This window comes from Nicotiana tabacum, chromosome 20, assembly GCF_000715075.1.
Source record: "Nicotiana tabacum cultivar K326 chromosome 20, ASM71507v2, whole genome shotgun sequence".
NCBI classification, from domain to species: Eukaryota; Viridiplantae; Streptophyta; class Magnoliopsida; order Solanales; family Solanaceae; genus Nicotiana; species Nicotiana tabacum.
This window is the reverse complement of record NC_134099.1, coordinates 37456592-37528680: the sequence shown is the minus strand read 5'-3', so window position 1 is coordinate 37528680 and position 72089 is coordinate 37456592. Positions and strand designations below refer to the sequence as shown.

Sequence of the window (72089 nt, the reverse complement as noted above, 5' to 3'; positions counted from 1 at the left end):
TTCGATCTTATTTGCAGTCAAAGATCTAAAATGAGCATGCCATGCATCCGTACCATCCGGGATGTCATAACCCTCTACCCACTTTTCATGTTTTTCAATGCACTCGAGGCCAGTCATACCACAATTCTAGTATCTAGGACGGTGGCAAAGGTGTTCCTCCATCGATAACTGTAACAGCATATTGCACCCTCCAAAGAACTTTCCCCCTTCTCGACAAAGGGTCAGAGCTCGGTAAATTTCTGCCAAAATCATTGGCACTATGGTCCCATTTGCCTTTTTCATCATAAAGTCGGCTATCCCCACGAGTCCTAACTCTATGTTCCTGTCTTTTTTGGGGCAAATAAAAGTACCCAGGAACGCCATTATAAAAGCTAATCCTCTCTGAGCTTCCCACTTATCTTGGTTTCCCATGTGAGTAAGACCGGTATCTGGCATCTCGAAGCCACGGGGATTCCCGTAACGTCGGTACAAAAAGAAGAAGGTACAGAATCCTTTGGCCAAATTTCCATCTCGGATGTCCCGATTGATGCTTAACAAGTCCAAATATTTGTGAGGGGTTACTGTTCTCGGTGCTACCGAGTATTGATTTCTAAGATTTCCCTCAAAACCAGCGTAGCCTGCTATCTTTTCCAGTGTAGGAATTAACTCGAAATCAGCGAAGTGGAATACATTATGTGTTGGGTCCCAAAATGGTATCAAGGCCTCAATTATGTCCTTTCTCGGCTTAACCTTCAAGAGCCCGACAAGACCACCCAACACTTTTGTCACAACTTTTCTGCTATTGTCCCCCAAATTATGCCACCACATATGTAGCTCCAACGGGATCTCTTCACGGACTGAGAAAGGTTCATTTTGATTTGTGTTCATCCTACACATTTATTAAGGTGATTTTAATTAAAAGAAAACTATGACTCATTTTGACCCAAGAAAAATGACCATTTTTTTCAAAATTTTCACAAAATATCCGGCTTTGCCAATACGGCCTTTCAACACTCTGAAAATGAAGATTTTAAGGCTGTGTTCGCTAACCGGCAAAAACCTTGAAAAATGACCAAAGGTGGCTATTCTTGCAAAAACGGCCTTTCGGCGACATTCGGCTATTTTAGACAAGAATAGCATGACCTTACTTATTTGCAATAAAATTAAAATTTTTGTTCTTTTTGGGCTATTTTTGCAAAAAGGAAGTTGGACCCGATGGGAGTTGCCTACGTATCTCACACCTTGTGAGAATCAAACTGGCATAGTTCGGACAAATAAAATAAAACTAACCATTTTTCAAAACAAAACCTTTTCTTTTTTTTTCATTTTTCTCAAAAAAAAATTCGGCAGAGTTCCAGTACCATTTGGACATTGGATTTTCAAAAATGGGTGATTTAACTAACTTAACCCTCACATTGATATTTTCTTTTTTTCCAACTTTCTCCCATTAATCAAAAGCTGGTCAGCATGCAAATTCAAATAGAATAAATGCACAAGTAGCAAGTAAGATGCATCAGGATGGTCTTTTCATTTTTGGTACACCTGTCTTAGACAAACCCAACCCATGTGTTGAGTCTCCAAAGTCAAATGCGTGTGATGCAAAAAATTGTTCCTACTAGGTATCCGACATGAGGTATTGTTATACTAGATTTGAAACCTGGGTTTATTGTTCTAAACCTAGCTAATCCGAGCGGACAACTCAAACCGATGGGGGCAGTGTACCAGGAATACAGAAGCTTCATCGGTTTTGCAACTTGTCCGAACCTCGTTCTAATATTTGGGATATGACTCTAACAGAAGAGAAGTCACACGAAGTGCACACTTCTCCATGATTTAGAAGACTCAGAGAGAAGAAGGGTTTCGTAGCAGTTTATATACAGTTCACCGAATATCAAAGCGGTAAAAGCAACACTTAGCACATTAGGCCCAAACATGTAACAAAATTAGATAATTAATAAAGCCAACTATAACAATTCATCTAAGTTCGAATTCTGAACCATGAACCAGAGATTCTGGGTTCGATCCCCAGCAGAGTCGCCAGAGATCTCACACCTCCCTCTTTTCTACACCCTAGAAGGGTATAAGGGAGTTTTTTCCAATTTAAGTGACAATCGAAACGGGATTATTTAGTTATTAAAAATTCAGAGTCACCACTTGGGATAATTTATGGTGTCCCAAGTCACCGTTTCAAGTCCCGAATCGAGGAAAAAATTGATTCTGTATTACAGTCCGCGAACCACAAATCCGGGTAAGGAATTCTGTTAACCCGGGAGAAGGTGTTAGGCATTCTCGAGTTCCGTGGTTCTAGCACGGTTGCTCAACTGTTATAGTTGGCCTATTATTTGATTTTAAAACACTTTTGAACCTATGTGCATTTTAACTTTAAACCGCTTTTAATTATTTTAAGGAAGATTTCAATGCCATCTAAAACATGTCTTTGGACTGCGCCACATGAAATGCACTTGCAATCCGAAATACATTTTATTCAACGTTGTTAAGATTTGAATTTAGGTCACATGAAATGCACACCCGAGTTTGGGAAGGTAATATTCTTAAAATAACGCGCCTAAAGCAACCACGCGTTTTTAACTTTGCGGGGGCCATGGGAAGTTTGCTAAATGGCGCGCCTCAAAGTCTAATAATTTAAAAGAAATAAACAAATGAGGGCCAGACATTTGAGGTTTTATTTGGCGCGGCGCACCTCGACTTATTATAAAGGAAAACTAAAAAATTTGAAGGGGCGATAAGCTATTTATGTTATCTAGTACAGCTCCCCTCCACTAATTGATTAAAGGAGCAAAGAGAAATGTCACCTCTGCTTAAGCGAAAAGTTTGAACCAATTTTAAAACAATAAATCCAAGTTGAGGCCAGCCTTATGAAAGAACATTTGCATTGAAGAGAGAAAACGGATTTGACTATTTGAAAACAACGAATGGCTCGTGCCATAATTAAGAGAACCAAAGGCATAAATGGGGTAGGCCCAATAATGAAAAACTTGCATCCCTGCTTTGCAAACATCCTAGCCCAAATTAAGGAGAAAGCAGGAGCGAGACTCGAGTCGAAGCCTCTTGGCATGCATTCAAGGTCAGCAACAATTAAAGAGGGGGTCAATATCGAACCCAGCTGACTACCAAAGGCAAATCAGCCTTGAACCTTCAATCTTGAGTCTGAATGAGCCCAAGTCTTAGTGAAGAGCGGTAGTCCAAATAAACAAGTCTGCCAACGAATGTGTATTGCCCACGATTCCATTTTTTGTTTTGTTCAAATTTGTGAATTAACACGGATTGTTATTGATTTCAGACCAACAATTGATGAAATAACATACCAACTAAGTAAAATCAAAATCAGACCCAAAATTCAAAATTGATGTGAGACAATCATTAGAAACATTTCCTGCTTTCACTTATGAGGTTAAAACATGAGAGTAGGCCTCATTAACAACTGAAAATTAGCATAATGCTACCATATAACCTATGCATTATTCCTTAATGGTGTCCATATTTCAAGATTGATAAGAGTTCAGCTAATACACCTAAGATTCAGCATACATGTTTTAACAAAATCCTGAAAGTGCCTACCAAATTTGCATCTATAGCAGTAAAAATCCTTGTGACTTCAGTAATCAAAGAAGCCACTCAATTAAATACATTGCAGACATTAAATACACAAGAATTTAAACAACACCAGAGTTTAGAGTGATAAGCTACATTCACACAGAAGAGTATTCAAATGGCAAGTTTAATATACCAAAAAAACACGACTGATCTCTAAAGGACATGCAACTATGTTCAAATCCATTGTGATTCATATGCAAACCCAGGTTGTTTACATGGCTTTGATGTGCAATTCATAGGTTAATGGAATACGGGGAGTACCTGAAAATCAAAAGAAAGATAGAAAGGGTGAAGAGTTAGCAGAACTGCAACAGAGTAACACCCAACTTCAATCAAACAGTAACTTCAACAGCCATACTCAAACCAGTCGTCAGAAAACCAAATTCAAGCCATGGAAACCAAGATGTAGGACTCTAATCTTCTTAGAAAAGAAAATTTCTAACCAAATAAAACCATAAAATACCAATATGCAAGAATTAAGCACTTTTCTAAGCTAGAAATGCAAGGAATTCAGAATTCCCTCAAAGAACCTAGCCGTTTTAATTTTTAGGGATTTTTTCTCTCTTTTTCCCTCTCTCTTGAATGCCAAGTTAGAGAGCCTTTATAGGCAAGATATTTTAGGGCAGCTAGATGAGGATCAGATTTGCACCTAGACCCTTTTGCAATTTTTATTTTAGCTCAAATACCCCTAATCAACTATTAGAATTTCAAACATAGCCCCTCATCTCATTTCCTGGAAACTTCCTAAAGTTGTTACATAAGATTCCCCTACCTATACTACCCACATTACCCCTGGACCCCTGTTAATTAACCAGATAGACCAAATGGGTATGGGTCAAGTTGACCCTGGGTTGAATTAACTCAAAACCCAACCCAGACCATGAGCCCGAACCTAAAGGCATGAAACCCCAGGCCCAAATACAATCAGAACCAACTAGATTCTGAGTCTACCAAGAGTAGAAAGTAAACACTTGTTTGAAAATTAAAGTTTAACTACACAACTGATTAATTACATAAACAAGCAAAGAATGAATTAGGTTATTAAATTGAGACGACTTAATTAACTTATGAGACTAAAGCAAACTCAAAGGTTCAAGCATGTTATTAACAAAATTAGAGAATAGACCTTTAAACCTCAACCAGAAAACTAAACGAAAAAATGAACACAAAAAATTAAACTAGGGGAAAGACCTAAGCTCAGAAACTTGCTCGAATTTCAGTCTACTTCAAGAAAGATGAGTAGAAAAGAAGAGGAGTAGGACGTGAATCAAAAGTGGAAGAAGAAAAGGGCAAAGAAAGCTTACCGACTAGACTCGACCATAATGCTGGACTCTCTAATTTAACACAATCAGTGTTAGTCGCTTGTTCTTTGTTAAGAACAAACGATCAACACTGCATATGCCAAATTAGACTCGAAAATCTTGAAAACTCGTATGCATGTGGCCATGCAAGCCACAAAATCAAAGGCAAAGCGATTTGGCTTTTAGGGCTTCGAACTTTGATTCGAGATTCGAAGGGATTGAGAGGGATTCGAGGGATATAGGTTAGGAATTTGGAAAGAGGGGGTCATGGGGGTTTCAGGGTGTTAGTTTGGGAGAGGTTTGGGGTGGCGCCGCCACCGGAGGACGGTGGAAAAGGTTTTTGGGCTGAAAAAGCTCGTCGATCCAAATGAATCATTCTTCTGGTCTCTCTTCGCTCCCCACCCCGAAATGGTGGCGGCTATTAGGGTTTATGGGGTCTTTGAAGGAGGGGGTTTTGAGAGAGACGAGAACTGAGGGGGGGTCTGAGGGGGTAGGGTTATTTTGGACAGCTTTATCTGGGGAAGGTGTCGAGTTCTGGTCCGTTAGATCGAATGAGATCGACGGTTGGGATGGGAAAGCTTAAACGGTGTCGTTTTATTGAAAGAGGGGGTTCGTACCGGGTAAAGGGCGGGTTTGGGATGGTTTTGGATGGGTTTGAGAGATAATTGACTTAGGCTCGAGAGAATTAAATAAAACGGTCCAAAATTGGAAAAACCTTTTTGATTCCTTTTCTTTTTCTAAAAACGAAAATAAGACAAAACCCAACTTAATTCCTAAACCAAATTATCCTAGAAAATTAAATTAATTAACCCTAATAATTACTATTCAAATCTAGAAATTGAACAATGCAAAATAAACCATTTTTGTGATTTCTCCATTATTATAAAACAACTAATTGCCAATTAATCCTAAAATGTAGAATTAAATCCTAAAATGCAAATGCAACAAATTTTTTTGTATTTTTCATCAATTAAAAAAAATTAGCATGCATAGACAAATGCAAACAATTAACAAAAAATTCCACAAAAATACACGAAACTGCAAACAACGAGAAAAATTATTTTGTTTTGAATTTGTGGGAGTAATTCATATAGGGAAAAAATCACGTGCTCACACCCAAGTCGCAAAATTACCGAATACATTCATACACCCACACTTTTCAAGAGTACGACTTTCAGAGCCGTCACCTATCTACAATTGCAATCCAGGCACAATATCCCCAGCAGCTGCAATATCGCAATCAGCTATGAGCTAAGAAATTTTATTATTACTTGCCTTTCATTTCTTGCATTGCATAAGGCTACCATTTTGCCTTCCGAGACTAAGCTTTGTCTCCATCTGCATTTCTTGCATTACATAAGTCTACCATTCTGCCTTCCGAGACTAAGCTCTATCTCCATCTGCATTTTTTGCATTGCATAAGGCTACCATTCTACCTTCCGAGACTAAGGTCTATCTCTATCTGCATTTCCTGCATTGCATAAGGCTACCATTCTGCCTTCCGAGACTAAGCTCTGTCTCCATCTGCATTTTCGCATTGCATAAGGCTACTATTCTGCCTTCCGAGGTTAAGCTCTACCTCTATCTGCATTTCTTGCATTGTATAAGGCTACTATTCTGCCTTCTGAGGTTAAGCTCAACCTCCATCTTGCATTGGCTGAAATATCGCCACCTTTATTTACACTCCTATACATCGCCACCTTTTATCTACACTTCTGCATGGCTGAAAGATCGCCACCTTTTATTTTGCATCTTGCATCGGCTGAAATATCACCACCTTTGCATCTCATGGGCTGAAAGTCGTCACCTTGTCCGAAGGCATCATTGTTCGTAGGCACCATTTTCATAGCCCGAGAACGCCATGCCATGGCCTGAGGACCCTACTTTTATCTCTTGCATATCATTATTCAAAGGCATCATATTTCGGAAGCATCATTCTTATAGCCCGAGAATATCATTTCATAGCATGCGAATCCTTTATTATACGCTTCATGGCCCAGGACGTCATGGTCTGAGGACGTCATCTTAACTGTCCAAAGACAACATTCATGGTCCAATGGGAACTTGCATCACGTTTAAATCTTGCACCATATACATTTGTATTGTTCACTTGCAAGTAAACCAGCTATCAACGGTCTTCTCAATAGGAGCGATCCTGCTCCAGTTCCCGCAGCCCGAATTAGACCTTAACTATCCTTCCTGGCCTGAATACCGCGTCCGTTCTTGTAAAACCTCCGTCAGCATATTCCGCCGATGGATCCTGAACTATATATGGCCTGATTCCTGTAAGACCAGGGATATGTAGGCAGCTTAGGAACTGGAGCACGGTCAAATTCTTCAAACCATTTCGTTCGGTCAAAATTGACCATCACATCTTTACCCAACAACTCTTTCATCCTTCCCGGGTAAAGAGGGGCAGCTGTTGATACCCAATTTTTCCCTATATATTTTAATATATACAAAATACTTTCAAAATAACATATATAAGCATGCCCAAGTGCTTTATATTTTTTCTAATTTTTAAAACCAATTTATTGTCCATTTTAGCAGTACAAAATCAATAATTACTCCCAAAATCATCAATTTTGGTGAATAATTTATTTTATTCCCATATTTATACTAAAATATAGTTAAGGTAATTTTTATATATTTTTACAAATTTATTTGGTATTTTTAAAGCTAAATTGCATATAATTGCAATTCTAGCCTCTTTAAGATTTAATAGCATTTTTTACAATCATAAAATTTGTTTCAGTATTTTTAAATTAATATTTATATATTATTTACTGATTCAGTACTTTTAATTTGTTTTCAAAATCATTTTTACTATTTTTGTAAAATAAAAGGGAAAAACTGGCTATGTAAATTTTAGCCTCATTTTGTTTCAATTGTAGCCCCATTATATTTCAATTTTAGCCTCCAATTGACCCAATCTTAACCCCCAATTGGACCAGCCCAATTTCAATTTCAACCCAACCACTTAACTCATTTATCCAACCTGCCCGGTCTTCCTTTTAATACAGGTCGTTGATCGTTTTGATCAACGGCCACGATCACCCCTTACCATTTTTAATCCACCGACCCTACCCTAATCCCCTCATTTCCATCTCTCAACTGCCTTTGAATACTCTCTTCTCTCAAACTCTCTCAAAGGTTCCCTGGAACTCTAGCCTCTCTCATCCTCTCCGACCATAACCTCACCGAAATCCATGGCTTCTCAGGCCATGGATGACATGTATTCACCTCCCTCCACTCTCAAACGTCTGGGGTTCGAAGCTTTGAGGTCTGACCTCAGTGGTGTCCATTCAGATCCATGGTTTTGAAGCCTCTCCGACCTTGCTCCGGCACATCTAAAGCATTTCGAGCCTGGTTCTAACTCATCCGACTCAAGATCGGACTTTTCTTCCAAGCCTTTCTCATTTCTAGGGTTTCTCTGAAACCCTAGCCATTCGAGGTTTTTATCTGGTTGTTTTCTTAAATCTATTCTATATTTGTGCTCTACTGGAGTTTTAAAACATTTTTCCCATTTTTTTCTTTCAAAATTTGTTTCTCTTTGATTTAGGGTTTCTGAAAATTTTTCGAAATGTTTCTCTAACTCTTCCTCTTCTTTTCTTTGTGTGTATCTGTCTATACTATGTTGTATGTTTTATTTTTCTACCTAGCATGTTCTTCTCCTGTATCTTTATGTTTGCCTTATTTTGCATGTTCTTCTATTATGCTCCGTTCTTTCTTCTACTGGTTTCTATATCATGCTTTCACATGTTTATCTTATGTGTTCGTTTACCCCTATGTTCCTTTACTGTATTTTCTACTAAGCTTTTAGGTCTTTAGTTGCCTTCTTCTGGACTTTGTTTGAGTTCTTTGTTAAATATGTTTCCTCTACTATTCTCTTAAGTGCTATACTATCTCGTTTCTCTTCTAAAACTTGTTTAAGTTCCAAGCTTTCTTAAAACGTGTTCATTATGCTTCAAATCAGCTTTCTCACTTTGTTGTTTCAAACTTGCTATTACATCTTTTTTTTCATAAGTCTCTGAAAAAGACCTCTGAGCCTGTTTCCGTTATTTGTCTTCTTTTCTCTGTATCTGACTCGAGTTAAAAACCTAGGGTTTGGGGTTTTGGCGAGTTTCGATCTCGTGTTTGAGACTACGGTTCTATTTTGGAACTCTAGGTTTCTCAGACTCGTTTTGAAGTCTTTGTACTGAACTCGAACTTCTTTGACTCAGAACTTTTGTATGCTAGGCTTTTCTAATTAGCATGACAACTTTTTCTTGATTCACATGTCTGTGCACTTTATATATGATGAATTCTTCCTTCAAAAAAGGTTTTGCCAATTTGTGATTGATTCAGAATTCCTTTTAATAAGGATCGATTAATTGTTACTGATTTTTCTTTAATTAAACCTTTCTTCACCTTTTTTGGTTGGATTCATTCATACCAAAACTCAATTTCTGATTTTTTTTACTAGCTGTTGATTGATTGTCTTTCCTTATTTGCACAAACCGTGTTGCTATCAAACTCTTTCCTTAAATAACTTCTGTGTATTTACCCTTCTTATGCTACTTTGGAAAAGATCTTGATCAAACTTTTTCCTTAATTATCCTTTACCCATTTAAAATCAGAATCCCTTAATTGAAGGGGAACTTGTGTAATTGATTTCTGAATTATTCTCTTACATTTATACTTGCTTTCTGCACTATAAAGGGCACGACCCTTCTGCACTTTCAACACAGAATACTTATTGAACACTTTCAATTTCAATACTCCTACATTCTCAATTCAACACTCTACTCTCTTTTGAAATCTTCTGGCTATGTGTTTGCAACTTTTCTTTACTACTACTCTTCTCTTCTTGTTTCCCTGAAACTGGTATGTTCTAATTTAACTTTTAGCTTCATCCCTATGTGTTTGCTTTATAGTTTCAACAATCTTATCTACTTTGCTTCTTATGTTCAGTATTGAATATGTTGTTCTCTTTGCATCTGTTGCTGTGTGAATTCCTCATACCCTTATTCCCTTCTATGTGTTTGAGTTAAGGTTATGGCATGACAGTATCCAAATTGTTGCTCATGTCTGGACCTGATCCTTTAATGGATCCTAACTCCCAAACAATGTGGCTAACAGGTTGGTTAGGGGTGTGCCTGCACTCCTAATTGTTGGGTATGACCACCAGCATGTCTTGGCCTTCCCCAAAATCCCCTCTATGCACCTGCACTCTCTCTTAGATTCTAAGTTCTACCCCCTTCCTATGAGCCTTGCTTTGGGACCTTGAGCTCCCTCTGAACTTGGACATTTGAGGGCTGGCCCTTCCACACTGCACTATAATTCTGCAATATATTTGGGTGTAAGCACTGCCCGGATTCTACTTGAGACTCTTAGGGAACTTTGACACATCACAAATAAGAGAAAGGCTTTGGAATTTGGTCTTTGGAGTTGGTTTACTTCATGCTTCAGACAGAAGTCTGAATCAGGCTCTCCTTGGTTGGGATTTTAGCTTTCTGATGTATTTTTTACTTTCCTTTATTCATTCTGGGATGTAATAATTTGTAATAACTCATGGGGGCTTATAGTGAAAGGGGGAGGGGTACTCATGTATGCATAAGGGTAGATATCATGCTTATTAGGTATTTATTTCTGCAAATCATGGCAAGTTCTGCATTTCGGCATCTTTGAAATCCTGTTTTAGGTTCTGCACTTCTAAATTTTCATATAGAAATCCTCTTTTAGGTTCTTTACTTCTACGTTTTCATATAGAAATCCTGTTTTAAGTTTTGCGCTTCTACATTTCATATAGAAATCTTGTCTATAAACTTTTGCACTTTTGCATCTTAGAAATCCTGGCTATAAGTTCTGCATATATATCATATCAATAGCTTTTGCATTTCTACATCTCATGTAGAGAACATGACTATAGGATTCTGCATTTTGCATGTCATATAGAAATCATTTCTATATGGTTTCTGAATACTGCATACGTATCCATCACTAGGCAAATGATATATAGGCTTAAATAATAAAAATCAGCATTTTAAATATCATGCCTATAGGATTTCTGCATTTTCGTAAAGGTTAAAATCAGTCACACTTAGAAAGCATGCCTATAGGAATAAGCAACTAATCTAAATCCCTCAACTTGCTTATAAGTTTAAAATCAGTAATACTATTTCTTAAACGCTTGCAGAACTTGTATTTCCTGCTGTTAATAAATCTGCTTCTGAAATCAGTATCTTTCTCTTGTATTTAGATATCATGCATATAGGTTTCACCTAGGCAAGCTATAAGGTAAATTAGCTAATTGAATCAGACTCTGTTAATTCCAACCAACAGGCAGTTCTGATTCCGGTTTCTTATCTAAAATATGTAATAGACAAGTTTGCCTCCTTAACGCTTAAGTTTAATTCAGACCATAACCAGTATCTGCAAGACATGCTAAACAATCTGTCTTTAAGTGAGGAGGCATGTTTGAGCCTTTTAAATTGTTATGTGTTTCCCATATCTGCCTTATGTGTTTTTGTTTGTCGCTTTAGAATTTTATCCTTTTAAACCATACAAAGCCCAAATCTCCCTTCCCTTTAGGACTAGTAGTCCCAAATGCCTCCGGGACTGATAGGATTGGGGCGGGTACTAGCATGCAATAAGTAAACGAAACCATTCCGCGTTTAATACCTCAACGGGGTGGGAAAGGGTAGATATGGATATAATGACCGGTGCGCTAATACCACGTGTAACCCCTCTTCTGAGAAGTGATTACCGGGTATTGCATTGTTGTGATCCATATTATTTATAAACCTAGGACCCCCTTCCCTTTACTTGTTTATTTTATTACTTTCAAAATTTCAAAACTCCTTTTTCTCAAATTTCAGCTTCCTTGTTTCTTCAAACTTTAATTTATTTGCAATCACAATGTGACAACCCCTCATATTTGAAAACCTTATTTTCTTATTTATTGTTTGTACTTAAGTCACAATTGTAGCATGGCCAGGAACCACACTAGTGGATCTTGAGGGGTGCCTAACACCTTCCCCTCGAGATAATTTCTAGCCCTTACCCAAACTCTGGTTTTTCTAAACAAATTCTTCCTAGTGTCCTAATGCACTTAATCATTAGGTGGCAACTCTTTAAATAAAAAAAACCAATTCCCAAAAGGGAATGAGTTGTCCTCCCAAATGTCATAAACCATATTTTGCGAGGAAAAGGGGGCGCGACAAAGGGGGTCCTAGGTTTGTTTATAATATGGATCACATCAATGCAATACCCGGTATGACACTCCTCAAAGAGGGTCTACACGTGGTATTAGTGCACCGGTAATCATATTCATATCTACCCTTTCCCGCCCCATGAAGGTAATTAAAGAGAAGGTTGGTCTCGACCCCTATTGCATGAGACTCCTATCCTAAGGGGGAAGGTTCTAGGAGGATCCTCAGGTTTAAAGTAAAATACTAGGCGACATACAAGAACACATATGACTGCATTTTAAGGGGAAATTACAGAAAACAGACAGAAGGCTCAGGTATACCTCCACAAATAATGAACATAAGCAGCATGACTCATACACAATTAAAGTCTGAACTTAAATCCTATGCATGGTATCTAACTGATAACAGTAGAACTAGATTTATTACACGATTCAGAAAAGAAGTCCGAATCAGGTTTGCTGACTGATTTTAACAGGTTGACAGTTAACAAGGACACTTTTATTTTTATTTAAGTAATTACCTAAGGCTTGCCTAGGCGTAAAGTAATGCAGCAGTTATTTAGAATTATTAAAAGACAGTTTGGAAATTATTTTACCCTAAAAACAAGTTGTTCTAGTTGATACGAATGTAGAGATTATTAACAGTTATTTTAAATAGGATAATCAAGTATGAAGTTGTTTTTACCTCTTTTATGATCAGCAGTTTACACTAAGTGTGAATGCAAGTACGAATAAGATCCTAAAACATGGTAGCTAAGATGTATGTATAATTCTCATGATGCAGAATTCATTGAGCAGGATTTCTAAATGCATATGGCAGGATTGAACATAATAGTAAAGTGCTAATTATTGGTAGGTTTTAACACATGATTTTGTAAGGGTGCACATGCTGAAACAATAAACATGAGACTTAAGGGCATGATTTCCAATGCATGTATGAACCCTAAGCATGATTTCTATTGCGCAATTAGTAACATAAACCTAATAACATGTTTGTCTACCCTTAACAGCTATAGCATGCATATTTACCTTATCCCTTTTCACTAGCCACCCCAATACTTGTTTACAAATTATTATAGACCATGTGAGCAAATTACATAAGTAGCAATGAAAATAAGAAGTTACATTATAAGAAGCCTGATTAGGACTTCCTCTTTGAGTTATATAATCAATCACTTCAAGTGCCAATATTGTTCTGTAGCCTTTCTTATATCTGGAGGTGTCAGAGTTCCCTAAGGACCTCCAGGGATCCCTGCAGTGCTCACACCCAGATTGCATAACCAAAATAGAGTGAGTGCAGTGGGCCAGCTTTTATGTGTCCAGGTTTAGATGGAGCTCAAGGGTCCCAAAGCAAGGCTCACACAAAAGGGGCAGAACCTAGTGGTCTAAGAGTATATGTGAGAGTGCTTGACATAGATTTAGAGGAGTTGAGTTGGAAAATAGTTTTTGAAAAATAGTCATGTTTGAAATGAGTTTGCAAAAGACAACATAACAGTTTTTTGAAAAGAAGAAGGGAATAGGAGCAATAATAACTTGGAACTAGATAGCACAGACAGAACAAATCCAAAGAATAGTATCATTCCAACATTCACAGGCAGGGAAGTAAGGGGTTGGGGACATAGAGAACCCAAATCAGAAACGCATAATCATGGCTGAGAAGAGATGCATATAGACCAGCAAGTACAAGGAGCAAGTAGGGACTGATTGGTCTTCAGAACACAAGCAACTACTTTAAAGAGTTAACAAGGGAATCATGCTTGAAATTATAATAGTAACAAGACATCGGACAGGGTATGGGAGTAGTCATGCAGGGGGTTTATTACACATAATTAGTCATGACTTAGCATAACTAAGTACATTGGGGGACATACTAGTTGAGGGACCTAAATAGGAACTCACATAGACATGCTTATTACATTTGAACAAGAGAGGGCAGAACTTAAACATGCTGAATAAAGCAGTGAACAAAAAGTGCAATTAAACAACATGAGCCATTAAATTAATGCATAAAGAGACAGGGATTGACAAACAATGGAGCACATAGAGTTGAGTTTCAGAATTGAACTAGGAATATACCAGTTAAGGAAGCAAAGTGCAGAAAAGTAAAGCAAGTATAGTTCCACAATCTAACATTATCTTTCACCTAGCTAGACAAGCAGTAGCACAAGTAGTAGAGAATAACAGAGAGTTTGAGTATGTATGTGTGTGTTCTGAACTATTGTTCGTGTCTTGAATTGAGAGTAGAGGAGAGTATATATAGTAGTTTAGAGTGGAGCAGAATAAGGTAAAGAAATCATAATTTAGCAATCAAGGAAACTACATATGAAACTAGCATAGTCTTCCTTCAATTAAGGACAAATACCCAATGGTTAAAGAGCATGAGTCACTCAAGGAAAGAAAATCAAATCAGACCCAAGTAAAGAGCTAAGCAAATAGAAGTTTAATTAAGGAAGTAATCATGAAGAATCAGTGACATTACGGACAATAAGGTAATAAGAATAATCAGAGTTATAAACAAAGGAATGAACCAATAATCAGCACATAATTTTAAACAAGCAAATCAGTCAATTGAGATTCAAAATAATACTGATTTGAAGAGAGGAAAAATATCAGTTTTCCATAAATAGACAAATAGGCAAAAAAAATTTCATAAACATGCATAAACTTGCCAAGGGAACGACTCAGAAACCCTAGTAGAGATGAACTAGGGTAAAAGTCACAAGATATTGAATTAGGCTAAAGGGTAAAATCATAAAAGTCAAAGAAGCACAACACCAACAATGCAACAAGTAGCTCAGAAAGACTCAGAATCGAAACAAAAACATAAGAAAATTAGGGTTTTAACACAAACTAGTTAGGGTCCAGACGATTTTAGCAGAAATCAGTCAATAATACCTAAGAACATATGATTAACACTCGAAAATCATGAAAACTTTGAGAAGACGAGTTTCAGTAAACCCTAGTTTAGAAAAAAGCAACTAAAATCAAAATAGTTACTCAAAATAGGAGATTTTTTAAAGGAAAATATTTCATAACACTTGAATCATCTCAGATATATAAAGATCTGTGAAGAATCAAACAGTAGTGAGTCTAGGGTTTCGAAAAATAGTAAAGATAAAGAAAAATTGGTTAAAAACTCACGGATACACTTAGATCTAAGACAGATCTAAAGAAAAGTGGAAAATCTCAAGAGCTAGGGTTTCATAGAATCCAAAGAAGATGAGAAAACATTAGATTGTTACCGGTTTCAGCCGGAAAAGCCATGGATCTTACTCGAACGGCCATGGATGGCCGGAAAGTAGCATAAAAGACCATGGATAGAAGTTGAGCAAGATCTGGACTAGATCTCTTCGACATCTTTCCACGAAATCACAAAAACGTGCAACCAGGAGACGTAGGAGACAAGTATATGTCTCAAACAACCATGGGAATCCATGGATTGAGTGAGGATCGAAGAGGATTAAGGCTGGTTTGGGTGGTGGCGACTAGGGTTTGAGTTAGGTTTCAGAGAGAATTGAAGAGGTAAGGGTTTTCAAGGGCGACAAATTGTAACAAATGAGTTAGGTTAGGGGTCGTTTGGGTTAAAAAAGGTAAGGGAAATAGGGGTCGTTGATCTTAGAGATCAACGGCCAGGATGAGACGGGTAGGTGGGGTTCCAGGTTTGGGCATGGGTAAAAAGGGTGTGGGTCAGGTTTAATTGGAATTGGGTTGGAAAATTGGGGTCCAATTTTGGGCTACAATTGATAGCCAATTTGGCTATATTTTAAATACCCACTTGTTCCCTATTTAATTTATACAAAAAATAGTAAATAGTTTCTAAAAACTAATTTAAAGTACTAAAGTGATTTATAATACATAATTAATAATTTAAAAATACAGGATCCAATTTTATGCGTATAAAACATAATTAAATGTAAAAAAAGGTTAGTATTGCAATTATGTGAAATTTACCTTTAAAAATACTAAATAAAATTATAAAAATATGTAAAAATTATTTTAGCTATATTTTGGCATAAATATAGAAATCTAATAGAAGAATTATCAAAATAATAATTTTAAAAATAATTATTGGGGATCTTATGGATAAAAAGGGAGAAATAAATCAATTTAACCTTTAAAATTATGAAAAAAATAATAAAACCCTTGGATATGCTTATATATGCACATATATGCTATTTTGAAGGTATTTTGAATATTGAAAATATATAGGAAAAAATTGGGTATCAACAATCACCCTTCGTGCTTTTACTCTCGTCCTCACCATAAAATCAATATAATCGGCACAGAGTTTTACATCGTGCGGCACGGCATCACCCTTCGTGTTTTACACTCTTCCTCACAAAATCATACACGGCATCACCATTCGTGCTTTAACACTCTCTCACCAAAATAATACACAACATCACCCTTTGTGCTTTAACACTCTTCCTCACCCAAACAACAATCACAAGCAATAAGGCAAGGAAATAAGTAAGATTGCAATAAAATCCCGGCAAGGGAATAATAATTTAACAATCAAATCCTGACAAGGGAATAATATCAAAAACATCAACATCCCGGCAAGGGAGATAGCATTAAAAACAACAACATCTTCGCAAGGGAGACAATATAATAATTCTCTTCTCTTTTTCACTTTTACTTCACAACTCTCTTCACAACTTGAGCAATGCTCTATAAAGTTCAAATGCCAATTATACTTCCACAATTCATTATGCAACTTGAGCCGACGCTCTTCGATACTCAAATACCACTATTTCCTCCACAAACTTTACTCAACAATAGAAATCATCATAAAGGCATGAATAATACAAACAGAGTCATTATAATCATAATACAAGACTCACGGACATGCTTGATACCAATGCAGAGATACTCGTCACTATGCATATACGTTGTACTCAACAAATATCACATAGCAAATAGGACTCGACTCCTAATCCCTCAAGCTAAGGTTAGACCAAACACTTACATCGATACCACAAACACAATTCAAGTCTCAACTATCGCTTTACCTCTTGATTTTACCACCAATTCGCTCGTATCTAGCCACAAGTTACTTAATTACATCAATAAATGTTAATTGAATCAATTCTAATGCATGAAAATAAGTTTTCTAAAGTTTTTCCCAAAAAGTCAAAAATCACCCCCGGGCCCACATGGTCAAAACCCTAGGTTCGAATCAAAACCCGATTAACCATTCCCCCACGAACTCAAATATATAATTTGTTTTGAAATCGGACCTCAAATCGAGGTCCAAATCCCCAAAATTTAAAAAATCTAGGTTCTACCCAAAACACCCATTTCCCCCATGAAAATCATTGATTTTGAGTTGAAATCATGTGAAAGGATGTTAAAGATTAAAGAACACAAGTTAAAAATGACTTACAATCAATTTGGAAGAGAAGTTGTCTTTGAAAAATCGCCTAAGAATGTTTGGTTTTGAAAGGGCTTGAAAAATGGAAGATTTTTGGCTAAATTATGATTTTACAGGTTGCAGGTATCGCAATTGCGAACCCCTCAGAAAACTGACCCTTTCGCATTTGCGACCAAGTCAATTTCCGGTCACCTTCGCATTTGTGAGGGACCTTTTGCAAATGCGAAATCGCTTTTATGATAGAACAGTCGCATTTGCGACTAAGGCTGCCCAGGTCCATTATTGTATTTGCGATGCTTTGTCGCATTTGCGATGCTTTATCGCATTTGCGAAGCCTGCAGACCTGAACATACCAGCTGAAAAACCTGCAATTTTCCCAAGTTAAAATTCCACTTCGTGGACTATCCAAAACTCACCCGAGTCCTCTGGGCTCCAAACCAAACATTCACACCAACCTAAAAATATCATACGGACTTGCTCGTGCATTCAAATCACCAAAATAACATCAACAACTATGAATTTTGCATCAAAATCATGAAATCACTTAAGAATATCAAATTTTCCAATTTTCTCAAATAAGGTCCGATTCACGTCATTTCAAGTCCGTTTCTTACCAAATTTCACAAACTCAACTTAAATCACATATAAGACCAGTACCGAGCTCCAAAACCAGAATACGGGCCCGATACCATCAAATCTCAAACACATTTAATTTCCAAAAACTCATAAATATTCCAGAAAATAATTTTCTTTAAAAATTTATTTCTCGGGCGTGGGACTTTGAAATTCGATTCCGGGCATACGCCCAAGTCACATATTTTCCTACGAACCCTCCAGAACCGCCAAATAGGTCCGGGTCCATTTACCCAAAATATTGACCGAAGTCAACTTAAATTCATTCTAAAGGCAAAATTCATCATTTTTCATAGATTTTCACATAATGGATTTCCGGCTACGCGCCCGTACTGCGCACGCACATCAAGGTGAGATAGAAAGAGGTTTTTTTAAGGCCTCGAAACACAGGATTTATTTCTAAACGAAGTGATGACCCTTTTGGGTCATCACAATTTTAGACGAAATAGAATGAGTCATATTAAAACTTTTAGTCATGTTTTTCACACCTTTTTATCATTTTTTTTTATCTTATATATAACTTATTTTCTAAGACATTTTGAAAAAATAAACTTGAGCTGCCCCACATGTATTTAATCATTAATTTTTAACAATTTGTTCTTTGTGTGCATAGTGTCAGAAGATTTTGTATGTAGGTAGATTATACTATTGATCATGCTTTGTGCATATGCAATAAGAGACTACGAAAATTGAAAAGGATTATAAAATATGGTTAAAATGTTTGTATTTGTTTGTCATAGACTATGGGTTGTCGTTGAGTGTCTTTCTATTTTTCCTGCAAAAGATTCAACTTATAAAGATCTTTTGAATCACATTGTATGCAATCATATACTCATTGATTTCGTAATTTTAGGATATAGCCGAAGATTTTAGCTTAATCTACAGATTGAATTCTTATTCACCGTTTGCTCATTATTGTGGATTGTTTTGTTTAATGATTAGAGAATGATTTTTTGCTTTTAGAAGAAATCTACCCGTAGACCAAGTGTGTTACCTTTTAAAAATAGATTTACAAACTTTTAATTTAGTTTTTTCTTAATTTAGGATTTTAAAATCAATTAAAATTTTGCTTATTACATATTTTCTTATTTGAACTATGTAGAAAGTCTAATACTTAAAGATTTAAAGATCAATTATAGCTTATATAATTTTTTTCCCCTTATTTGAATTATTTTATATAATTATAACACATTCCATATTAATTTTTCTAAGGATTCATTTCCACATTGATTTCTTTCCAAGTTTCTATTTCATGTTTGAAACACATGAGTGTAGTTATTGCTTTTAGCAATTGATATACAGACCACTATAAAAAAAAAAAAAAAAAAAAGACTGAATTCTTAAAATGGGATGTCAATCACAAAAATATTTTTGAAAATAAAAAAATATTGATTGGCTCTTATTAGGTGCCAGATTTGAGAGTGGTTTAGTAATTCTACATAAATTTAACAACAAATTATAGACTACTTTGGTAAATAAAATAATGTTTAAATTTTCCTAACAATCTGAATTATCACTTCAAATTGATAATAAATAAGCGTTCCTTTTAGTTTGATATTCTGTTGATTGAATCACGACAACACTTTAATCTTGAAGTCCAAGTCGAGATCTAATATGTAAAAATTTCAATCACGGCAAAGTATTGAGTTTGAAGTCCAAATCAATTTCTAAAATAACAATTGTACAATTTACAACAAGACACTTTTTTTTGGGGATAAATCTTCTCTCCTTGATGAATATTAAAAAAATAATATGACAATTTAGTATCATACCATTTACTCCATCTGTTCTAGTTTATTTGAACCTATTTCCTTTTTGGTCCATTCCAAAAAGAATAATTCATTTCTAAATTTGGTAACAATTTAGCTTAAATTTATCATTTTACCCTTAATGTGAAGCTTTTATAACCACACAAATACTCTGAGTCCCCTTTTGACTTGTTTAGGACCACAAATTCAAAAAATCTTCATTTTTTCTTAAACTCTGTGACCAGTCAAACATGTACACATATATTGAAACGGAGGGAGTAACAGTTTTCAAAAGAATTGATAATAAAGCGATGTTGTATGTTATTAACAATGAAATTTGAATTACTTTCTGCACTTGTATACAATATTTTATTAATAGACGCAGAATACACGTGCAACGCACGTACACTAAAGTTAGTATAATATAAATATACTGAGCTGAGATATAAAAATATAAAATATGCAATTAATTATAATAACATATGCTATTATTGTAAATAATGCAAAAAAATGCTTAAATTACCTTATATTTGTAAAATACTAAATTAAATCATTTATTTATCAAAATACTTATAAAAATATATTTAAAAAATTATTTTTATATCAATCTACTGTTATAGTGATTTTAAAATGCTACGAAGCAATAATGAATGGAAAAATTGCTATTTTAAACATATAACAAGAGTGTTAACATGATAAAATTCCACGTAATTAGGACTAAAAATATTATGAAGATTTAAGCAGCTAGGGAAACCTGAATAAGATGGCAGGAGAAAATTGAGTATCAACATATATAATATTGTAATATCTCCAAAAGAGCATGGAGTAATTTTATTGACGAAAAATAAATACGAAAAGGGGGAACATCAAACAACACTAATACAAGATATTGTAAAAGCTTTCTGCTAGAGTATTTTTTAAATTAAAAAAAAAAAAAGTAGTTAAAAGCAACATGTCTGTAGATTTTACACAGAGGAAATATAGTCACAAAAGCTCTAATTGAGAAGGAATTTCTTAAACCAGAGAGCAGAAAGCTTTGGGTATCTTTTGAGATTATCCTTATAGTCTATGAAGTTGATGCCAAATCTCCGGGTGTATCCTTTATTCCATTCAAAATCATCTTGAAAAGACCATGCGTAGAAACCTTTAACATTTACTCCCTGCCTGATAAAAGAAAAGAAAAAAGAAGAGCGGCCAAATAAAGAAAAAATATATTAATTTTATCCGAATGAATATTTTCAATAAATCTCTCTTAAAATGAAAGTAAGAAATAACGGTTATTCATTTGCAAGGTCCTATTAAAACAAAACTAAAGGTACTCACTTGATTGCTTTGTAGATTGCCAAAATATGGTATTTATAGAAATCAACCCTCTCAGTGTCGTTGACCACGTCCTCAACTTTAGTAACACTAGTATTAGGGTACGCGCGTTGCGCGTTTATTCTATACTAATAAATATAAAATTTTAAAAAAAAAATTATTTAAACAATAATTTGCTTGAGTTATAAATAAAGATTAAATAAAAAATATATGTTCATGAAAATGTTGAATGTTAATTTTTAGCCATAATTTCATTTTGCGTCTGTGACGTTCAATTTAATTTTTCACTGCATCATAATGTCATATTTATTATACATAAGTTAAATTCAATTTGGAGTTCAAAGACTAAATTTTGAAAGAAAATTTGCATTATGACTCACGTTTTAAGAATAACTTCATGCATTTTTTCGTGTTATGATTGTTATTGCCTTTTTAAAATACTAGTTTTAGTGTACGTGCGTTGTACGTGAATGTTGCTTCAATCAATAAATATATTTATATGTAAGAAGAAAAAGTTACTGAAAAATAGCAATTTATATCAAAATAATTTAAGTATTTTCTTAAGGAAATCATTTGTAAAAGGTGGTTAAAATTTTAATTGTTTCTAAATTTTATACATTAAAACTTCTGACATGATTCAAATAATATATATTCGATAAATAAAATTGCTTTTAAAATCTTAAATAAGTAAATATTAGGAAAATTAACACATAAAATAATTATAGTTGTGACATAATTTAAGAAAATATAATTTAAACAACCAAGAAAATATTTTCGTATGAAAAGGAAAATAAAGGATCACAATTGATCTTGCACGCTAAAATTTTCCCGTACAATATAGGTACAAAATATTTATATGAAAATTATACAATATTTTTTGTCCTTGGTTGAAAAGAAACTTTACTTTTTTATATTCTCTTCTTTTTCTTAATATAATTTTATCCTTATTTAGTTGATTTCGAACTTCTAATTATTAGGTAATATTTAAAATTTTACTTGATTTTAAAGTCTTAACTATTAGGAAAGCAACTTAAATTACATATTTGTCAAATGTGAAACTTATTTTTGAAAGTTAAAAAAGACGAACTACATTTCAGTAAGGGCGTCCGTATTTTTAATATATTTGAAAATTGTTGGATTATATTATTTTTTTCTAATAATTAATTCATAGACTTAATTATTATTTTTATTATAATAGTAACTCATTAGATTTTGTTGATTAATGTTCTTAATATTAGCACATCCCCGATTTTAAATATTGATCTGTAACAAGAAAAAATGACAATTATGTCAAGGATATTAATATAAAGAAATAATTCATATAAGGTAATTTAAATTTGAATTAGTTTTAAAGTAACACAAAAAATAAATTAGCCCAGATAGTTTCCATCCCCTACATTTCTTACCAATTGAACGTGCATGTATTGGGTGAGTTTATTAAAGCATTTAATTAATAGAATTTTAGTTGATGTTAAAATCCTATATATTAAGAATTTAATATGGAATGATTACAGTTATATAAATAATTTAAATAAGGTAAAATCTTAATTGATTTTGAATTCCTAAATATTAGGACTTCATTCATAATTTAAATCGGAAACTAAGTCCTAAATATTAGAAAAATAATTTGAATTACTATTTTCTCCAATGTGAAATTTATTTTTAAAGGATAAAAAAGGCGAACGATATTTTGCTAAGGGCCTTTGTATTTTTAATATATTATAGATTATAGATAAATAGATATAAGTATAGATTAAACTCTACCATTCCTGAAAGGTAAGCAATACCAAAGATTTAGTAGTAGCTAACCAATTTAATATTAGATGTAAATTTCTCAATAAATAAGTTGGCTTACCACATTCGGTGATGTAAACAATTGGATTCTTGTAATGATGTTTTATGTAAACAAGAAGCTTTTGAAGTCCCCATGGAACAACAAAGAACGAACTTAAACCAGTCTACAAATGATTAAAATCAAATGAGACAAAAAAAAAAAAAAAAAACATAAAGTACACGCTCGCGTGCGCACTCTATGTTTATATGTATTTACATTTATTTTTATTATATATTTTTCGTGTTTATTATAGTTTTATACACATAAATTATGAGTTATTGATAGAATATTGTACAATTCAGAGAGAACATACCGAATCACCTATCAATTTTCCGTTTCTCGAACCTAACAGAAAAGAAAAACAAAATTTAAAAGGTCATATGGGCTTAGTTGTCAAAATTACAACATCAATTAAACATTAATTAGGAAGTACGTAAAAGAATTTGATGGAAATATTATACGAACACCTACTTGTTATATTAACTTGATTATCAGCTGAGGCACTCATGTTCACATGATTAGGTGGAGTAGAATGATGAGCTGCGTAGTTTGCTGTGTAATAGTTTAATCCAATGAAATCAAAGGACCCTCTCAACATGTGCTTTTCCTTTGGGGTGAATTTTGGTATACGCGTCCGAACACTTCTTTTCATATTTTGAGGATAATCACCATAAACCAATGGATGCAAAAACCCATTAACCAATTTTCATCAATATTCAAATGACAAATTATTGAAAAATAGTAGACGCAAAGTTAATAAAAAGCAGTAACATTTAAATATTGTGATAGCGCCATTTTTTGAGAAATTGTGCTTACCATCCGAGCATAAAATCAAGAGCTCTTCTGGATGCTCTAACATCCTCTGATTTCATGGAGTATGGCTCGAACCAATGAGACACTAGTGAAATTCCTATTTTACCCTTTTGTTTAACCTGTGCGTGTCATAAAAAATGAGAGAAAGAATAAGATAATTCCGTTATAAAAAGAATTTACTGTAGCAACTATCATCATGAAATATATGTGAATTTTTATTTAATTGCAGCATAAAAGATTTTTCACTTATTACATGAGATTATATTAATTCAAATTAATAGCAAAGCAATTTGTAAAGATGAATGATTAATAGCGTAGTCATCCGATGAGCTATGATTTAAAGTTTATAGGTTCGTGTTTAACGACAACTAAATGGGCAGGCCTTAACTGACCTGGTATTTTTGCCTGTATAACTTGGTGGCAGCAGCATGAGCAAGAAGCAAGTGGTGTCCAACTAAAAAAGGTTCAGTCCCAGAATTACCAGTTGAGCAATAATTCCTCCAAGCCGAACAGCGACCAGGTGCAAATGTTCCCAGGTCATAACCATTTATTGGAATAATATATGGCTCATTTATCGTTACCCAGTACTTAACTCTATCTCCAAAATATTTGAAACATATTTCCACGAAGTTTAGGTATTCACCCCTGACAATATAGATCAGATAAAATCAAATCAAATGAGATGGACTGGCCTTTTGTCTTTAACAAGTAAACAAACATATAAGAAGTATAAGCTTTCGATCCGTTTAGCCATAAAATTTGGGTTTTTTTTCAATTTTTATTTGAAAATGCTGTTTGTATGTGGAATATGATCAGTTTTTGAAAAAAAAAAACTCAAGTTCACAAAAACTATTGTTTTTTTCTTTCAAAAACTGGTTTAGGACAGTTTTTAGATGAAATTTTTTCTTCCACTCACAAAGCTTCAACTTTTTTTCAAACAAAATGCATGTCCAAATACAATTTCAACTTTCAAAAATTATTTTTCAGTACAACTTCAAAAATTCTATTTTTAAATTTCAAATAAATCTATGTTCAGACGATAGCTAAATAACTTGAAGATCACTTACAAAATTTTAGGGCAGAGAAACCCAAGATAGTCATCTTCTAGGGCTTGAGGTACATCCCAGTGGAAAAGTGTTACCATAGGTTTTATACCTACAATGCAAATGTTACTTCTATCCATTATCGATACATATATATAGAAAGAGAGAGAAGGAGAGGGAGAGAGGACCTTGCGCTATAGTCTCATTGATGACGCTATTGTAGAAGTCAATACCAGCCCAATTTATTCCCTTACTTAGCTTTCCCTCTAAAAATCACAAACGAAATAAATTGTTTCAGGTAATTATACTTATGCATAGAGGTGTACAAATGAACCGATAAACCGCACTAACCCCATAATTTGAGTCAAACCGAGAAAAAAAATTCAACTATGATTTGGTTTGACTTGGTTTGGTGTAGGAAAAAAAACTCCGACTATATTTGGTTTGGTTTGGTTTTAACTAAAAAACGTCAAACCGAAACCAAACCAACCCGACATTATATGTATAGAAGTATTAAATATATTTAATACATACAAATATTTATTGTAGTGTAGTTTATAAATATTTCTTAAGCTTTTTCATAGTTTTATCTTGCAACGTATTATTTCAAGTTTTGGCTTATAAATTTTGGATGCTCCAATAAATTTTATTGTCCATAAATGTTAATAACTCAAATAAATTCTAATTAAACCAAAATTAAATCAATACTAATGTTAATAAAAGACATTCGATTCAATTGTACTATGAATGAAAATAGTATTGGATATCTATTTTTTAGTTGTTTCATGGTTTACATAAAATGTATAACTTATTTTTCTTTTAGTGGTTAGTCATGTAAATAATAGTACTCATTAGTTGTAATTTTAAATTATATTTTTTTCATTATAGCTTATTAATAATATTTAATTTATGTGATTTTATTATTTTTATTGTTGAATATTTGAGTACAATGCCAAGACTCATCTCATATTTATGTTATTTTATTTAAAAATACCTTATATAGTTCTATCTTAGTAGGATTAAAGAAATATTTGGAGCACAAATTTTACGTTTTGTGCTATAATGACTTTATGAAAAAAAACCGAAAATCCGAGAAAAATCGAGATTAAAAAACCCGACTTTTATTGGTTTGGCTTTGGTATTTAAATTTAATAATCCGATACAATTAGTTTGGTTTGGTAATTAGAAAATCCGAACCAATCCGACCTATGTACACTCCTACTTATGCAATTAAGTATATATATTTTCTTTCAAATGTTATCTGTTTAATTATGACTTCTCTTGCATATTAATGCTTCCTTCGTCCTAATTTATGAGACTCTTTTCTTTTTTAGTAAGTCTAAAAAAGAAAAAGAATGATCTTTTTCCTTATTTAAAAATAATTTATCTTTAAAAGTCTTACTTTACTCTTAATGAATTAATTTACAGTCACACAAATTTATATGGTTATTTTAGACCATACGTTTCGAAAGTATTCATTTCTTTCTTAAACTCCGAGTCAACATCACTATGTAAATTGAGACAGAGAAAGTAATTGATTATTGAAATTATAATATGCATATACTTATGCAATGTTACGCAGCAAGTCATAAAGAGATAGCGATATCAATTTATTTACATTCTCTGCTGCGAATTTCTGTTGAAGTAGAATAAATTCTGATTTACTATGTCTTACGGGGTAAAATCTCGACCATGCAATAGAAAATCTAAACGAATCAAGTCCTTCAAATTTCGCTAGTTTTATGTCTTCCTGCAGACAAGCAGAAATATTTCAGACAACTTTTAAAATTTTCTAAAAGAATAAATAAATATATCTCCTCTTTTTTTTGTGGCATCACTACTAACAAACGTTAAGTTAGATATTCCCTACCTTGTAGCGATGATAAAAGTCAAGAGCCACATCTCCATTGCTTTGGTCCCACATTTTGTCTGCAAAGGTATCAGAAATTAAACAGTTTAAAATTCACTCTTTAGTTTGATTTATAAATTTGAAAACATAAATTGAAAACTGGATAGATTAAAAGTTTTACTTAGTATCGGTTCGAGATGGCTTAGAAGTTAGGGTATTATTACTTCTAGCCTACGCCAGAAACTATTTACATTAGGTAGCTAAAAAAGTGTATAAAATTTCTATATAACATACAGAATGTATATATATACAAAAAATATATATTTTTTGGTTATTATTTTAAGAGCGGCTATATAGTGTCATTTTTCCTCAGAAGTTTATTTAGTGTTGGTTCGAGATGGATTTGGCCCAGATAGTTCACCTTAAAGAGCGGACTAAATTCAAAAATAACCAGATTTATAACTGGTCGTTCAAAAATAGCCCAGTTTCAAAAGTAATCGAAATTTAGCCACTTTTCATGTAAAGATAAATCTGAGCGAAAACACTGTTCAAAATCCAAAAAAATACGCCAGTATATTATACTGGAGCTCCAGCATAAATATGCTTGAACTCCAGCATATTATAATGGAGTTTCAGGATAAGTATGCTGGAACTCCAGCATAATATGATGGAGTTCCAACATAAGTACACTAGAACTCCAACATAATATACTGGAGTTCCAACAAGTATAATTGTCTAGTATAATATACTGGAGTTTGGAGCACCGGTGCTCCAGTCTCCAGTATATTGTACTGGAGTCAGCAAAATATACCGGTCCAGCATAATATGCTGGAGTTCATACACAGGTGCACCGAACTCCAGTATATTATGCTGGATCGATCTTTGTTACAACGAAATAGTGACTATTTTTCATTGACTTCGTAAATGCTGGCTATTTTTAAATGACCAGTCCGAAAACTGGTTATACCGTGCTATTTTTACTTAATGAACACATGGAATTGGGCCAAGCTAGGTTCGTCTAAATGTACACTTGTTTTTTATACTATACGTTATTCTTTCTTTTATGAAGAATTAATCGAAATAGCCGCGCACCCAACTGCTTTAACGAAATATAGCATGTAGAGGTATAATATATGCATAATTTATATATTATATATGTATAATTTTGTATAATCTATGTATATGACTAAAAAAAATAATGAATATAACCCGTTATTTATGTAAATATCCCTTATTTTATCTACCTATCACAAACAATTGGAATATAAGTAACAGTTTAAATTATTTCTAGCATGTTTAAGGAAATACTAACTGACAGCATGATTGAACTATTCTTACGTGGTATACCATTAATTATACGAATTATGAATCGTATATCCTAAAGGTACATAACTGTTGTTGCGTTATAATTATTCAATGGGTGAATTTTGTTTGTAGATACAAGTGGGTATATTTTTACTCCGCCTGCGTAGTCATGAAATCCCCCTTTCATTTGCTAATTTATCAAAATTCTGGGCCTTGTTTGTAGATACTTGGGCCTTTACCATCTTCGTTCCATGCACCTTCAATCTGTTAATAATGACATGACATGACATGACATTTTAAACAGTTAATTTTTGCATATATAATCATAAACGTAAGAAGAGTACTATCATATAGTAAAGGCCACGTCTAAAGTGTAAACGTTAACCTGATAAGCAGAAGCGGCAGCTCCAAACAGGAAATCAGTTGAAAAAAGGGTACGATTGAATGGTAATGAAATTTTATGGCTTTCCATATCTGTAGCTATAGAGAAAACAGACAAAACAAAGAAGTTGGCCAATACAAAAAGGCCTAGGGAGAAGGATCTTTGAAAAGCCATTGCCAACTCTACGTTTTCAAGAGGTTCCTTTGTTAAACCCCCCTTAAATAGAGGTGGAATCCCTTGAAATCAATAGCCAAATTTTTTTTTTTTTATATAATTTCAAAAAATAAAAGAAAAAAAATCATCTTATCATTTATTTTAGTTTGGCACACTTGATTCACCTCGAAGAACAAACTTCAACCACGTTTACTTTGAAATTACATAAAACTTCTACCAGAATTTCATATACAAAATAAATCAATCGCTGAATGATTTTATTTTCAATTGCTTTGAACTCTTTTTCTTAATTCTTTTCTTTGTTTTCACTAAAACTAGAAGTGTTTTCTATTAGAAGCAAAAATATATGAGAAACTAAAAAAAGCTTATTGTAATTTGCAAAGTAGAATGTTAATACAGAATTCTAAACCTTAACAATAAAAATAGATAATGTTTTTTTATTTGTTTAAAAAGGTGATATTAATTAATACGTGCGGTAATATGCATCATCACAAAACTTTAGTGTTATTGGGAACTTTGAGTTTCCACCCATACACGAACTTCCCTTAGCTATTTGACATACGCAACTTAGTCATTATGATGTGACTACTATACAATTTTTAAGTAAAGCTTAACAAACATAAAACAAAAGGTTTCCAACAGATTACCTCATATGGTGAAGGAATAACATATATTAAAAAAGCTAAATAAATAATAAAAATATATAACAACTCGAAGAGTAGCACCGTTGATAAAGCTAAATAAATAATAAAAATATATAACAACTCGAAGAGTAGCACCGTTGATCGTGATTATCAGATATCAATGACTCCAGAAATTGTGAGATTTAAGAATAACTAAATTGTGTATCTTTTTTTTTTCCATTTTACTAGATATAGAATCTATTGAGATTTAAAGTGACCGTGATTTAATTACGTGAGAACACAATCCATAGAATAAAAATAATACTACTCCTTTTTGTCCTAATTTGTGTGGCAAAGTTTAAATTTCAAGAATCAAACAGCTTCTAATGACTGCCTCATGGTCGATCATTAACTAGTTATAATCGATTAAGTGACCGCTGAATGCGCAATAAACTATATTTATAGTACTGAGATCTTTGTTATGTTTGACAATATGTAATGTAAATCTTTTTTGCGATTTTTCAAACATTGAATTCTTACCTCATGTTTGATTTTCAACCAAGTTGTCACAATCCAAAATCCACCATAAATCGTGAGGGCGTCCAACCTTAATCTTAGGCAAGTCAACAATTTAACAACACGATAATCAGCGGTTCATAACACATTTTAAAATAATGATGAGAATCATTAAGCAAATTTCCTCTATTTTGTTTTGTTGTTTCCATTTGTTGTTTCTTCCTCGTTGTTGATATCGGCAATAATAGAAAATACTAACATTAGCTTTAACCTTTGAATATGCTCGAAATACAATATCGAATGACATAACAGAAATACATCCAATAACAATAGTCTGAATTCCCAAAATTCGGTGTCACAAGTGCATGAGCATCTACTAGGATATACAATACTACTACAATAACTGTATGAAATAGAAAATAGACATCATACAATCAATGAATAGCACGGGGAATCCGTGTGCTGCAGATCATAACATGGAATGCATCACACCGCAAATTCTCCTCAGCAGCTGCACCTACGCACCTAGATGACCCCTGACTGTATATGTCTCAGTACCTGCAAAATTAGTGCAGAAGTGTAGTATGAGTATGTAAATCAACGCGTGCTCAGTAAGTATCTAGTCTAACCTCGAAGAACTAGTGACAAAGGGTCGACATCAATACTTATTGGTGGTCCAATAATCAAAGTACAATAAAGGTAAATAGGTATGAAGCATGTCAAGTAAAAAAAGTGAAAACAGATATATGTACATAACATGATCCTCAATAGAAGAGTAAATACAAAATCCTTGAATACCAAATACTATCGCGAATGGAATATATATAAGGTCAATAACCAATAAAATATCACATCTCAAGTCAGATAGATTCATAGATACGCTGACTCATTATTGAATTTATGCAATTTTCTGTCGAGGCGAACAACCCGGTCCCATAACAGTGATGGTATAATATTATATTGTGACGTACGACCCTATCCCATAAGAATAGTATACATTGTCGAGCTCGTACAACCCGATCCATAGATGCATCTCATAATACAATCGAGGCAAACGACCCGCTCCCATGTAAGTGTGTTACATGATACTTTCGAGGCAAACGACCCGATCCCATAAGAGCAGTGAAGCATGACGAGTCACTGGCTCCCCTCTTAAATATACGTGTGAGTTATGAAATTCAAGAAACTTCTGGAAAAATACACACAATGTTGGGAGAAATCTGTAAAGGAAAGTATAATTTTTACGACTAATCAAGTAGCTTATCAAGTATCTAAAATAGCAAGGTTCGATACTCTATGCAAGTCTAGTCAGGCTAAAATAATAACTAAGGCATTTAAACATGCAAGAACAACTCAAGTAATATAATTAAATATGGTGTGAGTCTAAGTCTAACCGGACAAAATCAAGAATCCAGCATACACATATACACTCATCACCTCATATGTGCATAGCTCCCATAACACATAGCATATAACAAATATACCACCCACAAGGTAAATTCCCTCTTACAAGGTTAGACAGGAGACTTACTTCGCTCCGAAATCCCATAACCGGCTACACACCGCTCTAACACCTCATATCAATGCCAAACGATCTGAAACTAGTCAAAGAATGTGCAAACCAATCAAAATATACTCAAAGACTCGCAATTTAACAATTAGAAATAATTTCCAACTCCACACAAAAAGTCAACAAAGTCAACTCCCGAGGCCATATGCGCAAATTCCAAAAATTTCCTATGATAAATATTACCCACAGCACCACGAACTCAAATATGTAATTTATTTCCAATTTCATGTCCAATTTTTGTCACGCCCCAAATCTGGGGAGGCGTGGCTGGCACCTGGTGCCACACTGGCCCGAGCGAACTACTCTGCAACTCTTTTTTTTTCTTTGTAACTATCATGGTCCAACATGGCCTCAACTAATAATGTACAACTGTAAGTGGGCAGGCGGTGTTCATGGCTGAAATGAACATAACAATGAGAAACAAAGATGGTTAAGGGTTGATTGTGTGACTTATGGTTGTCTGGGTATACACTAAAGTTCGACGGTTCAAAGATGTCAGATCTACCGAATGACCGAGTATATCCGACGTAAGTTCACTATGGAAAGTTCAAAGGGAAACCTACTTATCCAGATGCAATTAATCCTTGCTAGTAAACCACACAGTTTTTTATGTATATTTTCGTAATATAGCCATTCCCCATTCATGTGGGGGATTGTTAGATTTAAGCTTATTAGAGCTTAAAATAGAGTGAATAGAAAATGGAGAAAAAAATAAAAATTTTGAATTTCTCTCTTTGACAAAGGGACATTGTCCCATATTGGAATAGGAAAAGAGTTTTGATGGGTATATACACAATTTCACTTCTTGTTGTTCTTAAAGAATTGCGAAGAAGGCAAGCCTCGGCGGTTTGCAAACAACCACTTAGAGTTGCAACCTTAAAATGAAGAGTCACAACTCTTCGTAGACTCAACTTTTTGGCCATAAATACAAGAACCTTCCCACATATTTTCCGTACAAAAATTCTAATTTCTCTTTCTTCCATCTGCATTATTTTTTTAAAAGAAGGAAAGTAGTAACTATGATTTGCTACTGATCTTTGAGTTCGTTGGTCACTAGGATTTGAAGCACCGCTACACCAATGAGGGTAATCCGTAATCCTAAACCTCGGGTACTATGAGGGGACTAATTTTCTTAAGAAAACATTGTGAATTCAGTGGGCTCGGATTAATTTCTGTTCTTCTACATTTCTGATTTTTTATTGCTACTGATTTTTGAATATATTTTCAAATACAGACCACTAACATCCCCTAGAAGCCTTATGCAGAATTTATGTATTCAATCTTACTGAAATACAACTTTCAATAATTAACTTCGACTGCATCTTCATATAAACAATTAGGTAAAATAGCTATTTCTATTGCAAAATACATTGTATGTAGATAATCTCCACTATTAATTCCATGATCTCAATGGTTAATGTAATGTATATTTAAAATAATTTATTTGTAATTGTTTCTATGATAGTATAAATAAAGACATGAAATGTGATATTATATACACTCGAAAGCAACAATAAGCTTTCCTCTTCTATCTCTCTTCATTTTTTTTCTTTCATCTTTGATATTGATTTTTTTAGATGTAACGACCCGGCCAGTCATTTTGAGAGTAATAGCCTCGATCCCCTATTGACTGCTTCCCCCGTATCTTTTTTGGCTTATGTATCTTGCCGGAAGATTTTATTTTTGATTTCGGAGCGTTTTAGGACACTTAGTCCCTATACGGAAGCTTAAGTCTTAGGATTTTGATATAGAATAGTATGAAGACGGCTTTGGAATAGAATTCTATCGATCCCATTAACTCCGTTGGGTGATTTTGGGTTTAGAAAATATCCGGATCTTATTTTGGAGGTTCGTAGCTCAATTAGTCTTGAAATGGCGATAGTCAAATTTTTGGATTTTTGGACCAAAGTAGTGGAATTTTTTATACCGAGGTCGGATTCCGATTTCGAAAGTTGGAGTAGGTCCGTAATGTTGATTTTGACTTGTGTGCAATGTCTAGGATCAATAGAATGCGGTTTGGTTGGTTTCGGCATCGGTTGTCGAATTTGAAAGTTTCAAGTTCTTTAAGTTTGAATCGGAGGGTGATTTGTGAGTTTAGCATTGTTTGATGTGATTTGAGGGCTTGACTAAGTTCGTATTGCGTTTTAGGATTGAGGTCCCGGGGGCCTCGGGTGAGTTTGGGGTGAGTTTTGAACAAGTATGAGCGTTCCAGCACTCTAATGTTGTTCCGGGGGTCTTTGGAAGTGCGGACCGCACATTTTGGGAGTGCTAAGTCAAAGGTGAAGTGTGGACCTCAGGGGAATGGTGAGGACCGCACAATCTTGTGCATGGCCACACTTCAATCCGCAGAGGAGTGTGCGGGCTGCACAATTTTGTGTGCGGCTGCACAACGGAATTCTCAGATTCGCTGGTCCTACTTCGGAAGCTTATATCTTTTGATCTACAAGAAATTTTGAGATGATTCAAAAACGAACATTGTAGCCCTTCGTATCTAGTTTCCAAAAAAATAATTAAGTTATCATTTGGATATTTTTAGAAAAATTTATAGCCAAAATACTAAAGCTTGGCAGTGCAGTCACCAAGAGAGTGCGGCTGCACAATTTTTGTGCGACCGCAAGAGCTGGGATGTGCGGCCGCCCATGGAATTATGCGGCTCACACATGGTGAGTTCAGAGAATGTACTATATAACCGAGGCTTAGGTTATTATTTCATTTATGGACCTTGGGGCTTGGTTTGAGACGTTTTTTGTGGATTTTTCAAGCAATTCATCAAGGTAAGTAATTCTAACTCGGATTTGGTTAATATACATGAATATATCACTAATTGTATCATTTAATTAGTACTTTGAGATGGAAATTTTGGAAAAATTATAGAAACTTCATAAACCACAAATTGAGGATTTGAAGGTCGAGTTGTGATCGAAATTGGCTAATTTATGTATGGCTGGACTCGTGAGTGAATGGACGTTCATATTTTTGTGACTTTTACCCGATTTCGTGACGTGGCCCCAAGGAGGCTTTTTGGGCGTTTTTCTAATTTCTTGCTTTAGCTTTGATTTCATTAGCTAGATTAGTTTCTTGTAGCTATATTTACATTATGTAATTGATTTGGCTAGATTTGGACCACTCGGAGCCGGATATTCATGGGAAAGGCATTGTGACTGATTGATTGAGCTTGGTTCGAGGTAAGTGGTTTATCTAACCTTGTGTGAGAAAACTTCCCTTAGGATTTGGTACTGTTTTGATATGTGAGTGTCGTGTACGTGAGGTGACGAGTACGTACACAGGCTAATTATTGTAAAACCCTGATTTTCACTGAGTAATAACCTGTTCTTCTTCTTATTTGAGTTATATCAGCATGTGTAGTATCATGTTAGCTTAGAATAGCCCGTTCACTTGCCTTACTTGCTTATCTGAACTCTGTGCAGCATGTTTAGTGAAATTTCTATTTTTTCTTGACTGATACTTGGTCGAAATTTTAGGTTTTTCTTGTTGTAGCTGTTATTTCCATTTTTTGAGCTGCATATTTACTTTAGGACTACAAAATAGTATTTTGGTACATCCCCATATTCTGCATATTTACTTTGGGACTATGGAACTGTATTCCAGTAGATCCCCCTGTTCAGCATATTTACTTTGGAACTACGGAACAGTATTCTAGTAGATCCCCCTATTTAGCATATTTACTTTGGGACTACGAAACAGAATTCCGGTAGATCCCCCTGCATATTTACGTACGGGACGGTATCCAGGGAGATCCCCTGTTATTATCTCTATGTACTGAGCTGTTGTTTTTCAATGATTTCATTCTTGTTAAATTTTAGTATTTATCTTTACTGTGATATTTTATTCTATCTTATTTATTATATATATACCAGTAGGGCTCTAACCTAATCTCGTCACTACTTGACCGAAGTTAGGCTTGGCACTTACTAGGTACCGTTGTGGTGTACTCATGCCCTTCCCTGTACATGTTTTTCGTGTGCAGATCTAGGTACCGCTTATCAGCCGCATTATCAGTTAGGCGAGCCAGTTGTAGAGAACTTCAAGGTATATCTGTCGCATCCGCAGCCCTCAAAGTCCCTTTCTACTCTTCCCCATGTCAAACACTTCCCATATTTCCTTTTGTTAGACTCTGGAGTATAAAGATACTATTTTCTTTATGTAGTTTACTCATGATGTTCCGGATTTTGGGCATATTGTGTATTTCTAAGTAATTGGTTATTGTACATGCCAAGCGGCATGGTATTCAGTTATGTTGTTCTGTTACAGTTAGTTGTTAAAAATATGTTATCATTTTTTATTCCGCAAATGTTAGGTTTACCTATTTGTAGAGACTAGGTGTCGCCACGACGGTTCACGGAGGGAGAACTTGGGTTGTGACATTAGCTTAATTTCTTAATAATTTTCAAACATTTTGTGACTATTCGGCCAGTCGTCTCAAGAGTTACCACTCTGTTTCCCCCATTTCTGCTTTTTGTTGCTTTGTTTATCAGTTCTATATATGATCGGGTTGGTTGGCTCAGGTTCGGAAAGGTTTTGAGAAGGTTTGAGACACTTAATCTCTTTTGAGGAAGCTTAAGTTGGAAAAGTCAACCGAATGTTGACTTATGTATTAGAGGGCTCAGATATGAGTTTCGATGGTTCGGATAGCTTAGGGAGGTGATTTGGGACTTAGGAGCGTGATCGCAATGCGTTTTGGAGGTCCGGAGTAGATTTAGGCTTGAATTGGCGAAGTTGGAATTTTGTCTTTTCCGGTTGATAGGTGAGATTTTGATATAGGGGTCGGAATGGAATTCCGAGAGTTGCAGTAGTTCTGTTGTGTCATTTGGGATGTGTGTGCAAAAGTTTAGGTTATTCGGACATGGTTTGGTATACTTTTTGATCAAGAGTGTAATTCGAAAGATTTTGGAAACTTAGGCTTGAATCCGATGTGTTTTGGTTGATTTGATATTGTTTGAGGTGTTTTCAAGATTGGTATAAGTTTGGGTGGGCATATATGTGATGTGTTTGTGCTTTTGGTTGAGGTCCTGGGGGCCTCAGGGTAATTTTGGTTGGGTGGCAGAAAGATTTGGAGTTGGTTGAGACAGTTGATGTTTCCCATTGCTATCATAACTGCACCTGTGGCTCGGGGACGCAGGTGCGGTCTCGTAGAAGCAAGATTTGTATCACAGAAGCGGAAAGGGTCTGGGAAGGCAGAAACCGCAGAAGCAGTTGAAGAATCGCACTTGCAATGGCGCAGGTGCAGATTGGGCATCGCATATGCGAAAGGGAGGATTTAAGTGATGACCGCAGAAGCGGTCTGTTGACTGCAAAGTGGGTACTGCAGAAGCGGGGAATTGGCCGCAGGTGCGGAATCCCTTGGCCAAAAGGTATAAATTATTTCCTTCGCGATTTTTGAATTATTCCACCATTTCTAAGTCGATTTTGGAGTTTTTTGAGAGATTTTGAAGAGGGAATCAAGGGATATCGTCTGGAGGTAAGATTGTTAAATCTAAAACTCGTTCCTATGGTATTATTTCACGGATTAGAGTTGTAATTAATGGAATTAAAGGGTTAAAATTGGGAAAACTAGGGCTTGGTATTGGAGACCTAGACTTGAGGATTTGAGGGGCCATCTGTGGTCGGATTTTGGTACTTTTGATATGTCTGAACTCATGGGGAGATAAGAAATCTATTGATGTAAATTTTATCGAATTTCAAGATATGGGTCCGTGGGACGGGTTTTGGTAATTTCAGGATTTGTGTTGTAAATTGATTATTTTCCCGTAGGCTTTGTTCCTTTAGAATATTTTGACGTCGTGATTCTGATTTTGGGATAGATTTGACGCGAGTGGAGGCTGATTCGAGGTGCATTGGCGTCGCAGGTTAGAGTTTAGACCTGATTGAGGTGAGTAATGATTTTAAATGTTGTCTTGAGGTATGAAACCCCGGATTGCACATTTTTGTGCTATATTGAGGTGACGCACACACTAGATAACGAGCGTGGGTCGTGCACTGTTGGGGATTGTGACTTAGTCTATCCTGAATGATTGCTTTACCGCGTATTTGATTTAAAACTGTTTGTTGTCATCATGTTTTGGGCTGAATCTATAATTGAGCCTCGTGCCAACTATTTGAACCCTTAGGGGATTTTTACTGATATTTCCTCGATGTTTTGACTTTATACTTGTACTCAGTCATGCTATATTCTACTATTTTCATAACTCAGCCATGTTTACTCTGCTTTAATACTTAAAATGATGTTTTAAATGATATTTTGGGCTGAGCATCATGTTTTACTGTTGCCCGAGTGGCTTATGAGATTCTGATTGAGTAAGATTGAGGGCCTGTGTTGTGAGGAAACACTGATTATGATTATGAGGCCGAGGGCCTGAGATTTGTATGCCACGAGGTGGTTTGGTTATATGAGGCCGAGAGCCTATGTGATTATGACATGAGATGGATTGATATTGCGTTTGGGCCATAAGGGGCCCCTCTAGGAGTCTGCACACCCCTAGTGAGCGTGGGTACCCATTGTGATGTGAGATAGAACCCGAGGGGCTGGTATTGTCCCATCTGTTGCCCGAGGGGCTAATTCCATTGGTATTGTGCCCGAGTGGTGGTTCTTTATGTGTTTACCTTTTCTAGTTGCCTGTCTTTTACATGCTTAACTGTTTAAAAGGGCATTTTAAGAAGCTTAAACTAAACTAAAGTAACTTTGCATATTTTCACTATGTTCATTACTTTTATTGGCTTTTACTGCTTCATTTTAGCCTGTAATGTGCTTTATGTGATTTCTTATTACTCAATATGCATTTATTATTATTACTCACTGAGTTAGAGTATTCACTTTACTCCCTGCACCCCGTGTGCGGATTCAGGCATTTCAGGTCTCGCTAGCGAGTGTTAATCCTTCCAGCTCGGGCAGATTCTGAGATTCTCTAGGTAGCTGCCGGCGTTCGCATCCCAGAGCTTCTTCCCTTATCTTATTTTCCCTATTTTAGCTCTGTAGTAGACTACGTAGACTCTTCAGACGTGTAGTATATTGATAGATGCTCATGACTGGTGACATCCCGATGTCGGGCTATGTTGGTTTTAACTCCACAGATTGTACTGTCACTGCTTATTTTGGGATTTTATCATGTTTTAAGACTTAATTGTATTATCTTAACTACTTAAAAGGGGATTAGGAATGTGTTGGTTGGCCTTGTCTTCATGAGAGGCGCCATCACGACTGGGTCCAGGTTTAGGGTCTTGACAAGTTGGTATCAGAGCCTAGGTTACATAGGTCTCACGAGTCATGAGCAGGTTTGGTAGAGTCTCGCGGATCGGTACGGATACGTCTATATTTATCCTCGAAAGGCTGCAGAACCTTTAGGAAAAATTCATAATCTTGAAATTTCTTATCGTGCGAATTTGTTGATCGGAGTACTAAACTTCTGTTATTCTATTCTCTCACAGATGGTGAGGACATGTGCTACTGGTCAGGATGAACGACCATCAATACCACTAGCTATGGACACTAGAGGCCGAGGACGCGGTCGTGGTCACGGTAGAGGAAGGGGTGTGGCCCGCATAACAGCTAGGGCAGCACCTGCACATCCACCAGCTGCCCCAATTCAGGATCAGGTCCCAGTTGTGGACGCTCCAGAGCACCAGCTGTGCCCATTGTGATTCCGGGTCTTCAGGATGCCTTGGCTAAGATTCTATCAGTTTGCACTGGCCTAGATCAAGTGGTCTTAGTTACTACAGCCGCAGATACTTCTCAGGCCGGGGGAGGCACTCAGACTCCCGCCGCTCACATACCTGAGCAGGTCGTGTAGGGACTTCAGACACTGGGGGCGCATCCAGCCCAGCCGGCTACAATTGCTCAAGACTATATAGTTCCTTGTCATGCCAGAGGACGAGCAGCATAGGTTGGAAAGGTTTGATAGATTTCAGCCTCCGACCTTCAGTGTTGCAGAGGGCGAGGATGTCTAGGGTTTTTTGGATAAGTGTTAGAGAATGCTTCGTACAATGGGTATTCCGGAGACCAGCGGGGTCGCTTTCACTACTTATCAGTTTTCTGGAGCTGCCTTCACTTGGTGGGAGGCTTTTGAGAGGCGTAGGCTTGTTGGTGTAGCACCCCTTACCTGGCAGTAGTTCTTCGTTCTCTTTTTGGAGAAGTATGTGCCGCAATCTCGCAGAGAGGAGCTGCGTAGGCAGTTGGAGTGGTTGCGTTAGGGAGAGATGACTGTGACGCAGTATGAGATGAGGTTCTTCGAGTTAGCTCGTCATGCAATTTCGTTGGTTCCGACAGATAGAGAGAGGATTAGGAGGTTTGTTGATGGCCTCACTTATCAACTTCGTATTCTCATGACCACGGAGAGGGTTACTAGTGCTACTTTTGAGGAGGTTGTAGACATTGCTCGTGAGATTGAGTCAGTTCGTCGCCAAGATCAAGAGCAGAGGGAGGCCAAGAGCCCTCGAGGATCTGGTAGTTATAGCGGTGCTCCTTCGAGGGGTCAGTTTCAGTACGGCAGAGGCTGTCCATTCAGGCATGCTCAGCCAGCTCGCCCGGGTTATCGTGGGGCCTTATCGGGTCATGGATCTCATAGTTCTCATCAAGGCCAGTCATCACTTAGTGCCCTTCCAGCTCAGAGTTCGTCCCGTGCTCCATCAGTTCAGGGATCTTCTATGCCAGGTGCATTATCTAGTCATTCTGGTGCTAGGGGTTCCCTTCAGTCCCCTTCTCCAGCACCCAGGAGTTGCTATGAGTGTGGAGAGATGGCTCATATATGGAGGCAGTGTCCTCGTCATCGTACGGGTTCATCTCAACAAAGGAGTCAGCCATCGGCTTCAGCGCCAGCTACTTCATCACCACTTACCCAGCCAGCTAGGGGTGGAGGTCAGTCAACTAGGGGGAGGTCGATCAGGTGGCGTTCAGGCCCGTTTCTATGCACTTCCAGCTAGACCCGATGCTATTATTTCTGATGTTGTTATCACAGGTATTGTTTCAGTCTGCCACAGAGATGCCTCTGTATTATTTGATCCCTGTTCCAGCTTTTCTTATATGTCATCATACTTTGCTCGTTATTTGGATACGCCCTGTGAGTCTCTTGTTTCACCTGTTCATGTATCTACTCCGGTGGGCGATACTATTGTTGTAGACCGTGTGTACCGGTCATGTATGGTGACCATTGGGGTCTGGAGAGCCGAGTGGATCTTTTATTATTGTGTATGGTGGATTTCGATGTTATTTTGGGCATGGATTGGCTATCTCCGTGTCGTGTTATTCTAGACTGTCATGCTAAGACAGTGACATTGGCTATACCGGGTGTGCTACGGATCGAGTGGCGAGGTTTGAATGATTATATTCCTAGTAGGGTAATCTTATTCTTGAAGGGCCAGCGTATGGCTGGGAAGGGTTGTCTTTCGTATCTAGCCTTTGTGAGAGATGTCGGTGCCGAGACTCCTAGTATTGATTCTGTTCGAGTTGTGAGTGTCACACCTCCTTTTTCCGACCCCGCGAAGGGCGTAGGGAGTTTTTTCTAATTAAAGGACAATCGAAACGGGATTTATTTATTTATTTCAGAGTCGCCACTTGGGAGATTTAGGGTGTCCCAAGTCACCAATTTTAATCCCGAATCGAGGAAAAGAATGACTCCATATTACAGTCTGCGTACCAGAAATCCGGATAAGGAATTCTGTTAACCCGGGAGAAGGTGTTAGGCATTCCCGAGTTCCGTGGTTCTAGCACGGTCGCTCAATTGTCATATTTGGCTTATTTATCTAATTTTAATACAATTATGAACCGATGTGCCAATTTTAACTTTTTACCACTTTATTATTATTATTATTTAAAAATTGTGAACATCGTTTAAAACATGTCTTTGGATTACGTCACATGAAATGCACCCGCAATCCGGAACACATTTTTATTCAATGTTTTAGGATTTAGATTTGGGTCGCATGAAATGCGCATCCGAGTTTAAGAAGGTAAAATTAATTAAATCGCGCCTAAAGAGTCTAGCGCGTCATTAACTTTGAGGAAGGAAGTGAAATTCACTAAATAATTCATCCAAAATTCTAAGTAATTTTTTTTTTAAATAATTAAATAAATAAATGAGATTGGAGAATCCTGTAAATTTTTGTATTATTTACATCTATTTATTTTTAGCGAAATCCTTCCTTATTTTAAGAATATCCTTTAATGACTACCTTTTTATTATTACTAAGTTTGTCTATAAATATAAAATCAATATCTACATTCTTGAAAATAACATATTAAATAGAAGAGCAAAACAAATATTAACAGAAAGTAATAAAAATTATAATCATAAATACAACATGGAATAATCAAAAAATAAAAATAAAAAAAATTAAAAAAAAAAACTAATTATCCCATAGTTGGATTAAAATTCAAATTGTTAGTAAGACTTAAGCTTATTGAAACTAATTATTTACAAATACTGAAAATTGAAAGAAAAAAACTTGATTACTAAACCATATTTAATTTGTTTGCGACGGCAGAAGTGATGAACGGAAACAGTTAATTTGTTTGCGAGAAAACTGAATGCAGAAGAAGCAACGATGGAGACTGGCCATGGTTGTTCGATGAGGCAGCAGCTGGACGGCGAGGTTGACACAGAAGTAGCAGCAGCCGGAAGTGAAGAAGAAGGTGGAACGGGAAGCAGCACCGCGACAGCAGCTCGGAGGAAGGAGGAGAAGTAGCGGCGACGTGTTTGGTTACGTCAAGAAGCTGGCGCGGGCAGCAGCAGACAAGGCAGCTAGGTTCATCCATGGTCGGAGAAGGAAAAGCTTGAACAACTGGTCTTTTGGACGTGCGGTTGAGGGCTTCCATGGACGTCGAGCTCAAACTCGAGCTTGACGTCGAACGACGAAGATGAAGTCGCGATGGATGGTGAAGCAGAAGGAGCAACAGTTGCGACGAGCTGTTCGTTAGCTTTTGTTTGGATCACCAATGCAGCTGGGTGGTTGAAGAAGACGATGCAAGGGCAGCCATGGTCGATCAAGCTTTGAGCTTGACAAAAGAGATGAAGCTATGGTAGCGACGGTGTTATGGTGGGTCGTTGGAGATCGAGGGACTTGTGTCGTTTGGTCGAGGAAGAAGAAGGCGAAAGCAGTTGGTTGAGGGCAGCCATTGATGGAGTTTGGAGCTTTTGGGAAGATGAAGAATAGAAGAAGAAGGAAGATAGGGGGCGGGTCTTTTTCTTATTTTTTAGGGTTTTTTCTTCTTTTTTCTTTTGTTTTGTGTTGTAAAAGGTAAGACAAAGGGGTTTGGGTCTTTTGGGTTATGGACTGGGTCGACCCAGTTCGAATTGGACTGGGTCGTAGGGAAGATTGGGCCATTTTTTGGGCATGTGGCTTGAAATTGAAGAAGAGGCCTAATTCCGACTTTCTTTATATTTTCGCTTTCTTTTCTTCTTTTATTTTTCTAAAACTAAATTATAAAAATAATTAAACTATTATTGAGAACTAAATTAAGTTATAAAAATGCAAATTAACTCCCAATAACAATTAACGCACAATTAAGTATTAATTAAGCATAAAATTGTATATTTGGACATTAAATGCTAAAAATGCAAACGATGCCTATTTTTTGTAATATTTAATTTTTGTAAAACAAATTTAATTACTAACAATTGTAGAATTAAATCCTACATGCAAAATGCGACATATTTTTGTATTTTTTATTAATTTAGCAAATAAACATGCACAGACAAATACAAATAATTATTCAAAATATCACAAAATATCACAAAATTGCACACCAAAGAAAAATCATTTTATTTTTGATTTTTTTGGGAGTAATTCTCATATAGGGCAAAAATCACATGCTTACAGCTGCCCCTCTTTGCCCGAAGACACGAAGGGTTTTCGTGCAAAGATAAAGCGAGCGATTTTTGCCCTTCCGAGTACTCCGTTGAAGCATTTTTTTTTTAAAAAAGATTTGACCGAACCTTTGCTTCAAAGGTTTCCTACATATCCTGGGCTAAACAGGAATCAGGTCAATGTAGTTCAGGAAGCTTTGGTAGCTGGGACTACCATGGGACTGCAATGTTACTGCTGTTGCATGCTACTTTTACTGTTTACTGACCTCCTTATTACACCATGCTTTAAAAAATAAGAAGCTAGACTAAGCTAGAAATTACAGAATCTTATCTGTTTTCCCCCTTGCTCCGGTTGCCTTGCTTTTTGTCGGTTTGTGTTTCCTCTGGTGCCTTTTTACCAAGACTTCTGGCCCTTGGCTTTTTTGAATACCAGTTTTCATCATTTTGTTCGGTCCGCTGGGGACATGGCTTTCTTCATTAAGCTTTTTGGCGGTTCCTCCGGGGACACGATTATCTTCATCAGATTCATTAGGTTGGGCATGATTTAATGTTCACACACCATTTTTCAAGACGCGTCTTTTCTTTCTTTTGACTCATGCGCTTGAATTTGCGCTGGGACTTCTTGTTGCCACCTTCTGCCTTCCGGTGTTGGGATTTTTATTATTTCCTGCTGGGGATTCTTGTTGTAACCTTCTGCCTTCTGGTGGGGTTACTGACTTTAAAATCTGCAGTATAAGACTGAAAAGTATTCCTCTCGTTATACAGGTGGGCGCCTGGACATGAAATGAAAATGTATACCCGCATTATACTGGTGGGCGACCTGGAAATGAAAAACTGAAATGTATGCCCGCATTATACTGGTGGGCAACCTAGAACAGAAATGAAAAGATAGAAATGTATTCCCGCATTATACTGGTGGACGATCTAGAACATGAAATGAAAACATAAATGCATACCCGCATTATACTAGTGGGCGACCTAGAACATGAAAAGAAAAGAGAAATTCATACCCGCATTATACTGGTGGGCGACCTAGAACATGAAATGAAAAGAGAAATGCATACCCGCATTATACTGGTGGGCGACCTAGAACATGAAATGAAAACATAAATGCATACCCGCATTATACTGGTGGGCGACCTAGAACATGAAATGAAAAGAGAAATGCATACCCGCATTATACTGGTGGGCGACCTAGAACATGAAATGAAAAGAGAAATGCATACCCGCATTATACTGGTGGGCGACCTAGAACATGAAATGAAAAGAGAAATGCATACCCGCATTATACTGGTGGGCGACCTAGAACATGAAATGAAAAGAGAAATGCATACCCGCATTATACTGGTGGGCGACCTAGAACATGAAATGAAAAGAGAAATGCATACCCGCATTATACTGGTGGGCGACCTAGAACATGAAATGAAAAGAGAAATGCATACCCGCATTATACTGGTGGGCGACCTAGAACATGAAATGAAAAGAGAAATGCATACCCGCATTATACTGGTGGGCGACCTAGAACATGAAATGAAAAGAGAAATGCATACCCGCATTATACTGGTGGGCGACCTAGAACATGAAATGAAAAGAGAAATGCATACCCGCATTATACTGGTGGGCGACCTAGAACATGAAATGAAAAGAGAAATGCATACCCGCATTATACTGGTGGGCGACCTAGAACATGAAATGAAAAGAGAAATGCATACCCGCATTATACTGGTGGGCGACCTAGAACATGAAATGAAAAGAGAAATGTATACCCGCATTATACTGGTGGGCGACCTAGAACATGAAATGAAAACATAAATGCATACCCGCATTATACTGGTGGGCGACCTAGAACATGAAATGAAAACATAAAATGTATTCCCGCATTGTACTGGTGGGCGCCTAATTGGTAAAGAATAATTTGAATTTGTTTCCTCGATTCTCCGAGAAAATTTCCACTTGTGGCAGAAAATTTTCTGCCCTAATTCTGGCGATCTTTCTTATGGCGTATCTTTAGGCCATCATCAACACTTTATTTTCCTGTTCAAATCAAAGAAAATTTAGTTAGTTTTTTTTTTTGAAATATGGCGAGTGGTCATGTCACTCCTGATGGGGATGATTGTTCCCTTTCCCTTATTCCTGTTCGGCGTTCTCAAAACTTGTTGGGGATGATGTTATTTGCTGGGGATAACATTCTGCTGGGGATTGTTTTTCCATTTATCCCTTCGCCATTTTGTATCTCAAAAATTTCTGGAGGTTATTTTGCCGAAGATGGATTTTCCTTTCTTCCCTTCCCATTTTGTGTTGTCCGACCACCTCGGAGCTTGGTCGATATTCGGTCGGAGTCCTTTGGGGATCGTCTTGGAACTTGGCCCACAATTTTCTCAACATGTTTTTTTTCCGGCTCTTCCCCGTACTTTCCTTGCCATTTTAGGACAGTATTATTCGGCCTGGCAACCAACGTCTTTTGTCTTATTGCCTTGTCTCTAGATTGCCCTTTTCACATTTTATGTTGTACCATTTTGGCAACTGGTAGTAAGCTCTGAAAGACCTTCCTTAAAACATAAATTTCTAGAAAAATTCTTTTAAACAAAGAAATGAAAAGATAGAAAAATGAAAAAATCTTTCTGAACAAATGATGGAAAAAAATGAACTTATCTGGGTGATATAACCGATTCCAACGATCATGTTGTGCATTCCGGATTAATCAACCCAGTCTATTTGTGTCGATCAAACTTTCTGATGTCTTCACTTGCTGGGGATAAATAGGTGCCCAATTCTTCGCAAAATGCGGATCTTTTCCGTCAATCTATCTTGTCGCCTTATAGTGCCCTTCGCGGGGTTTTCACTAACAAGGCTCTCTCATTTCTCACAACTCCCGTCACCTTATGGTGCCTGTGAAGGTTTTCACCGATAAGACTCTCTCATTTTGTATTTCTCAGCTTATGTCACCTTATGGCGCCTGTGAAGGTTTTCGCCGATAAGACTCTTATCTTATTTTCTCAGTTTGGAATTGGAGTGTTGCCGATAAGATTTTTCTCTGCTGGGAATTCTTATGGCTATCAATTCTTTCAACTCATGATCCTCATTCAGTCGAGGATCGGTGTTTTATTCTTGGTTTTCATTTGCCTGTCTTAACACCTCTCGGATACTGATCGGGAGGTCTTTTTTTTTGGACATCAATATAGGTTTTAGAAGAAAAGGATATAAAATTCAAAATAACTTTGATGGGTAAAGTATTACAACTCTTGGAATCAAACTCTTTTTTTTTCAAAATTTAGAAACATAATTTCTGCCCCAGTTTTCTTGCTTGGGGATTTTTCTTTTGATTTTTTTTTTCCTTTTTTTTGTTACCTTATGACCGAGCCGTGAGGCGCCTACGTATCCTCTTTGAGGAATCAGGTCGAACGTAGTTCACTGACTCCTTTGTTTTCTTGCGACCTTCAAAAAGTTTTTTTTTCATATATTTTTTCATTAATGATTCCAAGAGAGGGGTATAAAAAGATAAGTATGGCTCAAAGGGGTAAAGCAAAGGTTAAAAGTGTTTGGATAGAAGAAAGAATTGTCTCCGTCATTTCATTATCCGATAAGCACTAAGTACAAACAAACAAATAAACAACAAAAGAAATTACACATAATATCTTTTGACAGCATCAGAATTGATAGCCATGTCGACGCATCTTCCTTCAACATCTGTCAGACGTAAAGTGCCGTTGGATAATACTCTGGTCACAATATACGGCCCTTGCCAATTCGGGGCGAACTTGCCTTTTGCCTCAATCTGATGTGGGAGGATCCGTTTCAATACTTGTTGCCCTACTTCAAATTTCCTGGGGCGCACCTTCTTATTGTATGCTCTTGCCATTCTCTTCTGATATAACTGGCCATGACATACTGCTGCCAATCTTTTTTCATCCATTAAACTCAGCTGCTCTAGTCGGTCTTTGACCCATTCATCATCGTCAATCCCGGCCTCAGCGATAATTCGAAGGGAAGGAATTTCAATTTCTGCTGGTATTACTGCTTCGGTTCCGTATACCAACAAATAAGGAGTCGCACCTATTGAAGTACGAACAGTAGTGTGGTATCCTAACAACGCAAATGGTAGCTTTTCATGCCATTGTCTGGATCCTTCAATCATTTTCCTCAATATCTTCTTTATATTTTTGTTGGCTGCCTCAACTGCTCCATTCGCCTTGGGCCGATACGGGGTGGAATTACGGTGTGTAATCTTAAACTGTTCACATACTTCTCTCATCAAGTTGCTGTTAAGATTCGCACCATTGTCCGTGATTATTATTTTTGGGATCCCAAATCTACAAATGATATGGGAATGGACGAAATCCACCACTGCCTTCTTGGTTACAGACTTGAAAGTTTTGGCTTCAACCCACTTAGTGAAATAATCGATGGCTACCAGAATGAACCTGTGACCGTTCGAAGCTGCCGGCTCGATAGGCCCAATGACATCCATGCCCCATGCCACAAATGGCCATGGTGCGGACATTGTGTGCAATTCCGTTGGTGGAGAATGAATCAGATCTCCGTGTATCTGACACTGATGGCATTTTCGTACGAAACTGATACAATCATGCTCCATAGTGAGCCAATAATATCCCGCTCGTAGAATCTTCTTTGCCAACACATATCCGCTCATATGGGGCCCACAGACTCCAGCATGTACCTCTGTCATCACTATCGTGGCTTGACCTGCATCAATACATCTCAGCAATCCCAGATCTGGGGTTCTTTTGTACAACATTCCTCCACTAAGGAAAAATCTATTTGCCAGTCGTCGAATGGCTCTCTTTTGATCTCCAGTTGCCTGCTCCGGGTATATCCCCATCCTGAGGTATTCCTTGATATCATAAAACCATGGCTCGGCATCCATTTCTTCTTCTATTATGTTGCAGTAGGCATGCTGATTACGAACCTGAATATACAATGGGTCAACATGGATTTTGTCCGGATGGTGCAACATCGATGCTAAAGTGGCCAAAGCATCGGCAACCTCATTGTGAACTCTCGGGATGTGTCTGAACTCCACTGATCGAAATCGCTTGCTCAGATCGTGCAAACATTGTCGATATGGTATAAGCTTCAAATCCCGTGTTTCCCATTCACCCTGGATCTGATGTACTAGGAGGTCCGAGTCTCCCAAGACCAAGACGTCCTGAACATCCATGTCTGCAACCAATCGTAGGCCCAAAATGCATGCCTCATATTCAGCCATGTTATTGGTACAATAGAAACGTAGCTGAGCTGTAACAGGATAGTGATGTCCTGTTTCTGAAATAAGTACTGCTCCTACTCCAACTCCTTTTGCATTAGCAGCCCCGTCAAAGAAAAGCTTCCACCCTGGTTCCTCATTCAGTTCTAACTCCTCTATATGTATCACTTCTTCATCTGGAAAATACGTCCTCAAAGGCTCGTATTCTTCATCAATAGGATTCTCAGCCAAGTGATCGGCCAATGCTTGGGCTTTCATGGCCGTCCTCGTCACATAGACAATGTCGAACTCTGTGAGTAATATCTGCCATTTTGCCAATCTTCCTGTGGGCATAGGCTTCTGGAAAATATACTTTAATGGATCCAAACGTGAAATAAGGTAAGTAGTATGTGACGACAAATAATGCTTAAACTTCTGTGCTACCCAAGTTAGAGCACAACATGTCTTCTCAAGTTGAGTGTACTTATTCTCATAGACTGTAAACTTCTTGCTGAGATAATAGATGGCTTGCTCTTTTCTTCCTGTGATGTCGTGTTGACCCAACACGCAACCAAACGAATGATCCAGGACCGTTAGATAAAGGATTAATGGCCTCCCCGACTCAGGTGGAACCAATACAGGTGGATTGGATAAATAACCTTTGATCTGGTCAAATGCCTCCTGACATTCTGTCGTCCATTCTATCGCGGCATCTTTCCTCAGCAATCCAAAGATGGGTTCACAAGTTGTTGTGAGCTGAGCGATGAATCTGCTGATATAGTTCAACCTTCCCAACAGACTCATTACTTCTGTTTTGTTCCTCGGTGGCGGCAATTCCTGGATGGATTTGATCTTTGACGGATCCAACTCAATGCCTCGCCGACTGACGATAAATCCTAACATCTTTCCTGATGGAACACCAAATGCACATTTGGCTGGGTTGAGCTTAATGTCGTACCTTCGAAGTCTTTGGAAAAACTTCCTAAGGTCTGCTACATGGTCTTCCTGACGCTTGGATTTGATGATCACATCATCTACGTACACTTCGATCTCTTTGTGTATCATATCATGGAACACAGTAGTCATTGCTCTCATGTACGTTGCCCCAGCGTTCTTCAAACCGAATGGAATTACACGATAACAATAAGTCCCCCATGGCGTAATGAAAGCTGTTTTCTCTGCATCTTCTTCATCCATCAGAATCTGATGATACCCAGCGTAGCAATCCACAAAGGAGCCGATTTCTCGCCCGGCGCAATTGTCGATCAAGATATGGATATTGGGCAATGGAAAGTTATCTTTTGGGCTTGCCCTGTTCAGATTACGGTAGTCGATACATACCCTGATCTTCCCATCTTTCTTTGGTACTGGCACCACATTAGCCAACCAATCAGGATATCGAGAGACCCGAATAACCTTTGCTTGCAGCTGCTTGGTTACTTCTTCTTTAATCTTCACACTCATATCTGTCTTGAACTTCCTCAGCTTCTGCTTGACGGGAAGGCTTGCCGGGTCAATGGGCAATTTGTGAACCACTAACTTGGTGCTTAAACCCGGCATGTCGTCATACGACCATGCAAAAACATTTTTAAACTCAATGAGTGCTTTGATTAATTCTTCCCTGATGCCAGGCTCAATGTGGATGCTGATTTTGGTTTCTCGGACATTATCCGCATCCCCTAGATTTACAGCCTCGGTGTCATTCAGATTAGGCTTGGGTTTCTCTTCAAATTGGCATAGTTCTCGGTTTATTTCTTCGAAGGCTTTATCCTCATCATATTCAGACTCATCGTCATAATTGATCTCTTGTATCATTAAATCAGAGTCAGATTGATTTATTAGACTAGGTCGAAGATCCATCGTGCATGCCATGTCATTAGAACCAGTAAAAAGAGAACTGTTCAGAAAGAGAAAAGAGTAAAACAAAATTAAAATGAGACAAGAAAAGAATTTTATTAAAATGCGGAGTAACAGGGTTCACACTTTTACAAGACAAAATAAGATTTGGATTACACCCTGAATAATCCGAAAAATAAGAAAGCAAAAATCAAAGCCTACTACCAGGACTCTCCCCGAGTAGGAAGAGGAGTAACCGTCCAATTGTTGGTTTTGGCCTCAGGCCCCATAAACTGTATGTCTGTTCTGCTGGAACCCTCTCCGACTTCTACCATATTGACATCAGTGAACAATCTTTCGAAGCTCTGATTCAGATCCCCGTCAATCCCAATCAATGGCCCGAGAACCTTCGGGACCGGTGACCCCTTGGCGCTTTCTCTAACAAAAGATCTTGAGAGACGTGGCACAGGTTTGGGAAGAAACCAAACTTTCTTCTTCATTTTCCGCGCTCGCTTTACATCTGCCACAGTCGGTTTGAACCCCAACCCAAAGGTCTCCAAATTCTTGGGCAAGGAAACAGGTTGAACAATTCCCTGAAGTTCAGCTCCCAAGCCTTTTCCTGGCATAAACCCATTACCCAGCATTTCTGAAACCATCATAACCGTTGCGGAAGCTATCCTAGGATGCTGAATGATTTCACCCTCGGGGATCTTGTTTGCCGACACTGCATCAAAAATCTGGTAGACCTAGGGACCTTTGTCATCATTGGTCTCTATGAAGGGTACAATGGCGCCTCCTACGGTGCACGCAATGTCCTCGCCGTGCAACACGACCTCTTGTCTATCCCACTCGAACTTGACCATCTGATGCAAGGTGGATGGCACTGCTTTGGCTGCATGGATCCACGGTCGTCCCAACAGAAGGTTATAAGATACCGTAGCATCTAATACCTGGAATTCCATGGTAAACTGGACTGGACCGATGGTCAACTCAAGTACAATATCCCCCACGGTGGCTGTTCCATTTCCGTCAAATCTTCGGACGCAAATGCTATTCTTATGGATTCTTCCGTGGTCGATCTTCAACTGGTTCAGGGTGGATAATGGACAAATATTGGCACTTGAGCCGTTATCCACCAATGCCCGAGTAACTGCCGAATCTTCACATTTGACAGTTAGGTAGAGAGCTTTATTATGCTCCGTGCCCTCCACTGGCAGATCATCATCTGAAAATGTTACCCTGTTCACCTCGAAAATTTTGTTGGCAATCATTTCCAGGTGATTTACAGAAATCTCGTTGGGCACATGAGCTTCATTCAGTATCTTCATCAGGGCCCGACGATGTTCATCCGAATGGATTAGTAATGATAGCAGTGAGATCTGGGCCGGTGTTTTCTTCAACTGTTCGACCACGGAGTAATCCTGCACTTTCATCTTCTTTAAGAAATCCTCAGCTTCTTCTTCTGACACAGGTTTCTTTGTTGCAGCTGGATTGGGTCTTCTCAACTCCGCCGGAGCAAAACACCGTCCTGATCGAGTCAGTCCCTGCGCCTCACAACTATTCTCCTCCATTTGTTGTCCCTTGTACATCACCACTGCCTTCTCGTACTTCCAAGGCACGGCCTTGCTATCAATCACTGGTGTTTGGACTACTGGTTTTATGATGACCGGTTCCCTGCAGACCCCCTTCACAACAACCACGGGTGCAAATGATGCTCCCGTTATTACCAACTTGGCTGGTTCTGGTTTCCTTGTAGCGGCAGATGGATTCTTCCCCAATATCACCACTGGCTTGACATCTTCCCCCTTCAACTGTACCCCTGCTTCCTCATCGATCGATTTTTCTTTCGGAGTGGCACGGATCATCATCACTGTCTGTGAGGGTTTCTTCGGCTCCCCTCCTTCGTGTACAAGCTCGATCATGTGGGCTTCAGGGTGCTTTGGCAATGGGTTTTGGTTAATGTTGGGTACCTCCGGTGCCTGTACCTCGATCTTGTTGGTATCAATAAGATCTTGTATTGCATGTTTCAGCCTCCAACATTTCTCGGTATCATATCCGGGAGCTCCCGAACAATATTCACATCTTACCGAGTGATCCATATTTTGGGGTAAGGGATTTGGTAATCTAGGCTCAACAGGATTTAATAAACCCAACTGCCTCAATTTGTGGAACAAGGCAATATAAGTTTCCCCCAACTCAGTAAAAGTTCTTTGCCTCTGCAATCTTTCATTTCTGGCGGCCGGATTTCCCCTGAAACCCATCCCTAGAGGGTTCATGTAGGCTCTTGGTGGTGGATAGGTGTTTTGTGGTGGTGGGTATGTGTTATGTGGAGGTGGGTATGTATTGTGGGGAACCGGCGCGTGCCATTGTGGGCGAACCGGAGGTTGGGTGTATGTCTGGGCTTGATGGACGGTGAAATGTTGTTCTTGTGGTTGGTAGTAGGGTTGTGGAGGGTAATTTGGAATGTGTGGGTAGTTTAGACGATGGGGTCTGGGTTGGTAATGAGGGGAAGGACCTCTAGATCTGGACCAATTGTCGGCCTCTAATGTCGTGACCTCCTCTCTCCTTTTCTTCCCGAGCGCACCTCCCGTGCCACTCTGAATGGCCTGAGTTGTTGCCTTAATTGCCGAATAACTCAGGATCTTATTGGACTTAAGTCCCTCTTCTATCATACCTCCCATTTTCACCACTTCATTAAATGATTTGCCAACTGACGTCACCAAGTGACCAAAGTAAGTTGGCTCGAGAGTTTGTAAGAAGTAATCCACCATTTCTCCTTCTCTCATTGGGGGATCAACTCTGGCTGCCTGTTCTCTCCATCGGAATCCAAATTCCCGGAAGCTCTCTCCGGGTTTCTTCTCGAGCTTTAGCAATGTGAGACGGTCTGGGACTATCTCAAGGTTGTATTGGAAATGTCCTGCGAAAGCCTGTGCCAAGTCATCCCAGGTGTACCACCTGCTCGGATCTTGTCTTGTATACCACTCTAATGCCGACCCGCTCAAACTCTGGCCAAAGTAAGCTATCAATAGCTCATCTTTGCCCCCTGCTCCCCTCATTTTGCTACAAAACCCCGTAGATGTGCCATAGGATCGCCATGCCCTTCGTATAAATCGAACTTGGGCATCTTGAACCCTGCTGGTAATTGAACGTCAGGGAAAGGGCATAGATCCTTGTAAGCCACGCTGACCTGGTTACCTAACCCGTGTATATTCCTGAAGGATTGCTCCAGGCTTTTAAATTTCCGCATCACCTCGTCCTTCTCTAGGCTCTTAGCCGGCTTTTTAATCTCCGCCGGGACCTCAAAGTGGGGATTATAGGTATGTGGCTCGGGTGCTTTGAATGTGAGTTCAGGGGGGTAATATTATGTATCGTGAGCCTGAAATAGTGGCTCACTAGATGATCTGTGCAATGGGGCTGGGGGAGGTGCCACAAAGATGGGAACATTTGGTGGAGGAGGGTTTTGAGTGGGTGGTGGAGCTTGGGAATCATAAGCCTCTCTTCCCTGATAATAGTGATGGCTTGGGAAACTTGTTGAAGGACCGGGAGAGGGGTATTCCGGCGTGTGTACTGGTTGGAGGGTAGGAGTAATGGGTAGTTCTTGCCCCTTCTGGGCTCTAGCTAAGGCTATCTGCATTTCATTCATTTCTAGCCTCATTTTTTCCATTTTCTCCAGGGCTTCCTTCAGCATCTGATTGGCCGTTTTTTCTGACTCAACGCTGTTGTCTGACCCAGTCATGCTTTCTGGTATAAGACCTTTTGATCTTGTTTGATAATGGTACGGTGCCAGTACGCTCTAACAACTAACTGATATTGATTGGAAAAACAACAAACTTGTCAGTGTTAGAGTCTTAACAGATATTGTAATTGCACGTTAGGGGGATGTAATGCTCCTAGGCAGTTAATCATTTCTAACATGCTTTTGCTCTGACCGCATGCATCATCCCGGCTTATTTTTGCTCTGACAAATATATATTCTTCTTTTTGTTTTTTGTTTTTTTGTTGTTTTTTTTTTATGATTACGGTCGAATCCTATAGAGATTGCCTACGTATCGTGACCCCGCACGAATCAGACCAAGCGTAGTTCGTGCCATAAGACCAAAAAAATTTTTATTTTTTTTATTTTTTTTACTAAAAATAATGCTATTGAAAAAAAACATATGGGTAGACAACAGACTCGAAAAACAAACAAGTGCAAGATTGAACTAGGGATACATTAAAGCTTTGAATTTTGGTGCCCGCGAGGCATCATTCGGCCTTTCCACGGGCTTGGGGGCCAAGCTTCTTTGCAAGCTTTTTAGTTCCTCCATGATCTGATGGACATAACCCATGATTGAGGCAAAAAGGATATCACGAGGCATCTCTTCACATGTTAGGCACTTCGTGGTGATATAGCGCCCTATATCATTGATCCTACCCCTGATTCTATCTCTCTCTATGCACAGCTGTTCTATCCGTTGATTCTTTAGTCCCAATATTCGAGTATTGTCAATGAGCTGCTCTTGGAACCTCTCCATTTGTTCTTCCATCCGGGCTATCGACTCATAGCAGCGTTCTCTATCTGTTCTAGCATCCTGAGCTTGTTTGAGGACCTGATTATTGAGAATGGAGTTTATCTCTCTCAATGTCGCAACACTCATTTCGTAGTCCTTTTTTACTTGCCATAGGTGCTCTCTCCGTGATGTTGTAACTGTGGCCCACCTGACCCGCATTCTTGTTATACAAGCCTGGGATCTCTCCAAGTCTTCTCGGCTTTGGCTGACTTGATTTCTCAATTCCGCTATCAACCTTTCATCAGAGCGACGTTTCTGTCGGTCGCTATCATTCTTACCGACTTGGCGAATTCGGGCTTTCAGTGCCTGGTTTTCTTTGGCTAATTTGTTCTTCGCACCCTGCTCTGAGGCTACTTGAACGTTGTTTTCAAACATAAGCCTTTCAATTTGTCGTTTCAGCTTCCCGATTTCAACCCGATAGCCTTCCTCTCTCACTAACCAGCCCCACTGTTCCTGCGAATCATCCGTAAATTGTTGGACGTGAGCTCTTTTAGCAGGCCTCTGACGAATCTGGAACCTTTTCCCGAACCAAACATCGTATTTTGGGTCTACCTCACCCTTAACCCGCTCTCGAACCATAGTCTTGGGTTCAAGAAATCTACATTCGTGCCACAGCTTTCTAATTTTTCCTTCGGGGAACACGACTCCTGGACTCAACTCAATGGCATGCTTGCTTAGATCCTCATCAGTGGGAATTACCTGAAATCTTCCTAGTTGGTGCAGTACCCGATGAGGAGCATATGGCTGGATGCTACGAAGTCCCATCAAAAGAACATGACATTCCTCGGCCGCCATGTATATTACCTCAGTATCATTCAACCACCCAAATGCCCATTCAACTTGGTCGGCTGTTGTTGACCTCAATTGTGCAAGCCATGCTTCGACGCCTTCGGGAAATATGACGCCTGTCATTCGTTTCTCAAAGCCGCTAATGCAGTTTCTTTCAGTCAACCTGTGGTTCATGTATCCCACTCGGTGATGGAGGTGTTCTTGCATCCACAGCTGGAGTAACAGATTGCATCCCTGAAAGAACTTGCCTCCTTCTCGGCATATAGTTAAAGCTCGGTAGATTTCGGACAAAATCAAAGGAACCACAGTACTGTCGGTTCTTTTGATTGAAACATCGGCCATCCCTACAAGGCCTATCTCTATTTTTTTATCTTTGCGGGGACAGACCACAACTCCCAGAAATGCTGTGATAAATGCCAAAGTACGTCTTGCTTCCCACTTGATTCTGTTCCCAGTGTGAATTAATCCGAGGTTTGGTTCTTCCAAACCCTGAGGAATGCCGTACCGTTGATACAAGAATTGGAGAGTACAACATCCCTTCGACAAATCATCATTCTGCACCTTCCGACTAATGCTTAGCAAATCTAAGAACGCGTGCGGAGATACTGGTCTTGGTGAAAGTAAATACTGCCCTCTTAGTTTCCCATTCAACCCCGCATATCCGGCGACTTCCTCTAGTGTAGGTGAAAGTTCAAAGTCAGCAAAACGGAACACGTTGCGGGTTGGGTCCCAGAACGGTATTAGAGCCTCGATGATATCTGTCCTTGGCTTGATATTCAACAGATCGACAAACCCTCCCAAAACTCTTTCCACTATCTTTATACTATCTTTTCCCATATCATTCCACCACATGTGGAGTTGCAAAGGGACCTCGCTACAGACTGAGAATGGTTCATTTTGACTTGTGCTCATCCTGCCCATTTATTATAGTGATTAAAGAAGGAAAAACTTTTATTTGACTTAAAAACTATCTATATTCCAAAGAAATATTTTTTGGATTTTAATTTTTTTTTTTTTGAAAAAACTTTTAAGGAGAAAGGAAATATTTTTGAACTATTATTCTGAATTTATGAAAGAAATACTACAGAAAAAAATATTTTTGAATTTTCTTTTGAATATCTTTTAAACAAATAATTGGGATTTTGAGATTAAAAGGAAATATTATTATTATATTTTTTTAAAAAAAAATTGAGGTCTAAAAGAAAAACTTTCTAAAGAAGTGAGTAATGTTAAATATTTTTGGATTTTTTTTTTTGAATACGGTGAGCCGAAACCAAAGGGGTTTGCCTCTGATCTCACATCCGGTGAGAATCAGACTCGCGTAGTTCAGGCTATAAACTAACTAATTTTTGAAAACAAACAATTTTTTTCCTTTTTCTTTTATAGCAAAAAAAACTATTTTCATTTTTCATTTTTTTTTTGAAAATAAAGCAAATTAAAATAAAAGACTTATTCCTACACACTTTCTGCTTTCTAGGCAAACAAACAATTCTAAAAGTAAAAATATATATGTTTTTTTTAAAAACAATTCGGCAGCATTTCGACAGTACTTGGACAGTGATTTTTCTAAATTAATCATCTAACTCTCCACTTGCTATTTTTATTTTATTTTATTTTAAATTATTATTATTATTATTTTTTACACTCCCGAGACTCAGAAGCCGGTCAACATGCAAGACCGAGCAAATAAATGCACATAAAACAAATAAGATGCATCAGGATGGTTTTTATTTCAGGTTGCTAGCCCTAGACGGACTCAACCCCTGTGTTGAGTCCCCTAAGTCAAAATGCATATGATGCAAATAAGCGTTCCTATTAGGGATCCGGCATGAACCTGAGTTATTCTAGGTTCAGAACTTGGGTGTTTGTTCTAGACCTGGCTTACCCGAGCTGATAGCTCGAGCCGAGGGGGAGGAAGCGTACCGGGAATACAGAAGTTTCACCGGCTTTGCAACTTATCCAACCTCGTTCTAAATTGGGAATTTAGACACTATACAGAAAAGAAGTCACACGAAGTGCACCCTTCTTCATGATTTAGAAGACTCAGAGAGGAGATGGGTTTCGGCACAGCTTATATACAGTTCACTTAAGATCAAAGCGGTAAAAGCAGTTAATTAGCACATTAAGCACAGATCATGTAACAAAATCAAACGAAGCCAAATACAACAATTATTCCAAGCTCGAATTCTGAACCCTGAACCAGAGATTCTGGGTCCTATTTTTCCCCAGCAGAGTCGCCAGAGCTGTCACACCTCCTTTTTCCGACCCCGCGAAGGGCGTAGGGAGTTTTTTCCAATTAAAGGACAATCGAAATGAGATTTATTTATTTATTTCAGAGTCTCCACTTGGGAGATTTAGGGTGTCCCAAGTCACCAATTTTAATCCCGAATCGAGGAAAAGAATGACTCCATATTACAGTCTGCGTACCAGAAATCCGGATAAGGAATTCTGTTAACCCGGGAGAAGGTGTTAGGCATTCCCGAGTTCCATGGTTCTAGCACGGTCGCTCAATTGTCATATTTGGCTTATTTATCTGATTTTAATACAATTATGAACCGATGTGCCAATTTTAACTTTTTACCACTTTATTATTATTATTATTTAAAAATTGTGAACATCGTTTAAAACATGTCTTTGGATTACGTCACATGAAATGCACCCGCAATCCGGAACACATTTTTATTCAATGTTTTAGGATTTAGATTTGGGTCGCATGAAATGCGCATCCGAGTTTAAGAAGGTAAAATTAATTAAATCGCGCCTAAAGAGTCTAGCGCGTCATTAACTTTGAGGAAGGAAGTGAAATTCACTAAACAATTCATCCCAAATTCTAAGTAATTTTTTTTAAAATAATTAAATAAATAAATGAGATTGGAGAATCCTGTAAATTTTTGTATTATTTACATCTATTTATTTTTAGCGAAATCCTTCCTTATTTTAAGAATATCCTTTAATGACTACCTTTTTATTATTACTAAGTTTGTCTATAAATATAAAATCAATATCTACATTCTTGAAAATAACATATTAAATAGAAGAGAAAAACAAATATTAACAGAAAGTAATAAAAATTATAATCATAAATACAACATGGAATAATCAAAAAAAAAAAAAATAAAAAATAAAAAAACTAATTATCCCATAGTTGGATTAAAATTCAAATTGTTAGTAAGACTTAAGCTTATTGAAACTAATTATTTACAAATACTGAAAATTGAAAGAAAAAAACTTGATTACTAAACCATATTTCTAAAAAATTTAAACAATTTAACCTTAACTATCTTTGTTTTAATTCACATCATGTCCTAATACTTGATTCGCAAACTAATTCATGTTTTAACTGAAATTAACTACATGATTCCGATTAACTTATCGTTGACGAAAAACCTTATGAATAAGGAACTTAGTCAATTTTTGCCAAACTGATTCAATAACGCCATTTTTTACGTTATTTCTTCTATTTTTTATTATTAAACAGTTTTAATTAATAATCGGGTTTAAATATATTTCCTAATAATCTGGTTAAGGCGTTATTTAATATGTCGCTATAATATGCCTAGTTATGCCAAATGACAGTGATTTACAGAATAATAATACATGAATGACCTAAATACAATAAAAAAAAATTAAACTAACATAAAAATTTAACACTCCATTCTTCATTTCAGCTTACAAAATGCCAAAATTACAGTTGTGTACCTGATATTGTCAATATAAGAAGAAGAAAGTCAGCAACGTAATACGTAACACAACAACAGCAACAATAACCAGCAATAACCAGTCAACGAAAATCCCAGTGACAGATTTGAAAAATTCAAAATAAAATCCAGGAATGCCGAAAATAACGGACAGAAACCAAGGGAAATTTTCAGATTTTTGAAAGGCTAGTTCATCTTCAACCCTTAATTTCTACACCTGTATACCAGAATATTTATCAGGTGTGTACTACTTTCTCTTCTAATTTTCAACTTTTTTTTTATTTTCTTTGTAGGTTTTTTTTTTCTTTTCTTGAGAGTTTCAATGTTTTTTTTCGGAATAAATGTTCAGCTCTTTTTTTTCTCTAATCTCTTTTTTCTGTCTCCTATCTGATTTTTAAGACCTCTATATATAATCCCCACCCTTTAATCAATTAAAATCAATCCCTTTCTCTACCAAACCCATTATCTTCCCACTCATCCCCATTACATTAAATAAATATATCACACCACCCCATTATATTTTGTCTCCCATGCCTAATATAAAATAATGCAAGATTCCCCCCACTAAATTTTGTCTTGTCCCCCCTTTATATTAAATAACCATATCACAACCCACCCCATTTCATTTTGTCCCCCATGCTTCATATAAACAATTACAAAATGTACAATTCCTAAACTACCCCTCCGACCCTATTGCAAATTAATATTTTACCCCCGAAAGTACTATAAATTACCAAACTACCCATCAGCTATAACACATCAATTAATCAAACTTAACCAAAATATAGGCAATATGATTAATTTCTAACAATGTTCAAACAACAAATTTCATGAACATGATTTCTTCAACATTTCAATAACAAATCACATGAACATGATTTCAACCACAAATCATATGAACACAAATTGAACAACCAAGAACAACTAAAATTTGATTGAACAATATTTTTAGCAACAACAAACCTATTTTCGGATTTAAACAACAACAACAATCAAACAAGTATATTTAGATTTCTAAATTCAATCATATTGAACTTAAAATCCACTCTAACAACATTACAACAAACAATTCTTATATTAAACTTTAAACAAGATTATGAGACCAATTCAAGAAATAATCACAAATGGTAAACAAGAAATCAAACTATAAACATTTCGGATTCAAAAATCAAACAAACATAATATGAACATGAATTAAATCTAAAAATAAAAACGACGGATTCAAATGACTAAAACCAACATACTTCCCTTATTACAACTAAATTCTTTTAGGCAAATGACAAAACAAAAACTAAGAAGAAACAATTATGAATTTAAACTTGAACTTAACAATATTAACAATTTCCGGAAAATACATCAAATACATGAAACAAATTGAAGAAACAATTAATTAAATTTCAATTTGAATCTAACAAATATTAAACTAACAAATATTCACTTAAACAACAACAAATATTCACTTAAACAACAATACGAACACGAAATAAACATGAAAAACAATTAATTAATCTTTCATTTGGAATCTGAAAAATTAATTTAACAAACAACACATGAACATGAACTAAAAATTAATTCAAACGATAAACAAAACAAACATTTGCCGATTTTAGATTCGAAAATATCAAAACCAAATACGGACAAAATAAAACGCAAAAACTACTAACCGGAGATGAACAACGACGAATTGGACTGTTTCGACAAACCTCGAATGGGCATAAGTCTGTTCAGACTCAACGACGAACTCACCTTCCTTGTAAACTTGACGAACTCAAAACTACGCTCGACGACCTCGACTAGAACTCGACCAAACGACGGCAGAAGTGATGAACGGAAGCAGTTAATTTGTTTGCGAGAAAACTGAATGCAGAAGAAGCAACGATGGATACTGGCCATGGTTGTTCGATGAGGCAGCAGCTGGACGGCGAGATTGACACAGAAGTAGCAGCAGCCGGAAGTGAAGAAGAAGGTGGAACGGGAAGCAGCACCGCGACAGCAGCTCGGAAGAAGGAGGAGAAGTAGCGGTGACGTGTTTGGTTACGTCAAGAAGCTGGCGCGGGCAGCAGCAGACGAGGCAGCTAGGGTCATCCATGGTCGGAGAAGGAAAAGCTTGAACAACTGGTCTTTTGGACGTGCGGTTGAGGGCTTCCATGGACGTCGAGCTCAAACTCGAGCTTGACGTCGAACGACGAAGATGAAGTCGCGATGGATGGTGAAGCAGAAGGAGCAACAGTTGCGACGAGCTGTTCGTTAGCTTTTGTTTGGATCACCAATGCAGCTGGGTGGTTGAAGAAGACGATGCAAGGGCAGCCATGGTCGATCAAGCTTTGAGCTTGACAAAAGAGATGAAGCTATGGTAGCGACGGTGTTATGGTGGGTCGTTGGAGATCGAGGGACTTGTGTCGTTTGGTCGAGGAAGAAGAAGGCGAAAGCAGTTGGTTGAGGGCAGCCATTGATGGAGTTTGGAGCTTTTGGGAAGATGAAGAATAGAAGAAGAAGGAAGATAGGGGGCGGGTCTTTTTCTTATTTTTTAGGGTTTTTTCTTCTTTTTTCTTTTGTTTTGTGTTGTAAAAGGTAAGACAAAGGGGTTTGGGTCTTTTGGGTTATGGACTGGGTCGGCCCAGTTCGAATTGGACTGGGTCGTAGGGAAGATTGGGCCATTTTTTGGGCATGTGGCTTGAAATTGAAGAAGAGGCCTAATTCCGACTTTCTTTATATTTTCGCTTTCTTTTCTTCTTTTATTTTTCTAAAACTAAATTATAAAAATAATTAAACTATTATTGAGAACTAAATTAAGTTATAAAAACGCAAATTAACTCCCAATAACAATTAACGCACAATTAAGTATTAATTAAGCATAAAATTGTATATTTGGACATTAAATGCTAAAAATGCAAACGATGCCTATTTTTTGTAATTTTTAATTTTTGTAAAACAAATTTAATTACTAACAATTGTAGAATTAAATCCTACATGCAAAATGCGACATATTTTTGTTTTTTATTAATTTAGCAAATAAACATGCACAGACAAATACAAATAATTATTCAAAATATCACAAAATATCACAAAATTGCACACCAAAGAAAAATCATTTTATTTTTGATTTTTTTGGGAGTAATTCTCATATAGGGCAAAAATCACGTGCTTACAGCTGCCCCTCTTTGCCCGAAGACACGAAGGGTTTTCGTGCAAAGATAAAGCGAGCGATTTTTGCCCTTCCGAGTACTCCGTTGAAGCATTTTTTTGAAAAAGATTTGACCGAACCTTTGCTTCAAAGGTTTCCTACATATCCTGGGCTAAACAGGAATCAGGTCAATGTAGTTCAAGAAGCTTTGGTAGCTGGGACTACCATGAGACTGCAATGTTACTGCTGTTGCATGCTACTTTTACTGTTTACTGACCTCCTTATTACACCATGCTTTAAAAAATAAGAAGCTAGACTAAGCTAGAAATTACAGAATCTTATCTGTTTTCCCCCTTGCTCCGGTTGCCTTGCTTTTTGTCGTTTTGTGTTTCCTCTGGTGCCTTTTTACCAAGACTTCTGGCCCTTGGCTTTTTTGAATACCAGTTTTCATCATTTTGTTCGGTCCGCTGGGGACATGGCTTTCTTCATTAAGCTTTTTGGCGGTTCCTCCGGGGACACGATTATCTTCATCAGATTCATTAGGTTGGGCATGATTTAATGTTCACACACCATTTTTCAAGACGCGTCTTTTCTTTCTTTTGACTCATGCGCTTGAATTTGCGCTAGGACTTCTTGTTGCCACCTTCTGCCTTCCGGTGTTGGGATTTTTATTATTTCCTGCTGGGGATTCTTGTTGTAACCTTCTGCCTTCTGGTGGGGTTACTGACTTCAAAATCTGCAGTATAAGACTGAAAAGTATTCCTCTCGTTATACAGGTGGGCGCCTGGACATGAAATGAAAATGTATACCCGCATTATACTGGTGGGCGACCTGGAAATGAAAAACTGAAATGTATGCCCGCATTATACTGGTGGGCGACCTAGAACAGAAATGAAAAGACAGAAATGTATTCCCGCATTATACTGGTGGGCGACCTAGAACATGAAATGAAAACATAAATGCATACCCGCATTATACTGGTGGGCGACCTAGAACATGAAATGAAAAGAGAAATTCATACCCGCATTATACTGGTGGGCGACCTAGAACATGAAATGAAAAGAGAAATGCATACCCGCATTATACTGGTGGGCGACCTAGAACATGAAATGAAAACATAAATGCATACCCGCATTATACTGGTGGGCGACCTAGAACATGAAATGAAAAGAGAAATGCATACCCGCATTATACTGGTGGGCGACCTAGAACATGAAATGAAAACATAAATGCATACCCGCATTATACTGGTGGGCGACCTAGAACATGAAATGAAAAGAGAAATGCATACCCGCATTATACTGGTGGGCGACCTAGAACATGAAATGAAAAGAGAAATGCATACCCGCATTATACTGGTGGGCGACCTAGAACATGAAATGAAAAGAGAAATGCATACCCGCATTATACTGGTGGGCGACCTAGAACATGAAATGAAAAGAGAAATGCATACCCGCATTATACTGGTGGGCGACCTAGAACATGAAATGAAAAGAGAAATGCATACCCGCATTATACTGGTGGGCGACCTAGAACATGAAATGAAAAGAGAAATGCATACCCGCATTATACTGGTGGGCGACCTAGAACATGAAATGAAAAGAGAAATGCATACCCGCATTATACTGGTGGGCGACCTAGAACATGAAATGAAAAGAGAAATGCATACCCGCATTATACTGGTGGGCGACCTAGAACATGAAATGAAAAGAGAAATGCATACCCGCATTATACTGGTGGGCGACCTAGAACATGAAATGAAAAGAGAAATGCATACCCGCATTATACTGGTGGGCGACCTAGAACATGAAATGAAAAGAGAAATGCATACCCGCATTATACTGGTGGGCGACCTAGAACATGAAATGAAAAGAGAAATGCATACCCGCATTATACTGGTGGGCGACCTAGAACATGAAATGAAAAGAGAAATGCATACCCGCATTATACTGGTGGGCGACCTAGAACATGAAATGAAAAGAGAAATGCATACCCGCATTATACTGGTGGGCGACCTAGAACATGAAATGAAAAGAGAAATGCATACCCGCATTATACTGGTGGGCGACCTAGAACATGAAATGAAAAAAGAAATGCATACCCGCATTATACTGGTGGGCGACCTAGAACATGAAATGAAAACATAAATGCATACCCGCATTATACTGGTGGGCGACCTAGAACATGAAATGAAAACATAAAATGTATTCCCGCATTGTACTGGTGGGAGCCTAATTGGTAAAGAATAATTTGAATTTGTTTCCTCGATTCTCCGAGAAAATTTCCACTTGTGGCAGAAAATTTCCTGCCCCAATTCTGGCGATCTTTCTTATGGCGTATCTTTAGGCCATCATCAATACTTTATTTTCCTGTTCAAATCAAAGAAAATTTAGTTAGTTTTTTTTTTTTGAAATATGGCGAGTGGTCATGTCACTCCTGATGGGGATGATTGTTCCCTTTCCCTTATTCCTGTTCGGCGTTCTCAAAACTTGTTGGGGATGATGTTATTTGTTGGGGATAACATTCTGCTGGGGATGGTTTTTCCATTTATCCCTTCGCCATTTTGTATCTCAAAAATTTCTGGAGGTTATTTTGCCGAAGATGGATTTTCCTTTCTTCCCTTCCCATTTAGTGTTGTCCGACCACCTCGGAGCTTGGTCGATATTCGGTCGGAGTCCTCTGGGGATCGTCTTGGAACTTGGCCCACAATTTCCTCAACATATTTTTTTTCCGGCTCTTCCCCGTACTTTCCTTGCCATTTTAGGACAGTATTATTCGGCCTGGCAACCAACGTCTTTTGTCTTATTGCCTTGTCTCTGGATTGCCCTTTTCACATTTTATGTTGTACCATTTTGGCAACTGGTAGTAAGCTCTGAAAGACCTTCCTTAAAACATAAATTTCTAGAAAAATTCTTTTAAACAAAGAAATGAAAAGATAGAAAAATGAAAAAATCTTTCTGAACAAATGATGGAAAAAAATAAACTTATCTGGGTGATATAACCGATTCCAACGATCATGTTGTGCATTCCGGATTAATCAACCCAGTCTATTTGTGTCGATCAAACTTTCTGATGTCTTCACTTGCTGGGGATAAATAGGTGCCCAATTCTTCGCAAAATGCGGATCTTTTCCGTCAATCTATCTTGTCGCCTTATAGTGCCCTTCGCGGGGTTTTCACTAACAAGGCTCTCTCATTTCTCACAACTCCCGTCGCCTTATGGTGCCTGTGAAGGTTTTCACCGATAAGACTTTCTCATTTTGTATTTCTCAGCTTATGTCGCCTTATGGCGCCTGTGAACGTTTTCGCCGATAAGACTCTCTTATCTTATTTTCTCAGTTTGGAATTGGAGTGTTGCCGATAAGATTTTTCTCTGCTGGGAATTCTTATGGCTATCAATTCTTTCAACTCATGATCCTCATTCAGTCGAGGATCGGCGTTTTATTCTTGGTTTTCATTTGCCTGTCTTAACACCTCTCGGATACTAATCGGGAGGTCTTTTTTTTTTTGGACATCAATATAGGTTTTAGAAGAAAAGGATATAAAATTCAAAATAACTTTGATGGATAAAGTATTACAACTCTTGGAATCAAACTCTTTTTTTTTTCAAAATTTAGAAACATAATTTCTTCCCCAGTTTTCTTGCTTGGGGATTTTTCTTTTGATTTTTTTTTCCTTTTTTTTTATTACCTTATGACCGAGCCGTGAGGCGCCTACGTATCCTCTTTGAGGAATCAGGTCGAACGTAGTTCACTGACTCCTTTGTTTTCTTGCGACCTTCAAAAAGTTTTTTTTTTTTCATACATTTTTTCATTAATGATTCCAAGAGAGGGGTATAAAAAGATAAGTATGGCTCAAAGGGGTAAAGCAAAGGTTAAAAGTGTTTGGATAGAAGAAAGAATTGTCTCCGTCATTTCATTATCCGATAAGCACTAAGTACAAACAAACAAATAAACAACAAAAGAAATTACACATAATATCTTTTGACAGCATCAGAATTGATAGCCATGTCGACGCATCTTCCTTCAACATCTGTCAGACGTAAAGCGCCGTTGGATAATACTCTGGTCACAATATACGGCCCTTGCCAATTCGGGGCGAACTTGCCTTTTGCCTCAATCTGATGTGGGAGGATCCGTTTCAATACTTGTTGCCCTACTTCAAATTTCCTGGGGTGCACCTTCTTATTGTATGCTCTTTCCATTCTCTTCTGATATAACTGGCCATGACATACTGCTGCCAATCTTTTTTCATCCATTAAACTTAGCTGCTCTAGTCGGGCTTTGACCCATTCATCATCGTCAATCCCGGCCTCAGCGATAATTCGAAGGGAAGGAATTTCAACTTCTGCTGGTATTACTGCTTTGGTTCCGTATACCAACAAATAAGGAGTCGCACCTATTGAAGTACGAACAGTAGTGCGGTATCCTAACAACGCAAATGGTAGCTTTTCATGCCATTGTCTGGATCCTTCAATCATTTTCCTCAATATCTTCTTTATATTTTTGTTGGCTGCCTCAACTGCTCCATTCGCCTTGGGCCGATACGGGGTGGAATTACGGTGTGTAATCTTAAACTGTTCACATACTTCTCTCATCAAGTTGCTGTTAAGATTAGCACCATTGTCCGTGATTATTATTTTTGGGATCCCAAATCTACAAATGATATGGGAATGGACGAAATCCACCACTGCCTTCTTGGTTACAGACTTGAAAGTTTTGGCTTCAACCCACTTAGTGAAATAATCGATGGCTACCAGAATGAACCTGTGACCATTCGAAGCTGCCGGCTCGATAGGCCCAATGACATCCATGCCCCATGCCACAAATGGCCATGGTGCGGACATTGTGTGCAATTCCGTTGGTGGAGAATGAATCAGATCTCCGTGTATCTGACACTGATGGCATTTTCGTACGAAACTGATACAATCATGCTCCATAGTGAGCCAATAATATCCCGCTCGCAGAATCTTCTTTGCCAACACATATCCGCTCATATGGGGCCCACAGACTCCAGCATGTACCTCTGTCATCACTATCGTGGCTTGACCTGCATCAATACATCTCAGCAATCCCAGATCTGGGGTTCTTTTGTACAACATTCCTCCACTGAGGAAAAATCCATTTGCCAGTCGTCGAATGGCTCTCTTTTGATCTCCAGTTGCCTGCTCCGGGTATATCCCCATCCTGAGGTATTCCTTGATATCATAAAACCATGGCTCGGCATCCATTTCTTCTTCTATTATGTTGCAGTAGGCATGCTGATTACGAACCTGAATATACAATGGGTCAACATGGATTTTGTCCGGATGGTGCAACATCGATGCTAAAGTGGCCAAAGCATCGGCAACCTCATTGTGAACTCTCGGGATGTGTCTGAACTCCACTGATCGAAATCGCTTGCTCAGATCGTGCAAACATTGTCGATATGGTATAAGCTTCAAATCCCGTGTTTCCCATTCACCCTGGATCTGATGTACTAGGAGGTCCGAGTCTCCCAAGACCAATACGTCCTGAACATCCATGTTTGCAACCAATCGTAGGACCAAAATGCATGCCTCATATTCAGCCATGTTATTGGTACAATAGAAACGTAGCTGAGCTGTAACAGGATAGTGATGTCCTATTTCTGAAATAAGTACTGCTCCTACTCCAACTCCTTTTGCATTAGTAGCCCCGTCAAAGAAAAGCTTCCAACCTGGTTCCTCATTCAGTTCTAACTCCTCTATATGTATCACTTCTTCATCTGGAAAATACGTCCTCAAAGGCTCGTATTCTTCATCAATAGGATTCTCAGCCAAGTGATCAGCCAATGCTTGGGCTTTCATGGCCGTCCTCGTCACATAGACAATGTCGAACTCTGTGAGTAATATCTGCCATTTTGCCAATCTTCCTGTAGGCATAGGCTTCTGGAAAATATACTTTAATGGATCCAGACGTGAAATAAGGTAAGTAGTATGTGACGACAAATAATGCTTAAACTTCTGTGCTACCCAAGTTAGAGCACAACATGTCTTCTCAAGTTGAGTGTACTTATTCTCATAGACTGTAAACTTCTTGCTGAGATAATAGATGGCTTGCTCTTTTCTTCCTATGATGTCGTGTTGACCCAACACGCAACCAAACGAATGATCCAGGACCGTTAGATAAAGGATTAATGGCCTCCCCGACTCAGGTGGAACCAATACAGGTGGATTGGATAAATAACCTTTGATCTGGTCAAATGCCTCCTGACATTCTGCCGTCCATTCTATCGCGGCATCTTTCCTCAGCAATCCAAAGATGGGTTCACAAGTTGTTGTGAGCTGAGCGATGAATCTGCTGATATAGTTCAACCTTCCCAACAGACTCATTACTTCTGTTTTTTTCCTCGGTGGCGGCAATTCCTGGATGGATTTGATCTTTGACGGATCCAACTCAATGCCTCGCTGACTGACGATAAATCCTAACATCTTTCCTGATGTAACACCAAATGCACATTTGGCTGGGTTGAGCTTAATGTCGTACCTTCGAAGTCTTTGGAAAAACTTCCTAAGGTCTGCTACATGGTCTTCCTGACGCTTGGATTTGATGATCACATCATCTACGTACACTTCGATCTCTTTGTGTATCATATCATGGAACACAGTAGTCATTGCTCTCATGTACGTTGCCCCAGCGTTCTTCAAACCGAATGGCATTACACGATAACAATAAGTCCCCTATGGCGTAATGAAAGTTGTTTTCTCTGCATCTTCTTCATCCATCAGAATCTGATGATACCCAGCGTAGCAATCCACAAAGGAGCCGATTTCTCGCCCGGTGCAGTTGTCGATCAAGATATGGATATTGGGCAATAGAAAGTTATCTTTTGGGCTTGACCTGTTCAGATTACGGTAGTCGACGCATACCCTGATCTTCCCATCTTTCTTTGGTACTGGCACCACATTAGCTAACCAATCAGGATATCGAGAGACCCGAATAACCTTTGCTTGCAGCTGCTTGGTTACTTCTTCTTTAATCTTCACACTCATATCTGTCTTGAACTTCCTCAGTTTCTGCTTGACGGGAAGGCATGCCGGGTCAATGGGCAATTTGTGAACCACTAACTTGGTGCTTAAACCCGGCATGTCGTCATACGACCATGCAAAAACATTTTTAAACTCAATGAGTGCTTTGATTAATTCTTCCCTGATGCCAGGCTCAATGTGGATGCTGATTTTGGTTTCTCGGACATTATCCGCATCCCCTAGATTTACAGCCTCGGTGTCATTCAGATTAGGCTTGGGTTTCTCTTCAAATTGGCATAGTTCTCGGTTTATTTCTTCGAAGGCTTTATCCTCATCATATTCAGACTCATCGTCATAATCGATCTCTTGTATCATTAAATCAGAGTCAGATTGATTTATTAGACTAGGTCGAAGATCCGTCGTGCATGCCATGTCATTAGAACCAGTAAAAAGAGAACTGTTCAGAAAGAGAAAAGAGTAAAACAAAATTAAAATGAGACAAGAAAAGAATTTTATTAAAATGCGGAGTAACAGGGTTCACACTTTTACAAGACAAAATAAGATTTGGATTACACCCTGAATAATCCGAAAAATAAGAAAGCAAAAATCAAAGCCTACTACCAGGACTCTCCCCGACTAGGAAGAGGAGTAACCGTCCAATTGTTGGTTTTGGCCTCAGGCCCCTTAAACTGTATGTCTGTTCTGCTGGAACCCTCTCCGACTTCTACCATATTGACATCAGTGAACAATCTTTTGAAGCTCTGATTCAGATCCCCGTCAATCCCAATCAATGGCCCGAGAACTTTCGGGACCGGTGACCCCTTGGCGCTTGCTCTAACAAAAGATCTTGAGAGACGTGGCACAGGTTTGGGAAGAAACCAAACTTTCTTCTTCATTTTCCGCGCTCGCTTTACATCTGCCACAGTCGGTTTGAACCCCAACCCAAAGGTCTCCAAATTCTTGGGCAAGGAAACAGGTTGAACAATTCCCTGAAGTTCAGCTCCCAAGCCTTTTCCTGGCATAAACCCATTACCCAGCATTTCTGAAACCATCATAACCGTTGCGGAAGCTATCCTAGGATGCTGAATGATTTCACCCTCGGGGATCTTGTTTGCCGACACTGCATCAAAAATCTGGTAGACCCAGGGACCTTTGTCATCATTGGTCTCTATGAAGGGTACAATGGCGCCTCCTACGGTGCACGCAGTGTCCTCGCCGTGCAACACGACCTCTTGTCTATCCCACTCAAACTTGACCATCTGATGCAAGGTGGATGGCACTGCTTTGGCTGCATGGATCCACGGTCGTCCCAACAGAAGGTTATAAGATACCGTAGCATCTAATACCTGGAATTCCATGGTAAACTGGACTGGACTGATGGTCAACTCAAGTACAATATCCCCCACGGTGGCTGTTCCATTTCCGTCAAATCCTCGGACGCAAATGCTATTCTTGTGGATTCTTCCGTGGTCGATCTTCAACTGGTTCAGGGTGGATAATGGACAAATATTGGCACTTGAGCCGTTATCCACCAATGCCCGAGTAACTGCCGAATCTTCACATTTGACAGTTAGGTAGAGAGCTTTATTATGCTCCGTGCCCTCCACTGGCAGATCATCATCTGAAAATGTTACCCTGTTCACCTCGAAAATTTTGTTGGCAATCGTTTCCAGGTGATTTACAGAAATCTCGTTGGGCACATGAGCTTCATTCAGTATCTTCATCAGGGCCCGACGATGTTCATCCGAATGGATTAGTAATGATAACAGTGAGATCTGGGCCGGTGTTTTCTTCAACTGTTCGACCACGGAGTAATCCTGCACTTTCATCTTCTTTAAGAAATCCTCAGCTTCTTCTTCTGACACAGGTTTCTTTGTTGCAGCTGGATTGGGTCTTCTCAACTCCGCCGGAGCAAAACACCGTCCTGATCGAGTCAGTCCCTGCGCCTCACAACTATTCTCCTCCATTTGTTGTCCCTTGTACATCACCACTGCCTTCTCGTACTTCCAAGGCACAGCCTTGCTATCAATCACTGGTGTTTGGACTACTGGTTTTATGGTGACCGGTTCCCTGCAGACCCCCTTCACAACAACCACGGGTGCAGATGATGCTCCCGTTATTACCAACTTGGCTGGTTCTGGTTTCCTTGTAGCGGCAGATGGATTCTTCCCCAATATCACCACTGGCTTGACATCTTCCCCCTTCAACTGTACCCCTGCTTCCTCATCGATCGATTTTTCTTTCGGAGTGGCACGGATCATCATCACTGTCTGTGAGGGTTTCTTCGGCTCCCCTCCTTCGTGCACAAGCTCGATCATGTGGGCTTCAGGGTGCTTTGGCAATGGGTTTTGGTTAATGTTGGGTGCCTCCGGTGCTTGTACCTCGATCTTGTTGGTATCAATAAGATCTTGTATTGCATGTTTCAGCCTCCAACATTTCTCGGTATCATGTCCGGGAGCTCCCGAACAATATTCACATCTTACCGAGTGATCCATATTTTGGGGTAAGGGATTTGGTAATCTAGGCTCAACAGGATTTAATAAACCCAACTGCCTCAATTTGTGGAACAAGGCAATATAAGTTTCCCCCAACTCAGTAAAAGTTCTTTGCCTCTGCAATCTTTCATTTCTGGCGGCCGGATTTCCCCTGAAACCCATCCCTAGAGGGTTCATGTAGGCTCTTGGTGGTGGATAGGTGTTTTGTGGTGGTGGGTATGTGTTATGTGGAGGTGGGTATGTATTGTGGGGAACCGGCGCGCGCCATTGTGGGCGAACCGGAGGTTGGGTGTATGTCTGGGCTTGATGGACGGTGAAAT

General features: G+C 37.9%; 1 protein-coding gene across 6 annotated transcripts; it reads right to left on the bottom strand.

Moving 5' to 3' along the window:
* Positions 1-20636: 20636 nt before the first annotated feature.
* LOC107766614 (beta-glucosidase 13-like) lies at positions 20637-28573 on the bottom strand. Of its 6 annotated transcripts, XR_012704115.1 has the most exons (12): positions 28392-28573; positions 28040-28270; positions 26723-26781; positions 26528-26602; positions 25041-25118; positions 24877-24964; positions 24202-24454; positions 23813-23928; positions 23468-23637; positions 23310-23341; positions 21166-23120; positions 20637-21006 (listed from the first exon to the last, which is right to left on the bottom strand). XR_012704115.1 is itself a non-coding variant. In XM_075241428.1 (11 exons), exons 4-11 carry the CDS (start codon positions 26544-26546, stop codon positions 22923-22925), a joined length of 954 nt encoding a protein of 317 aa, XP_075097529.1. In that variant the 5' UTR covers positions 26547-26602; positions 26723-26781; positions 28040-28270; positions 28392-28573; the 3' UTR covers positions 20637-22922. The 6 variants fall into 6 exon arrangements, 5 of the variants coding, with proteins under 5 accessions (XP_075097529.1, XP_075097532.1, XP_075097531.1 ...); XM_075241428.1 differs by having other exon boundaries at positions 20637-23120; XM_075241431.1 differs by having other exon boundaries at positions 20637-22425.
* Positions 28574-72089: the final 43516 nt, after the last annotated feature.

Coding starts and splice junctions, on each gene's coding strand:
- LOC107766614 (XM_075241428.1), bottom strand. Junction 24,965..25,040: donor CAATGAGACTATAGCGCAAG/GTCCTCTCTCCC, acceptor TTTGCATTGTAG/GTATAAAACCTATGGTAACA. Junction 24,455..24,876: donor TTTCTCTGCCCTAAAATTTT/GTAAGTGATCTT, acceptor CTATATTGTCAG/GGGTGAATACCTAAACTTCG.